The sequence below is a fragment of the Urtica dioica genome, chromosome 9 (genome assembly GCF_054948205.1).
Source record: "Urtica dioica subsp. dioica isolate 48M chromosome 9, U.dioica_male_clone48M_v1_H2, whole genome shotgun sequence".
NCBI classification, from domain to species: domain Eukaryota; kingdom Viridiplantae; phylum Streptophyta; class Magnoliopsida; order Rosales; family Urticaceae; genus Urtica; species Urtica dioica.
This window is the reverse complement of record NC_142764.1, coordinates 5,667,460-5,739,548: the sequence shown is the minus strand read 5'-3', so window position 1 is coordinate 5,739,548 and position 72,089 is coordinate 5,667,460. Positions and strand designations below refer to the sequence as shown.

General features: G+C 42.3%; 2 protein-coding genes across 2 annotated transcripts; one reads left to right on the top strand and one right to left on the bottom strand.

The window, feature by feature from the left end:
• Positions 1-48,679: 48,679 nt before the first annotated feature.
• LOC149384682 (Peroxidase superfamily protein) lies at positions 48,680-51,012 on the top strand. Its single transcript, XM_089626512.1, has 3 exons — positions 48,680-49,050; positions 49,124-49,309; positions 50,151-51,012. The coding sequence occupies exons 1-3, from the start codon at positions 48,793-48,795 to the stop codon at positions 50,730-50,732; spliced, it is 1,026 nt and encodes a 341-aa protein (XP_089482638.1). The 5' UTR covers positions 48,680-48,792; the 3' UTR covers positions 50,733-51,012.
• A 19,372-nt stretch (positions 51,013-70,384) lies between these two features.
• Positions 70,385-71,875, bottom strand: LOC149384681 (uncharacterized). Its single transcript, XM_089626124.1, has one exon. It carries the CDS (start codon positions 71,873-71,875, stop codon positions 70,385-70,387), a length of 1,491 nt encoding a protein of 496 aa, XP_089482250.1.
• Between the last annotated feature and the right edge of the window lie 214 nt (positions 71,876-72,089).

Here is a 72,089-nt window from a genome sequence, read left to right as displayed (position 1 = left end):
GCATGTTGGATGTGCAAGAGGGCAGAAAAGAGGAAACAAGGATTTGTTATTTTATATTTTTTAATTTATTGCTCGTGTCTTTAAATTAAAAAGTATGTTGATTTTCTACACTTTTGGGATGATATTAAAATACATTAGAATCAGTTCTAAATTTTTTTTTTTAATTTTTTCATAATCAAAATCATGTTTTGATAAGTTTGAGAAATTTCAGGTAGTTTTCTGACAAGTAATATAGTCTTGCTTGCTATGCTTATTTACTCACTCGTTTTATCTTAGTTGTTATTATCTTTCATGCTATACTATTACCATGTTAATAAGACGTTCTGTTACACTTAAATCTTTTCCACTTAAGTTTCGACCGAGTTTCTGTCCAGATTTCCTTGAGCTTAAGAATACCTACTGTAAAAGGGACGTATCTATATGTTCGGAACTTGAATTTGAATGGTTCTTGAACTAAATTAAAGGTCTGTGAGTCTACTTTCCGAAACAATTGGGATTAGCTCAGTTGGACATCGGAGTCGTCGTTTACGACATTTTTACTCTGAGGTATTCGTTGTCCGGGATTCCACGATTTCTTGAAAATTTAATTTTGAATTCCGAATTCCGACTCCCACTCCATGAGTTATAGGACTCAAATGGGAAAACTTTCTTGAGCAAATTTTTTTTCTAAATGTTATAAACATAATGTGTAAGATTGAAAAGTTTTGATTTTGAATATTTAATTGAAATTAAGTTTTTACAAAAAGTAGTTTGAATTTTGAAAAACTGTTTACACTTTCAAACTTGAAAATGTTTTGTCATCCAAATCAATTATGTTTTCAAAATGTTTTCAAAACTATATCTATATCACTTATGATCAAAATCTATTTGCTCTTGAAAATTTAAGTGGGAGGTCTCCTCGCAGAGTAGTCGAAAAACTGCAAGAAGATGTGTAATCTCAAACTTCAAGTATTCAAATGAGTTAGAAGTTCACACTTCCCTCATACACTTTCCCGAGTAGAAAATATAGGGAAATGTCCGAGTATGTACCTTGTGCCTTTATGCACAGACACTGCTCTTCCTAGAAACATGACGATCTAAGATTCAATTTTTAGAATTCCACTCTATCTCTCTATATGCTAGGAAATGTGTTTCTGAAACTTATAAGAGACGATGTGCCAACTCTAAAAACTAAGTTTGAGGGTTATACTTGTTGTTTACGACTCACGATCACCAACCCTAATGAAAAGTACAATTTTCGCCTGACTAAGAGTCACCCTCGTGGCCCTTTCTTAAATGAGAGTACTCAACGGTGCTTTGCTCTGATCATTGCTATAAGAGCTACGTCCAAGACTGAAACAATGAGACAAGGCCTCCCCTCAGTGGATTGTTTTTTCAAATTCGATCTCTTGGACTAAGTGGTTGGTTACACACTTAGACTCAATCCGTAGTAATCCTCATTCGAGGCCCTGCGAAAGGATGTGAGTGAACAAACTTTTTTACAAGGTGGCTAGTCAAGCTCGATGTATTGACATCTTGGCTATGCATTAATGATGAGTCATTTACTTATGAAAGGAGATTCTTTGCGGCCTTCCCTCGAAGGAGTAGAGTGTCATTTCATTCATAACACTTTTGGATTTTTCCTATCTTGTGTTCATCCTAAAAACTTAAACAAACTTAAATCCTAAACCAAAAGACTAATCATAAACTTGTTTCAACTTAATTTCAGCAAGATGTCTCTCAACCCTATCTCAACCATCATTTCCTCAAATAAACTCAAAGGTGAGAGCTACGTAGACTGGAAACGTAACCTCGACATTGTCCTTTTCGGTGATTGATGCACCTTAAATAACCAATTAAAATGCGGAAAAGAATAATTACGCTAACAAGAGCTAATTATTAACATGGTTATTAAACAAGATCTAGATTACATAATTAATTAATCATAAGAAACTTCATCAAGAACGATATTATTTCCATTAATTGTGTTCACACTAGTGGATTAAATCTCAGCCATTGGATCTCAACAAGTGAATCCTATTTTTTCTCTCATCCGTCGGATCAGTATCTAGGATTTTATTTAATACAACAATATAAAATATTTTGCTGTTGAGAAAATCTAGGAAAAAATATTCTCCTAGATTTTCTCCTAAATATCCTCCTAATATTTAGCCTAAATATTAGGAGAGAATATAGGAAAATATATCTCATATTTATTCTCCTATATTTTAGGAACATAAAAACAAAAAAAATACTGTTTACCACACCAGTGAGAAAAACGTCCAACATCGTAGGGGGTAGGCGAATTTTTGCTTTTTCAAGGCCCAATAGATTTAAGCCCATTAAACACTGATTTACTTGTCCAACAATAAATAATAAGTTTATTTACTTGATCTAGCAATAAATAAACAGCTTTACAGTAAATATTTATTTAATTCCCAAAATATCATTTTTGGAATTTAATGCTGTCAATCACTATTACAGAAAGTGAGATTATAATAATACATACTATTTTATTAACGTTCTTATCCGCCTTTATCGAAGACGAATTGGGGACAATGGACCTAGTCGTAGAAGCTTAAAAAATCCTATCAAAAAGATGAAAAAAGTCATTTCTCTTTTTCAATCGATTCGTCTAATCTTAGTTAATACTCCACCGTGTAAGCTAAGATTGAACTCTACTTTAATACTAGAATTATATTTACTCATCGTAACGAGTTTCCACTTATTTAGTCAGTACGTGATCATGACCCTCCAGGTTCTGCCTGTATCGAGATAGGTCAATTTGTTCCGTTATACCTTTCTCGTTACATATAGCCCTAAGCATCGTTGCTTCCCCAGCGAAATATTCAACCGAACGTAAGCCAACTTCGGAAGTGTGCACAATCAATCGGTTCTGAAATCAACCCTTAGGTGAGAGAACATCAACTTTCTTTCAGGAAGGCTGGATTCCGTATCTATAAACCACTTTCTTTTACAATCATGTCCCGAGTTCCCAAAGCATCCATTTATTCAACTTTCATTGGTCTTTAACGTGATGATTCAAAGAACCCGGTAACACGACCTAGAAGTCCATGATCACTTCAGGATTAGGATCAAGCGTCACTGTGACCATCATTTGTGACCCTGGCTAGTGTGTCGTAACGGTCCTTAAATGACACATCTACAGGCAAGGTCTGTCCGGGTCGTACACTTACCACAAGTGCAGAATGTTCCCACTAAGTGATCAACCTTCACTTCTATTCCACATGTATGACTTTAGATAAGGCTTTCCAGGCACATATCAGTCATCAACCAAGTTTTAGTTCACCGCCCGATCTCGGATGCCCAGCATGCGATTCAGTTTGATACAGAGACTATGGATGATAGTTGAAATTGATTTTGAATGTTATCAGACCTCAACCCACTAATCATATGATGCTAATAAAGTAGCTTCTTATCTTATTTAGTAATCATCATCTTCTAGTGGGCAATATTCCTAACAATCTCCCACTTTGACCAGAGAAGATAAGTTACCATGAGCCAATTTATTCGTAGCCATCGTAAAGATGGTTTCATAGGTTTTGACCCAGGATTGAGATTCCCATGGATTCTTAATTTTATCATACTCCACAAGTTATGTCTATTCGACTTATATCCCAAATATATATCCACAGTCCATGCTAACATGCAAGTATTCTTGACACCTTTTAAGGTCAAGTCATTTTGTTCTTAGTAAATCAATTTACTTTAGAACATTCTAACACTTTGCATGTTTCAGACTATACACCAGACTTCATATCTAAAGATACGATGTTACCCTATTCGTTGGTGTACATCTAATGGTGCCTTCAACAATTTGCACCGTTGCATGATCTCATCACCACTAACCATAGAGTGATTAAATATGTTTCAATAAAAATTTCATTGACTTCTTCCATTACTTAGTTATTTATTGTGCATCCTTGTTGGTCAAGTCATATTCAATATACATGACTTTAAGGATTTACAATTAAATAATTAAGTATCTCGCTATTTCCATAATATTACAGTGTTTTAAAACACTCGTTAGTATTCTCGGAAATTTGACGTTGTCAAAAGGGCTAATTTATAGTCCACTTATTGACAATGTCCTTAGCCTCAACTTTGAGCTCATACCTTATCACAATAAGTATGTTTGAGACATTTATGGAACGAGCTTGTCATTTCTAAACGTCAAGTTTCAGAAATTGTTTTAGCTCAGCCAATCGTGTCATCATTAAGTCTATTACACAACGGTAATAACTTTCTCAATGACACGTGTATAATAATAACACATGTCGATCATTCCAAGAATATCGATTATAACAAAAATCCAAGAGTCATCATGATTATTTGTTCGTTTTTAAAGATCTACCTTTTAATAAAAGGTTAAGTAATATCTAACTACTTAGATCCAAAGTCAACAGAACATGTTCCTCAAAGGATAGCTCATCTTATTTTAAATAAGATCCCAAATGAACTGGTCCTTGGTATTAGAGAGAAGAGCAACATCGTTGCCAATGCCTGTTCTCAAGGGCTCAATCCCAAGTACCAATCCACTTGTTTGAACACATTCATTGTTCAATTTATAGATCTATCAAATCCGTCAAGCTAATAGCTTGACAGGTTGATCTAATAAATAAGGGTTTACTGACTTAAAACAAGTTAGCTTGATCTTCATTATAAAAAGATCAATACTTTCATTTAATGAAAGATTTTGTTGATGATTAAAGACAAGGGTCCATTAATGGATGCTTTCTACTTAATGGAAAGTAATGGATACTTCCATTTATTGTATGATTTAATAGCTTATTAGATTCATTTAAGAATCTCATCATAAATGATGCATAAAATCCTGTGAATGATTAAGCTATTTTAAATTCGTTTAATAGCAGAAAGATTATAATTAAAGATGCTCTCACTTATTAATTGATTATTTATGGCAGGTCAATAATTAATTACACTTCCATTCATATTATTGTCATGATAGCAATATTAATCCATATAAAAGGATTCCATCATTAATGATGGTAACAGTCCTGTGATGGACATTGCTTTCATTATATTGTTCAATAATGGTGAGATTCTTATAAAGATGCTCCCATTAAATTCAATGAACAGTCGTGGCTAGAATCCTTTAAAGGATGCTCCCACTCAATAATATGATTCTAGTGAATAGGATCCAATAAAGGATGCTCCCACTTAATCAATTCTAGTGACTAGGCTCCATTCAAGGAAGCTCCTACTTAGTTATTGAACTAGAGTGTCTAGGTTCTTATAAAGATCCTCCCATTCAATCAATGTATCATCAACACTAACTTTAAAGTTGTGTTATCTTATTATCTCTTAATCACACAAATCATTTGTCGATATGAGATAATTATTTAGACACTACCAGAGTTCTAAATAGTTCTTATTATTTCATAAAACATATTTATAATAGAAATTTTAATAAAGCAATAAAAGCTAATTAAAATTCTAACAGAGATTATTAACTCGGATAATATAATATTGTGCACCTATACAGTTAATGAACGGAAACACAGTCCTTCATATTCTATATTTAATTAAGGCTTAAGCATTTATGCATATTCAAATATCATAAAGGCAATTTAAGGCAATTAATATATGAGTAGAGAAATATTTTAGATCTTGGATGCCCAGCATGCGATTCAGTTTGATACGGAGACTATGGATGATAATTGTTATTGATTCTGAATGTTATCATACCTCAACCCATGAATCATATGATGCTAATAAAGTAATTTCTTATCTTATTTAGTATTCATCATCTTCTAATGGGCAATATTCCTAACAGTCCTTACCGTTGACAAGCACAAATGGATACTCTCCACCCCGTGTCCTCGTCAAACGAATGATGATTCGACTCAAGAGGACAAGGACGTCTTGGCGGCCTGGCTCCCCTCCGATGAGATTGCGAGGTGCTATATCTTAGAATTTATGAATTATGTGCTGCAATAGCAACATCGTGACATTGAGACAGCCGCTGACATGCTCCACAATCTCCATGAGATGTTTAAAGGGTAAGGGCGTCAGGCTAGACAACAAGCAGTCCGACAGTTTATGAATCGTCGTATGAAAGTTGGGACTCTTGTCAGAGATCATATGATGCTGATCATTAGTTATCTAAATGAAATGGAAATCCTAGGATCGGAGATTGATGGGGAGACTAAAATAGATATGATCTTGGAAACTCTCCCCGAATCTTTCGATACCTTCAAGATAAACTACTCCATAAATAAGCTAAAGTACACTGTTACCGAGCTAATGAGGGAGCTTCACACTGCTGAAGGTCTCACTAAGAAAAAGAGGAACCAATGAGAGGTACATGCTACTGAGCACATAGCCTCCACCTCTGGATCTAAGAAGAGACCTCGCAAGGCTGAGAAAAAGAACCAAGGCAAGGTTTCGAAGAAGAAGAACCCCCGGGCAATCAAGGTGGACAAGTCTAACGATAAATACCACCACTGCAATGAACCCGGACACTGGCACAGGAACTGTCCTGACTACCTCAATGCAAAAGCCTACAGGAAGGTGATTTCTCCTTCAGATGGGGTGATTGGAGCTCGGTGTCAGCAAAGGTCGTGGGATCAGTGACGCTATCTTTTGAAGATCGAATTTTAAATTTGAATAATGTTTATTTTGTTCCTTCCTTCGGGAAAAACTTAATATCTATTGCTCATCTTTGTGAGCAAGATTTTTGTTTAAATTTTATTAAGAATAGAATTCGAATTTCTCTTTCAAATTATTCTTTCGTAACTGATGCATGTATGAAGAATGTTCTCTTTTACATTTATCCCACGTAACCTTCGAAAATACATAAGGATCTAGTTAGAGAGCCAAAGAGGATCAAACTTTCTGATTCCTCCGATCTAATAAAATCAACATATCTCTGGCACTTAAGACTTGGTTATATTAGTCTCTACATGATTAAGAGACTTGTGAGGGACGGTCCACTCCAAGCCTCTGCAATAGGTTCGTTGCCTACTTGTGAATCTTGTATAGAAGGAAAAATGACTAAAAGACCTTTCTGTGCTAAGGGTCGAAGAGCCACTTTGTTTTTGGAACTCGTACATTCTATTATATGTGGTCCGCTCAATACATAGGCACGGGTAGGATACAAATACTTCGTTACCTTCACCAATGATTACTCGAGATACGTTTTTTCTATCAGCTCAAACACAAATCCGAGACCATTGATGTATTTAAGGTCTTCCGGGCTTTAGTTGTAAAGCAAACTAGCAAACAGATCAAAACCCTTCGATCCGATCGAGGTGGTGAGTATATGTCTAGAGAGTTCGATGACTTTCTTAAAGAAGAAGGTATCGCTTCTCAGCTTACAGCACCTAGCACATCTCAGCAAAACGGAGTGTTAGAGAGAAGGAACCGAAGTCAAATGGAGATGGTAAGATCGATGATGAGTTACTCATCACTCCTTCTTTCTTTTTGTTACGTATCTGAAGGAAACTAAAGGTTTCACATTCTATAGTCCCGAGGAAAACAAAACATTCGTTAGCACGAACGCTCATTTCCTTGAGGAGGATTTTATGAAAGATGTAAAACCTATAAGCAAAATTGTGCTTGAAGAAAAGTTGGGTGAGGATGCTTCTACCTCATCTGTAAGAACTGTTCTTACCCCAACTGAAACACAACCTAACTCATCAGAATCTCTTCAAGTAGTACTTTGACGTAGTCGGAGGGCTTCTCAAAAGCCTGAGAGGTACATGTCTTACGGGGATACTCTCGTAGCCGTCTCTGACATGGATGACCCTGTTTCCTATAGCCATGCAATGGCTGGTTCTGAATCAAACCTTTGGCTTGACGCCATGAAAGTTGAAATACACTCGATGTACGTCAACAAAGTCAGGAAACTTGTAAACCTTCCCGAATTGATTAAAGCCGTAGGGTGTAAGTGGATATACAAGAAGAAAAGGGGTCCGGATGGGAACGTCGAGACGTTCAAAGCACGACTAGTGGCTAAGGGTTATACCCAAAAGGAAGGTATTGACTATGAGGACACCTTCTCACTAGTCGCAATGCTTAAATCTATCTGCATACTTCTATCCATTACTGCAGCTCTCGACTATGACATCTGGCAAATGGATGTTAAGACTGCCTTCCTGAACGGCAATTTTGACGAGCGCATTTATATGACTCAACCCGACGGTTTCGTGGAAGAAGTTCAAGAGACCAAGGTTTGTGAGTTGCTGTTGGAATCGATCTAGGGTTTAAGAAAATAATTAACGCTTCGGTAAGCGGCGGAATTTTAAAAATTTTCTTTTACAAGTAAAAACGGTTTTTTACTAACCTAGACAAAAGAGCAAGTACACGTAATTAAAAACTATTATGAGCTAAGAAGTTTACTAACCTTTCTTGAAGCTTGATCCTTGAGAAACTCTTAGAAAGTTGCAACGCTCGTCTCCCCTCGCAGCACGTCTCTCTTTCTTTCCTCGACACCTCGAGCAACCACGAAAGTTTCAGTTGTCGGTCGTTTTCGAAAAACCCGAGACGCCAAGAAGGCACGTCGCTCAAAGGGCCGATGGTCAGGCCGGAGGTCCTGAAGAGCGGCAAGTCTTCAAGCCCTCGCCCAAACTCTTGACTCCTTGAGTCGAGCCTAGCCCCTCGAGTTGAGACTTGAGTCGGCTCCCCGAGTTGAGCATCGCTCCTCGAGTTGAGACTTCATTCAGTCTCCTCGAGTCGAGCTTCGCTCCTCGAGTTGAGCCTTAAGTCAGTCTCCTCGAGTCGAGCTTCGCTCCTCGAGTCGAGCCGTGAGTCAGTCTCCTCGAGTCGAGCCTTGAGTCAGTCTCCTCGAGTCGAGCTTTGCTCCTCGAGTCGAGTCACTCTCGTCAAGTAGAAACCTTCATATTTCGCGTGGGAAGAATGGTATTCGAAGACCCCTAAAGGCCCGCAAGAGTCCGGCAAGACGAGCCATTCCCCGCGCGCACAGCACGCTGCGCCGGCCAGCCGCGCAGCAAGCAGCGCGCCGCGCCAGAAAGGGGCAGGCGCGCGCCGCGCCAGGCAGGCGCGCGCCGCGCCAAGACGCGCCCGTGCCACGCGCTCCATGCGCCGCGCATCTTGCGCCGCGCGCCGCGCCAGATGACCCGCGCGCCGCGCCACCTGCGCCGCGCGCCGCGCGCCATCGCGTTGTGCGCCGCGCGCTCCGTGCGCCTCCAATTGATGCCGCGCGCGTTCCTAGTCCCACATGGACGAAAAAGAAGCCTTCTAAGGCCCCCAAACACCTATAAATACCCACTCTCATTGAGGGGAAAGCCATCCCATAATATCCCATTGAATCCTATTCAATTCAAGAAATTCTCTTCATCTCCTATCGACACGCTCGATTTCTTACTCTTCTCTGCTTCTCTGGATGCCATATTTGGCCTGAAGCAGACTCTCTTCTCTCTCCCCCGTTCTCAAAGGTTCCGAAGCACTCACGGGGACTTCCCGGACGTCGCTCCCTTTGACCGAACGTTCTCCGGTGCTCAAGCACGCCCCTAGGGTTCTCGACTAGAGTTCCCCTCGCGTGTCTAACACGCTAGACGCGTATGCGATCTCCGAAGTTCTGAGACGCTGCCGAGGACTCCTCGCGCCCCGTCTCCTTCGTCGAGCACGCCTCTCCACCAAGGCTCCGCGCCTCATACTGCGTCCTACACGCTTGAACTACGTTCTGACCTGATCCCACGCACGGGTACGTAGGCAGCCGACAACAAAGGCACGGTCACTCCTCCTCATCACCCCCTACCTCTCCCGAGAGGCGGGTTGATCGGAGAAAACAATAGCTCGAGACTATCGAGTTCACACTCTTGGCCCGGGTGCGATCACTTGGTCCGGCCTTGGATCGAACCGCCCGAGGTTTTAAATAGTTGTTCATTTTCGTGCGACAACATTTTGGCGCTAGAAGGAGGGGACTTCCCGACCTATTCAGCCCGAAATCCCTTCTGTTCATCTTCTTCTTTTCTTCTACAAACTCAACTTTCTCGAACTTGAGAAACGATGAGTAGCCAACCACCCGTACGTTCTGAGGGCATGAACAACCCCGAAAACGTCACTGGGACCAAGAAATACTTCTTGCGCTCCCGAGCGCATGGTGACGAAGAGTCGCTCCACGAAGAGAGCTCGACCCGTTCACCATCTCCATCTCCTGATAGCAAGGACAACCGCATCCTGGAGTTAGAGGAGAGTATCCGCCAACTAAAGGCGAGGAACGCAAGGTACCACAGCCAACTGGCTGCGAAGCAACCTATGCGTGACACGATAATCCCCAACGGGGATCCTGAGAACCTCAACGAGGAAAGCCGCGACCGCGACCCTGATTACGAGGGTACTAGCGATTTAGAGGATATCGAGACTTCTCTCACGAAGGACGGGGAACACCCCGCCGTGTTTGAAGCCGGTCCTTCGAATCCCCTACCCCGGACAGGCGACGCGCCGGCTGCTTCTCAAGAAGGAAATTCCCGATGTTCGGCCCTCGACCGACTAGGTCAAAGGGAGAATGTTACGGAGAGTCAGGGCACGCGGAGAGCGCGCCGTCGCAGACGAAGCCTGCGCCTCCGTACGACCAGCCCAGATCTTAGGGATCACCTCACCGCCCAACGCATTGAGCGTGGCGATGACTTAAGAGAGCGACTAAGCGCTCGGCCAAACATCCCCGTAGCAGGCCCAACTAACGGGAACCGCCGCACGGGTCAAGGGTCAAATGAAAGACGACAGGTGACTCCTCCCGAACAGGGAGTTACTTCGACTACCGGTCTCGATGTGATCACAATGATCCACAATCTTCGAAATGAAGTACGAGATCTCCGAGAACACGGAATAGGCGGAAGTGCCTATGGGGTCGTCGAGGAGAATTCATCGCCTTTCACGGCTCAGATATTGGCCGAGGTGTGTACGGGAAATTTCAAACTCCCGAACCTCTCTCCCTATGATGGGAAAGCAGATCCCGCTTACCATATCCAGCACTATGAAACCTGGATGACAATGCAGGGTGTCGCTCCCGGCGCCATGTGCCAAGCTTTTAGTCTTACCCTCGCCGGACCCGGCTTCGAGTGGTTCAAGAACTTAAGGCCGGGAAGCATCCGCTCGTTCAAAGACCTGAAGGACATGTTTCTAGCACAGTTCGCTATGTCTATGGTCCAAAAGAAGACCAAGATGTACCTGTGGTCAATCAGGCAAGAGGATGGCGAGTCTCTTAGACGATACCTCGCCCGATTCACTGAAGAATCGAATAAGGTCGACCGCTTTGACGACAAAGACGCAATCACTGCCATCATTGAAGGCTTGCGCACAAGTGACTTCCTTAAGTCCATCATCGGCCGTGTCCCTTCTACCATGGCCGAGTTAATGACTCGAGCCAAGACCTCCATGGGAGTCGAAGATTACCTCGATGGCCGCAAGGGCAATAATCAAAGCCCTCACCGTCGAGACGAGCCTAGCAACGAGCAAGGCCACTCCCGTAAAAGGCAAAACAGAGGAGGTCAGACTTTTAATAGCCGACCTCCGATGCCCCAGAAGCCGCGACTTGCGGAAGACTTTAAGGGCTACTCGTCGTTCACACCATTGAACACGACGCCGGATCAAATCCTTGCTTTGGCGCGTGACAAGTTCACTCCCCCGGCTCCAATGAGCAAAGACCCCGCAACTCGCGACCGGTCTAGATATTGCGAGTTCCATCAGGAATACGGTCACCTAACCTCCGAGTGCCACAGTCTTAAAAGGCAGATCGAGGCATTGATCCAACGGGGTGAGCTGAAAGAGTTCGTGTTACGCATGATTAGCGCTGCAGGCCCTACCACAAACAGACCACAGTCTGGCAAGGGAGGAGGAACAGCCGCTTCTGCCGACCAAACCACGGCTACCGCCAATGCCAATCCACAACTCCACATTGTAACCACCATACTAGGTGGCCCACAAGATGAAGATTTAGCCCGACAACGGAAAAGATTCCTAAGGGCCGTGGCTCAAGAAGACGCTGCTATGCACGTCAACCTCACCTACGAGGAACCTCCGTCTGTACCTCACGAGACGATGTACTTCACCAACGAAGAGGCCAAGCGAGTTGTGCATCCGCACAATGACGCGATTGTGCTCAAAGTCCAAGTGGCTAATAACTTGGCGAAAAGGGTTCTCATCGACAATGGCAGTGCTGCCGACATAATATTCAAGTCCACCTTAGAGCGCACGAAGCTCGGGGGGCTACGCCCAACTCCGACCCAAACACCTTTATTCGGGTTCACTGGGGAGAGAGTCATGACCGAAGTCATCATCGATCTACCGGTCACCTTCGGAACTCCCGGAGGCATTGAAGTCATTGACATGGTCCCATTCCTAGTGGTCGACCAAGAGTCCCCCTACAACGTAATCATTGGGCGACCCACGTTGAACCGGCTAAGGGCAATCACTTCAACATACCACCTACTGGTGAAGTTCCCTACCAAGGATGGAATCGGCATCATGGCTGGAGATCAATCCCAAGCCAGAATATGCTACGTCCAGGGAATCGATGGAAAAACTGCTAGAAAGACGGTTAACACAATCTCCCAGCTCAGAGATAGCGTCGAGTCGACCAAGGTCCTCCGCGAAGTCCATGAAGACACCCGCATGACACCCAAGTGCAAGGTAACGACGTCTTCATCCCAAACAGGGAGAGACCCTTCAAATTCTGCCAAGTCATACATGACGGGACACACTACACGGACGAGACAGCGATCCGTCGCCTGTGGAATGCGGAAAACTTGAGAGACTACTACCACTAGCCAGCACTACCCCCATTTTATTTCTTTGCTTTCCAACATTCAATAAGGCCTACGAGCCAATGTTTTAGGATTTCAAATTTTTGCAATATTAATAAAGTTCGATGTTTTTCTTTCAAAATCCACTTTATCAAAGATTTTCAATCATCAAAGATTACACTTGTAAACCCAAAACTCGGGGGGGGCTAGTGACATAGGCAATGGTAAGTACGCTCAAAATCCTCAAGAAAGTACGCTCCACAAAAAGAAAGCACGCTCCATCAAAACAAAACACCCGAACATAAAACGGGAACAAGCGTGCATGTAAGACGCCTCAGTGGCGCGCCGTAAGACATCCCCGAGATGCAGGCTTAAGACGCCTCTGCGGCGCGCCATAAGCCATCCCCGAGATGCAGGCTAAAGACGCCTCTGCGGCGCGCCGTAAGCCATCCCAGAGATGCAGGCTAAAGACGCCTCCGCGGCGCGCCATAAGCCATCCCCGAGATGCAGGCTAAAGACGCCTCCGCGGCGCGCCGTAAGCCATCCCAGAGATGCAGGCTAAAGACGCCTCCGCAGCGCGCCGTAAGCCATCCCCGAGATGCAAGCTAAGACGCCTCTGCGGCGCGCCATAAGCCATCCCAGAGATGCCGGCTAAGACGCCTCCGCAGCGCGCCACAAGCCATCGCAGAGATGCAGGCTAAGACACCTCCGCGGCGCGCCATAAGCCATCCCAGAGATGCCGGCTAAGACGCCTACATGGCGCACGTAAGACGCGTAAAGGCGCAACCCGTAAGACGCCTACATGGCGCAACCTAAGACGCCTACATGGCGCACTCAAGACGCCTACATGGCACACGTAAGACGCGTAAAGGCGCAACCCGTAAGACGCCTACATGGCGCGACCTAAGACGCCTACATGGCGCACTTAAGACGCCTACATGGCGCACTTAAGACGCCTACATGGCGCACGTAAGACGCGTAAAGGCGCAACCCGTAAGACGCCTACATGGCGCAACCTAAGACGCCTACATGGCGCACTTAAGACGCCTACATGGCGCACGTAAGACGCGTAAAGGCGCAACCCGTAAGACGCCTACATGGCGCAACCTAAGACGCCTACATGGCGCACTTAAGATGTCTACATGGCGCACGTAAGATGCCTACATGGCGCAACCCATAAGACGCCTACATGGCGCGACCTAAGACGCCTACATGGCGCACTTAAGACGCCTACGTGGCGCACGTAAGACGCCTACATGGCGCAACCTAGGACGCCTACATGGCGCACTTAAGACGCCTACATGGCGCACGTAAGATGCCTACCTGGCGCACTTAAGACGCCCACATGGCGCAACCAAGTCGTCCCTCGCAACGCAGCTAAGTAGCCTACATGCCGCATCTAGGCCATCCCTTACGACGTGCCTATGATGCCTAAAACAACGCACAGAGCCGCCCCTAACAACGCGCTCTGAGTCGCCACAAGGTGTTGCATATGATGACTAATCGCAATGCACTTGAAGCCGCCACAAGGCGCACCTAAACCTCCTCGAGTCGAGCTTCGCTTCTCGAGTCGAGTCATCCTCCTCGAGTCGAGCCTTGCTCTTTGAGTCGAGTCGTACTCCTCAAGTCGAGCTTCGCTCCTCGAGTCAAATCACTGTCCTCGAATCGAGCCTTGCTCCTCGAGATGAGTCATTCTCCTCGAGTCGAGCTTCACCCCTTGAGTCGAGTCATTCTCCTCAAGTCGAGCTTCGCTCCTCGAATCGAGTCATTCTCCTCGAGTCGAGCGTCGCTGCTCGAGTCAAATCATTCTCCTCGAGTCGAGCCCCGCTCCTCGAGTCGAGTCGTTCTCCTCGAGTCGAGCTCCGCTCCTCGAGTCGAGTCATCGTCCTCAAGTCGAGCTTCGCTCCTCGATTCAAATCACTGTCCTCGAGTCGAGCCTTACTCCCCGAGTCAAATCATTCTCCTCGAGTCGAGCCCCGCTCCTCGAGTCGAGTCATTCTCCTCGAGTCGAGCTTCGCTCCTTGAGTCGAGTCATTCTCCTCGAAGTCGAGCTTCGCTCCTTGAGTCGAGTCATTCTCCTTAAAGTCGAGCCTCGCTCCTTGTGTCGAGTCATTCTCCCCGAAGTCGAGCCGTGCTCCTCGAGTCAAGACATCCTCCTCAAATCAAGCCATGCTCCTCGAGTCGGGTCACTCTCCTCGAGTCATCCCCCTCGAGTCGAGCATCACTCATCAAGTCATTCTCCCCGAGTTGAGTCTTGCTCCTTGAATCGAGTCATACTCCTCGAGTCGAGCATCGCTCCTCGAGTAGAGTCATATTCCTTAAAGTCCAGCCAATCTCCTGCCTAGCCCCTCGAGTTGAGACTTGAGTCGGCTCCCCGAGTCGAGCCTAGCCCCTCGAGTTGAGACTTGAGTCGGCTCCCCGAGTTGAGCTTCGCTCCTCGAGTTGAGACTTGATTCAGTCTCCTCGAGTCGAGCCTTGAGTCAGTCTCCTCGAGTCGAGCTTCGCTCCTCGAGTCGAGCCTTGAGTCATTCTCCTCGAGTCGAGTCCCGCTCCTCGAACAGACAGCTGGAGCAACCTGAAGAACAGGTTAGCCAAAGCAGAGACCCGCACTCACGTCTGGGGAATAAGGACCGATCTTCCGAACGCAGACGGAGAAGCGTCGCCAGGGCTGGGATGGCGGATGCCCCGTGAGACCGACTTATACTTGGTGCGCGGTCAAACTTTGAGTGTTGACCCCCGAGCAGTCGAAGCCCTCCGATGCGGCAGAGCCTTCCGCCAGGTACCACTCCGCCTTCTCGAAGCATCGGCCCGCAGCATCAACCTCCGTCTCTGAGACCTCGGAACGAGCACGCCTTTGCGAAACGCAAAAGTGCAGTCGCCTTCCAAGCTGGCCGAGATGGACGCCATGATCTTCCCCCAAATAGGTCACGATTACACGATCGTCGCCCTGCTAGTCACCATCGAGTCCCACAGACTCCGCTTGAAAATATCCTTAAACAAAACGTGACTTCAACAAAAGACCAACTGACCGCGATACGCCGGTACGCCTCTACACAAATGCACGCCCTACTTGCGCGTGCATATCCCCTTTGCTCCGGGGCTAGAGCGACGGACGCAAGCGCGTTCGCCTCGCCCACGTTAAGCTACGCCTCATATCCGCTTGGATCCTCCTCCACGTGTCGATCACACACTCGTGTCAAGAAAGACGGAAAAGCGAGAAAAAGCACTTGCAATTGTGAGAGTATTCTTTATAATCACAAAGGCTTCGCAACAGTGAAGCTCTGGAAAGTCTATTTTCCTCAAACACCCGGCGGAAACAACTAAAAGTTCACCGCCCGGGGCCTCCCGAGCAATGCACTTGGGGGGCTAATGTTGTCGGTCGTTTTCGGAAAACCCGAGACGCCAAGAAGGCACGTCGCTCAAAGGGCCGATGGTCAGGCCGGAGGTCCTGAAGAGCGGCAAGTCTTCAAGCCCTCGCCCAAACTCTTGACTCCTTGAGTCGAGCCTAGCCCCTCGAGTTGAGACTTGAGTCAGCTCCCCGAGTTGAGCCTCGCTCCTCGAGTTGAGACTTCATTCAGTCTCCTCGAGTCGAGCTTCGCTCCTCGAGTTGAGCCTTAAGTCAGTCTCCTCGAGTCGAGCTTCGCTCCTCGAGTCGAGCTGTGAGTCAGTCTCCTCGAGTCGAGCTTCGCTCCTCGAGTCGAGCCTTGAGTCAGTCTCCTCGAGTCGAGCTTTGCTCCTCGAGTCGAGTCACTCTCGTCAAGTAGAAACCTTCATATTTCGCGTGGGAAGAATGGTATTCGAAGACCCCTAAAGGCCCGCAAGAGTCCGGCAAGACGAGCCATTCGCCGCGCGCACAGCACGCTGCGCCGACCAGCCGCGCAGCAAGCAGCGTGCCGCGCCAGAAAGGTAGCGCGCCGCGCCAAGACGGGCCCGCGCCGCGCGCTCTATGCGCCGCGCATCCTGCGCCGCGTCCAGTGACCCGCGCGCCGCGCCAGATGACCCTCGCGCCGCGCACCGCGCGCCGCGCGTTGTGCGCCGCACTTCGCTCGCCGTGCGCTCCGTGTGCCTCCAATTGATGCCGCGCGCGTTCCTAGTCCCACATGGACGAAAAAGAAGCCTTCTAAGGCCCCCAAACACCTATAAATACCCACTCTCATTGAGGGGAAAGCCATCCCATAATATCCCATTGAATCCTATTCAATTCTAGAAATTCTCTTCATCTCCTATCGACACGCTCGATTTCTTACTCTTCTCTGCTTCTCTGGATGCCATATTTGGCCTGAAGTAGACTCTCTTCTCTCTCCCCCGTTCTCAAAGGTTCCGAAGCACTCACGGGGACTTCCCGGACGTCGCTCCCTTTGACCGAACGTTCTCCGGTGCTCAAGCACGCCCCTAGGGTTCTCGACTAGAGTTCCCCTCGCGCGTCTAACACGCTAGACGCGTACGCGATCTCCGAAGTTCTGAGACGCTGCCGAGGACTCCTCGCGCCCCGTCTCCTTCGTCGAGCACGCCTCTCCACCAAGGCTCCGCGCCTCATACTGCGTCCTACACGCTTGAACTACGTTCTGACCTGATCCCACGCACGGGTACGTAGGCAGCCGACAACCAAGGCACGGTCACTCCTCCTCCTCACCCCCTACCTCTCCCGAGAGGCGGGTTGATCGGAGAAAACCCTAGCTCGAGACTATCGAGTTCACACTCTTGGCCCGGCTGCGATCACTTGGTCCGGCCTTGGATCGAACCGCCCGAGGTTTTAAATAGTTGTTCATTTTCGTGCGACAACAGTTTCTATCACTAAATCACTCGAAATAAAGGAATCAGTGAGTGGGCACTTTTAAACACTACGACTTAAGAACGAGTCTTGAAGTCGCAGAGCTAAACACTAGGTCGAATGAGGACCTAGGTGCCAAAACAAAAAATCGAAAATAAACTAGAGAGAGAGAGAGAGGAGTTCGGCCACAATGTCTAGAGAGAGAGTCTCTCAATCTCTAACTTGTGTGGAATGAGAAAACAATGAGAATGAGAGCCCTATTTATAGGAGAAGGGTTGGCCTTAAAAAAAGAAGTTTCCTCTTTTTTCCAAGCATTCATGAGCAATCCCTTATTGCCCAATTTCTCCTATATGCGCCCAAGTCTCTCAATTCCTTTAAGGGATTTGTTTCCTAATTTGTTTTCTCTTCTTTGGCCGAATTCCCTTAAGCATCATTATGCAAATTTGTTTCCTCTTTTTCTTTTGGCAAGTATCTTGATACATTTATGCACAAAATAATCTCTCCTATTTCTCTATAGGGTAGGCGCCCAAATGGTGTCTAGAAAGGCCTTCTAGAAGCTTTTCTATTTGTTCATGACAACATGAAAAAGGCCCATTAAGAATTTTCAATAAAATTCTTATGAAATGAAATTAATCCACAAGGCCCAATAAATCTAATTTTGGCCGAGTGATACTTGTTATCAAATGACCTTGTCAAAAAATTTATTGACATTCATTTCATCTTATGTCTCAAAAGACAAAAATACCCTTTTGACAATTTTCGCTCTTGTTTTGACTTAGCTTCCAGTTTAACTATTCCTACTCGATGTGATTCGTGACAGTGACCTCATGGACCCAAATGAACAAAGCTTGAGCTAAACACTTGGACTCAAAAGTTCACAAACCTTTTCCAAGTTTAGCTTAATGCCAACTGACTCCACTAAAGTGTTGACACTGAAAATCTCTCGGTTCAAATGAATTTATTTTCTACTCAAGAATTCAACCTAATTATGATGAGCGGATCCACTGAATATTATCTATGTTTACCCTTCATGAATGTCATCAGCTAGTCGGGATTTACTAAATTACCATTTTACCCTTCTAGCTGTTATTTCCTCAACTCCTTTGTCACTTGTGAATAAGTTAGAAACAATGTATTGACGAGGAGCTAACAAGTCACATTGTTTCATCCAAAAGAGTCAGGACTCAATTTGGACACTGGCCAGTTCATTTATTCACACTCCAAGGAACAAAGCATGAGGTGACATACATTGCATTTCAGCAATCTTGTACATGAATTCCATATCTATGAGAACTTCACAAAGTTACTCATGACATTCTCACAACTTAGTACTTCACCAATAGGCCCTGTTCGGAATCACATAGTGAGTCCGAACTCTGACTTTCTCAAATGAGAATACTAAGCTGTGAAATGGCATGTCTCATTTCAGGATTATGGTAAGCATGATGCAATTCATACGTAGTGACTTCGAGACATAAGAGGTTAAATGGTTTGTTCTTATCTTGTCTCTAGAAGTGCACTGGTCAATTCAGTACCTTCGGAAGATACCTAGAAGAACTATAGAGTCTCCAACTCTCAATGCCTCATAACCAGACATCATAGATTCTTCTAACAATCATACTGAGGTCAATAGTCCTTTGACCCTTAGATTGCGAATATATCGTTTTAAGCAAACTACAAAGAGTTTGTTCATGCAAATCTACATTTGTCTCTTCGTAAGTTGTTAAGTTTGTTTATGGACTAAAAGACTAAGGTTTTATCATAAAGCTTCAAACAAAGAAAGAATGAATGAACGTTTCAACTTTATTATTAAATGAATAGGCAATTACAAGAAAGAGTCTTCATGAGACTTTATTACATCAAATGTACAAAATAAAGACTACAACTCTTCTTGTGGGCACCATTGACAACAGTTGCTTAAGTCCATTTATGTATTAAAGCAAGCATCTAGGTCATGGAATATTAGATTCGATGAAACTGTAAAAAGCTTCGGTTTTGAGCAGTCGATAGATGAGCCTTGTGTTTACAAGTTAATGCACGAGGGCAAAGTTGTGTTTCTAGTATTGTATGTCGATGATATATTGCTCATAGGTAATGACGTGGGTAAGTTATCTGAGGTTAAAATATGGCTAGCAAAGCAATTCGATATGAAGGGTCTAAGAGAAGCCGCGTACATTCTGAGGATCCAAATTTTTTGAGATCGGAAGAACCGGACTCTGTCGCTCTCTCAAGTATCTTATATCGATAAGGTGATGGATCACTTCTCGATGCAAGATTCCAAGAAGGGACAAACACCATTTAGCCATGAAATCTCACTCTCTAAGGACCAGTCTCCCAATATTGCACAAGAGATTGAGGACACGAGAAAATTCCTTACGCCTCAGCCATAGGAAGTCTCATGTATGCAATGCTTTGTACTAGACCATATATCTGCTTTACAGTTGGCGTAGTAAGCCGGTTTCAATCCAACCCTGGACCTGACCACTGGATTGCTGTTAAGCATGTTCTTAAGTATCTTCGGAGAACTAGGAACTTGATGCTTACATATTCAGGTACTGACCTGACTATGACGGGATATACCGACTCCAATTTTCAAGTAATCTTGCATTGCTGACTCCACAATGGAAGCATAATATGTGGCTGCTTGTGAAGCATCCAAGGAGGCTGTATGCCTTAGAAAATTCCTTAAGCATTTGGAAGTCGTTCCAAAAGTCAACGAGCCCATGACACTTTATTGTGATAGTAGTAGGGTTGTCGCTAAGTCACAGGAACCTCAAAGCCATAAGAGCTCTAAGCATATTTAGAGGAAATACCATTTGATTCGAGAGATCATGCAGCGCGGAGACGTGGTGGTGAAGAAGATCTCGGCGGTGGACAACCTATCAGATCCATTCACCAAAGCTTTAGCCAACAAGGTCTTCAACCAGCATCGGGATGGATTAGGCATGAAGGACTACTCACATCTTCTTTAAGTCAAGTGGGAGTTTGTTGGCATTGGTGCCCACAAGACGAGTAGTAGTTGTTACTTATACAGTTGATGTAATAAAGTCTCATGAAGACTCTTGCTTCTAACTGCTGAATACTTAATAAAGAGTTGAAACTTTCATTCATGCTTCCTTGTTTGTTTGAAGCTTTAGGATAAACCTTAGTCTTTAGTCCTTAAACAAACCTAACAACAAATGAAGAGTCAAATATAGATTTGCATGAACAAACTCTTCATGGTTTGCTTAAAACAGTATATTCACAATCTAAGGATCAAAGGACTATTGATCTCAGTTTGATTGTTAGGAGAATCTATGATGTCTGGTTTTGGGACATTGAGAGTTAGAGACTCTATAGTTCTTCCTAGGTATCTGAAGGTTATGAATTGACCAGTGCACTTCTAGAGACATCGCAAGAACAAACCATTTAACCTCTTCTGTCTCAAAGTCACTATGTATGAATTGCATCATGCTTACCTCAATCCTGAAATGAGGCATGTCATTTCATAGTTTACGTACTATCATTTGAGAAAGTCAGAGTTCTAGATTCACTATATGATATAGACAAGACCTATTGGTGAAGTACGAAGTTATGAAGATGTCATGAGTAACTTTGTGAAGATCTCATAGATATGGAATTCATGAACAAGATTGTTGAAATACAATGTATATCACCTCATGCTTTGTTCCTTGGAATGTGAATAAATGAACTGGCCAGTGTCCAAATTGAGTCAAGACTCTTTTGGACGAATCAATTTGACTTGTTAGCTCTTCGTCAATACATTGTTTCTAACTTATTCACAAGCGACAAAGGAGTTGAGGAAATAACAACTAGAAGGGTAAAATTGTAATTTTGTAAATCCCATCTAGTTGATGATATTCATGAAGGGTAAAGATAGATAATATTCAATGGATCCACTCATTACAATTAAGTAGAATTATTGAGTAGAAAATATATTCATTTGAACCGAGAGATTCCAGTGTCAACTCTTTAGTGGAGTCAGTTGACATTAAGCTAGAACTTGGAAAAGGTTTGTGAATTTTTTAGTCCAAGTATGCTAGCTCTAGCTATGTTCATTTAGATCCATGAGGTCACTACCACAAGTCATTAGAGTAGGATTAGTTAAATATGTAAGTTAAGTCAAAACAAGTTCAAATGTTGAACTAGACAAGTTTTACGAAAATTGTCTAAAGGGTAATTTTGTCCTTTTGGACATAGGATGGTATGAATGTCAATAAATAAGTTTTTTGACACTGTCATATGATGACAAAGAAATATGTCACACGGCCATATTAAGAATTTGGGCCTTGAGGATTGAATTTCATTTCATGGAATTTTATGTGAAAATTCTAAATGGGTTTTTCTTATTTTGTCATAAACAAATAAAGAAACATCTAGAAGCATGTTCTACAAGCTTCTGTTGGAATAGATCTAGGATTAAGAACTCATGACATACAAGTTATTCTGAGGTGATATACATTGCATTTCAACAATCTTGTTCATGAATTACATATCTATGAGATCTTCACAAAGTTACTCATGACATCTTCATAACTTCGTACTTCACCAATAGGTCTTGTCTATATCACATAGTGAATCTAGAACTCTGACTTTCGCAAATGATAGTACGTAAGCTGTGAAATGACATGCCTCATTTCAGGATTGAGGTAAGCATGATGCAATTCATACATAGTGACTTTGAGACAGAAGAGGTTAAATGGTTTGTTCTTACGATGTCTCTAGAAGTGCACTGGTCAATTCATTACCTTCAGAAGATACCTAGGAAGAACTATAGAGTCTCTAACTCTCAATGTCCCATAACCAGACATCATAGATTCTCCTAACAATCATACTGAGATCAATAGCCCTTTGATCCTTAGATTGTGAATATACTGTTTTAAGCAAACCATGAAGAGTTTGTTCATGCAAATCTATATTTGACTCTTCATTTGTTGTTAGGTTTGTTTAAGGACTAAAGACTAAGGTTTATCATCAAGCTTCAAACAAACAAGGAAGAATGAATGAAAGTTTCAACTCTTTATTAATTATTCAGCACTTACAAGCAAGAGTCTTCGTGAGACTTCATTACATCAAATGTACATAAGTAATGACTACTACTCTTCTTACGGGCACCAATGCCAGCAGCCTCATTTTCGTCCAACATAGCAAGAGAAAGAGATTTATTTTGTGTATTGATGTATGAAGATACTTGCCAAAAGAAAAAGAGGAAACAAATTTGCTTCTAGAAGCAATGAGATTTTCGGCCAAGAGAAAGCAAGCATAAGAGGAAACAAATCCATGTGGCAATGAGGCATGTTGGATGTGCAAGAGGGGAGAAAAGAGGAAATAAGGATTTGCTCATGAATATGTGATATTCAATGGAAAAGAGGAAACTACCTTTTCAAGGCAAACCTCCTCCTATATATACCCCACCTCATTCACAATTCACAACACACAATTTTGAGATTGAGAGCTTCTATCTCTAGTTGTTGCCCCCCCCCCCCCCCCCCCCCCCCCCCCCCCCCCCCCCCCCTCTCTCTATAATCTCTTCTTGTTCTTTTGTTTTGGCACCTAGGTCCTCATTAGACCTAGTGTTTTGTTTTAGCTATTTGGCTAAAAGACTTGTTCTTGAGTCATAGTGGTTAAAAGTGTCCACACACTAAATCAACCTAAACTCTAAAGACTCTAGTGGTAGAAACTTTCGTGGTTGCTCACAAGTTCAAGAAGACTAGTATGAGAGGCGAGCTGAGTAAGAGACAAGCGTTTCAACCTTCCTAAGGCTTCTCAACGTTCAAGCTCCATTCAAAGTTGGTACCGAGTGAAAACTCAAAGTAGTTTTAAAATTTTAAATTATATGCTCATGCACTTTGTCTAGGTAGTAAAATCGTTTTACGTGTTTTAAAGAATTTTTTATATTCCGCCGCTTGTTAGAAGCGATAAATTATTCTTAATCCTAGATCTATTCTAACAATCATTCCCATAGCCAAAACCCCTAAACATAAGATGGTGGATGATGATTTCATCTCTACCTCAGGATCGGCGGTGACTGCTTTGCAGTCCCGCCGGGTCCAATGAATTGGTTCTTGTGGAATGCTCGGGGATTGGGGAATCCCGAGTCATTCATCAAACTGCGAAGCCTTCTTCTGGGTCTCTCTCCAGGTCTGGTCTTCCTCTGCGAGACCCAACTCCATGGTAGGTGCGCGCTCGACTTCGACACTCGTCTGGGCTTCCCTCATTCCCTCGTGGTTGATAGGCTTAAGCAGGGGTCTTCATCTTCTCTGGCACGCGGACAGGAAAATGAACATCCATAGCTTTTCCTTTGAGCATATTTATTCTGTCGTCTCAGGCCCCCTTGATCGTTTTTTCCGACTCATGGGATTCTATGGCCACCCCTGCCGAGATCAACTACCTTACTCTTGGAGCCTTCTCCGGCATCTCCATGCCCTTTCTTCGCTCTCGTGGTGCTGCTTTGGCGACTTCAACGAAAGCATCAACTATCGCGAGGAAGTTGGCAGCTCCACGAGACCTTGATCGAGCATGGTTGACTTTAGCCTTTGTGTCGTTAACAGCAAACTCCGTGACATGTCTTTTCTGGTGAGTGTTTGACCTAAGACAATGGTCAAAGTGGCTCTACTAACATTTGTGAACATCTCAAACGCGTGGTCGCCAACAAAGCCTCGTTAAACCTCTTCCCTCTCTCTAAGGTAACTCATCTTGGCTTCCATGATTTTCATCATCGGGTCATTCAGGTCCTTCTTCACCCCAAGACGATTCATTGAGCCTCCATCTCTAACGCCTTTAGATTTGAGCCTTGGTGGACTAAGGAAGAGGGTTGCCCCGAGATCATTGATCCCTATTAGAACTCATGGTCTCACATGGGCACTGGAGAGTCCTTCGCAGCCTGCCTTCTGAAGTGCAGGGAAGCCCTCTACCAATAGAGTCACGCCAAATTTGGCCACATCCCGATAAACACCCGTAACACCGAGAAGCTGCTCTCTAACCTCCAAAATGGTGACTTCTTTGAAGCTAATGTCTCATTGATCGGAGAGATATAAAATCTCTCTCACACCTCATCTTCCTTGAGGAACATCATTGGAAGCAGCGTGCGAAGGTCGTCTGGCTCTGTGATTGTGACGCAAACACAAAATTCTTCCACACTAAGGCTCGAAACCGGGGGAAAAAGAATCTCATCAAGGCCTCAAGGATGAGAATGGTGTTTGGCATGAAGATCAAGCTAACATTTCTCGCATCGCTGAAAGCTACTTCTCCACTATTTTCAGCTCCTCTAACCCCTCTCCGGAACAGCTCCAGCTTTTTTAGGCTTCCCCGGTTGCTTGCCTTGACCCAGCAACAACCTTGCCCTCGATGCCTCTTTCTCCATCGACGTTATCAAGCAAGGTGTCTTTGACATAGGGTTTGATAAATCTCCGAGCGTCGACGGTTTCCACCCGGCCTTTTATGAACACATGTGCAACATCGTTGGTCCTCACAAATCGACGGTGTGCCTCTCTGTCCTCAATAGTAGTGCTTCGGTGAGTGCTTTCAACCGCACTACCATCACCCTTATCCCCAAGGTCAAAGCTCCCCAGAACATGAGCGAATATCGCCCAATCAGCCTTTATAGTGTGACTTATAAGGCCATTACTAAAGCCCTCGCCAAGCACCTCAAGCACTTACTCGAACCCATCATTTCTCTTAATCCAAGCGCTTTCGTCTTGGGCCGCCTTATCATTGACAACATCATTGTGGATTTTGAGACTCTACACTCGATTTCCCAGCAAAAGAAAGGAAATAGAGATTGGACAAGCCACAAGCTAAATATGAGCAAGGCGTTTGACTGAGTCGAATGGTTGTTCATCAGCACCATGCTCTGTCGGCCTGGCTTTAGTGACCGGTGGCGCAACATTATTTCTTACTGTATCTCCACTCCCACCTACGCCTTCAACATCAATGGAGATACCACCAGACACATTTTCCTGAGTCGAGGAATTCGGCAAGGCTTCCCCCTATCGGCTTACCTCTTCCTCAAATGTGCGGAGGGACTCTCATCTTTAATCCGGAGTGCGGTCAGTGCCAATAAGCTTCTTGGTTTTGCCAGTGGTCCCCGAGGCCAGCGTATCTACCATCTATTCTTCGCGGACAAATCCTTACTCTTTTGTCGCGTTCGTGAAGGAGACCTCATGGCTTTAAAGGAAATTATCGATTGTTATGCAGCTGCCACTAGTCTGATTATTAATTTCCAAAAGTCTAGCATCCAGTTCAGCCTCAACTTTTAACCCTCTGCCAGGACAGCCCTTATTAATATCATACGAATTGCTGCCTCTCACGACACTTACCTCAGCCTCTCACAATTTGTGGGACATAGAAAGAAGCTAGTCTTTCAGTCGGTATATGATAAAGTTCGTTCCCGCCTCTCCTCCTAGCAAGGCCGAATGTTTTCGCAAGCCGGTCGTGAGTCGTTGATAAAGGTGGTCGCCCTCACATTTCCCACCTACTCAATAAGCGTTTTCCATTTTCCTCATTCTCTCTGCCATGAAATGGAAGCTCTGATGGCTCCCTTTTGATGGAAGGGGATTCGGAGAACCGGAAAATTCACTAGACGGCCTAGAAAAAAATTTACCTCTCTATACAGGAGGGTGGTCTTGCCTTCCGAGATCTTGTCCTTTTCAAGCTTGGCACTTGATCTCCCACCCGTCCTCGCTCGTGGACCAAGTACTTAATGTCAAATATTTTAGTTCCGACTCCTTGTTGGCTCGAATTAAATCAGGGGCTTCCTACCTTTGGTGTTCAATTCTATGGTGTCATAAAGCGCTACGTAATGGTCTCTGCTGGCAGGTCAAAGACGGCTCCCAAATTTACACCTTCGCTGACAAATGGCTCCCCCGGTATCCTAGTCTATCGGTCATAACCACCCTACCGCCAAGTCAGCCTCCTCTCCGAGTCTCGGAGCTAATCCACGATGCCTCGCGCACTTGGAATAAGGAGAAGATACGAGAGATCTTTTTGACCCCAGATGCTAATTTGATTCTCTTTATCCCACTGGGTTTACATTTAAATCCGTACTCCCTGCTATGGCATTATGACCCCTGCGGGAATTACACAGTTAAGACGGGGTATTGTCTGCTCTCCAACTCAACTCCCGAGCATCCTGCTCCTCCCCACCCTCCTCTTTTTGGAAGAGTCTTTGGTGCCTTCCGGTCATGTCAAAGATTAAAATCTTCATGTGGAGACTCGTCAATGGTGGCCTCCTGACCAATGAGTGTCTTGCTCGTAGGCATGTCACATGTCCGAGATCATGTACCAGGTGTTCCTCTTATGAAAATCCGAATCATATATTCTTCCTATTTCCCACTATTTGAAAAATGTGGCGTGTCTCCACTATTGGCAATCGCATCAAGTTAACTCGGTCATCACACCTTGGGGACTTTATAAAATCCCTATGGCCCAGACTCTCACGTGATGAACGAGCCCACGTACCACCATATGCTTTCTCCTTTGGAAAGCCAGAAATGATCTTGTCCACGGCAATGTTCCTCTAGCCATTGCATGCATCTCGGAAATCACTAGCTCCTGGTTCCACGAGCTCCACATGGCGACAACTCGGCCCCAAGCTGACCAACCTAGCGCCAAGCCTCGTTGGACCCTTGTCCACACTGGGAAATTGATGAATGTAGTCGCACTGTCCCGGCAGACAGAACTGGAACAAGGTTTGGCGAGATCATTAGAGACTCAAAGGGCGCCTTAATTGGGGCTTTTTACAGTCGCATTCTAGTCGTTCATGACCCATTGGATGCGGAGTGCATAGCGTTCTGAGAGGGTCTTCTGTTTGTTAAGACCCAAGGCATCTCTGTTGACATCGTCGAGAGTGACAGCCTCTTTTTCATTAAGGCTATCTCTTCTCACTACCTTCCCCTCCACATTGACCCGCTCATCACAGACATTCGTCAGCTCCTCGCTGATGCTAGTGATTGCTGGAGTCTCTTCACTGCGAGAACTGCAAATGAAGTGGCTCACACACTAGATAAGTTTTCTTTTACTTTTTCCAACGCTGTTTGTTGGTTTCTTCAGTGTCCGCTTTGTATTGCTCATGCAATAATTTAATGAAATGGCTATGTATTGCAATATGTGATATTCTCATCACTAGACGAAGAAAAAGAAATAGGGCAAGTCTAATATAATAAATAAATAGGATATTGCTCTTCCACAATAGATTGGTCACAGTAAATGTGATCGCTGAGATTGAATTAATTATGCATGTGCAATGCAGTGAAAGACGAGTAAAAAGTGAAAAAAATAGAATTTCTGTAAATCTTTTGCACATGCACTGCATTTAAGCAAATTGTAGGCTATTGGGGTCTTCTGCAGTGGGGCTCCTCTACCCACCAGCCATTTTTTTATTAAATGTTTTTCCCCATCATATCTATGTAAATTCCCAAATAGCACTTATTGGTATCAAAACTTGAATTAGTGGAATAGAAGTTGTAGTTCACGTGTTTTTATAAAAAGTCAACTTAAAATAGTATTCATATTCATAAGAGACGGTATTATTCAAACATTGATATTTGTGTGCAGTATAATTGTTACATCTACGATTTCTTAACCCGTGAACATTAGTTTTAAGAATCCATTCCATTCTATTACTCTTAAATCGTCACCAAACAAAATACTCAAAAGTTATGATGTAGCAGAACGGCTAAATTTGTGATCATAAGAAAATGATTTGTGATCGAAATTTCTTAATATAATTTTATTATTAATATTAATAAAAAAAATTGTTAATATTTCTTAATTGGACTTGTATTCAAATTTATTGGTAATATTATCAACTTTTTAATTAGAAATTTTTTTATATTTTAATTTAGACCATTTACTTTTCAGAATAATAATAATAATGATACTCCTGTCGTAACCTATCGTAACTCATCATAGGTCATCATATATCGTTAACCATCTTATTTCATCGTAATCTATCTTAATTTTGTTTGAATTCCATCATAAATCTGGTTGAATTTCATCATTCTATCGTATTTTATCATAAAATATAAGAAATTCCATATTTTGTTCACGTAAGATATAACATCTTAAGTCTTAATAGACAAATATTCTAATTAAATTGATTTAAAATGATTAAATAAGCGAACTCACCCATTATGTAACGAAAATAAATGAAATCCACCGACGTAGAGGGGATTTTAGAGAGAGAGAGAATATAAGAATGAGGAAAAATTATAGAGAAAGAGAGTTAATTGTCTTGAAAGAGTATTTTTTTTTTCTTTTTTAGTCAAAAGTCCATACTTGAATATTTTACAAATAAAAAGTCAAATTCTGATATTTCCTTACTTATGAACTCTACGTTAAGAAATTTTCCTTGTAGAAGTTTATTGTACATGGCCTTGGATCTCCCTGCTCATGTGGACTTCTCGAAGCAACTAATGGAACCCGATGTTTATGTCTCCACACACAACACTGTCTCTGGCATTTTCGACTCTAAGGATTTGGCTGTGGATCCCTCTGATATCGAAGTAGTGCCCAGGTGATGAGGTCTGCCGAGCGCAATGATTAGCATTCTATGTAACATCCAAGGGTAAGGCTACCCACAGACAAAGAGGACCCTTCGGTCGTACTCTCTGAAGAATAAGCCTGACTTAATCTTTTTATTGGAAACTAAGCTAAATAGTAGTTCGGCCGGGAGGGTTCGGATCTTGTTGGGTTTTGACAGTTGTTTTGTGGTGGATTATGTTAGTCGGATCGGAGGTCTCATGTTACTTTGAAAATAGACGATGCGGTCTGCGTTGGGCTTGTTTTTTAAGTTTCACATAAAGGCTTGGTGACCGATGAAGGTGGGAGAATGTGGAAATTAATGGGTCTTTACGGTAACCCGGTGGCGGCTAATAGGGAACTTTTTCAAAGGGTTATGGCCTTGTACAAAGGGCCATGGCTTATGGGGGGCGATCTCAACAATGGTTTTCTTGATAAAGAAGAGAGATTTTGAAGACAAATAAGTGAGATGGCTTGGATGAAATGTGGCGACAAGAATGCGAGTCTCTTTCACCGGAAGGCGTCAGCTAGAAAGAAGAAAAATGAGATTTGCAGACTCTTTGATAAGTCGAATACTTGGGTCGAGGGTGATAGGGACCTTAAGGAGGTGGTCTCCTCCTACTTTAAGGAGATCTTTACCTCTTCGTGTCCGAGCCAGACTTACATTAACGAGACCTTTGAGGGAGTGGATCCGAAGATCACCCCTGTTGAGAATAAATCACACACGCAAGTGCACGTGTCGCCCAAGTCGTATAGTGTACGTGAAGTACGAGTATCGTTCTCACGAGGACTAGTAAATTTAACAATTAGTATAGCTTGATGCAAATTGATTTCAAGGTGAATGGGGGATGGTTTTGAAAACAACTAACGAAAATTAATCAAAGAGAAAAGCAAGGCCACGGTTTTACCACGAACCGACCACATTGACTATCCCTAAATTGTCTATTGTTGCCTCGTTCCTATGCTACCAATCTTACTTTTTCTAACATATTCACTAGCTTCTCTCGTGAGTTCTATCAAACATATGCAATTGACGGATTGTTATCATATCGACCTCTAATCCTATTAAAATAATCACACGCATAAAGAACAAGAATTCAAACGATTTTACTCTCGCTTAGAGTTTTCTATTAACCTAGGTCGATCATGATGATTATAACAAAAGCATGATAAATTCACTATCTCTCTCGAGTAGTAGTAGTAGTACACATATCCTATATAATAATTCAAAAGTAGCTAATCAATGAACTAACAACAAGCATGACTAATAATCAGCAAACATAATTGGAACGTACAATAGACAAAATATTAATGCATTAGTATCGGCTCGGGCTACATCGTACCCCTATAAAATTCAAGCCGCTAAAAGAATTCATAATCAAAGACAAGCATAAAATAATAATTGATATCAAAAGAATAAACAGTAAAACCAATAACGAATTCATATTAAATTAAATAAGGTTTAACAATAATCAAGAGAAATATAATAAATCAAAAAAGAGAATAAAGAAGAAGGATTGAAGTCGGAGAAGAAGAACTCATCCAATTGTCAATTCTGTTGAGAATCCACTTTTTTTTCTCCAAAAGCTCTCTATAAAATTAACCAAACACTAATTAAAAACTAAAAATAAAGGAAAAGATGTGTTTAAGGTTACAAGAGTAAAACCCAGGGTGACTTTTGGAGCTATCTGAGCGTTTAAATGAATCCATTGGTCCATATTTTTGGAGCTATCCGTCGTCATCACGCTGCGCAAAACTCCACCGCACCGCGATGCGTAACGTCAATTGTCGCGGTCTGTGGCAGGTTTCATCGTGGCGCGCTCAATTTCACCGCGCCGCACTGAGCCTTGACTTTTTTTTATTCCCAACTTTGACTTTTCCAAAATGTGCCGTTTTGCTCCATTTTAACTCCCAATGCCTCCAAAATAGCTCCAATGTCGTCTCGACACTCGATTAAGCACCGAAAATCTGAAATTCACTCTGAAAACACCAAATAACCTCAAATACACATGAGAACTCGATATAATCACGCTCGGAAATGATAGTTTTTTCCTCAAGCAACACACAAAACTAGACAATAAAAATAAACACAAGAAAAAAGTTACACTAAAAATGAGTGATAATCAAAAAATTTAGTAACGGTATCAAGTGTATGTTACATGCCTCAACTTATCAAAACTTTTCCAAAGATGAGCCAATTCACATATGAAACCGAAAAAGTTAGATTGACTAAATAGCCATTTGCAACACGTTCAGGATCAAGATCCCCCGTGTGTGAATTATGTTCCGAGAGAGAGAGAGAGAGCGGTCAACTCAATAAGTTCTTTCGCATCTCCTAATGACAAATGCTCAAATAATAATTAGATGAATGAGAATCAAACACAATAATACTTTTCGTCGCTCGCTCCACTAATGCAAGACACTTACCAAAGAAATCAATAGGGATTTATCGGCTTGTAACGTTAGACTAGAGTCAAAGGTTGGATAAGGAAGAACCAGTGTTTAAAGTATCGATACCGATATCCATACCGAGGTTCTAATTTTACGGATATATCGAGTATCGAAGGATATATCGACGGATATTCTATAACAATTTTAATACCGACTACCGATTTTATCGGTGATATATCGATGGTATATCGATTATCGACGGATATATCGACAAAAATCTTATAAAAATATATATTATGTATATATAATTTAATGATACATATAACAATTATATTTTAAATCTATATATAACATATCTATATATTTATATCTATAAATATACGTAATGAATGAATATATAACATTTATTTAGCTAACAATAAAGTTCACCTTATTATGAAATTAAAAAATTTAAAGAAATCACTCTATATAAACCTATGTAGTTCTATGAATTTTAATAAGCAATAATGGGTCTTCATCCTCCCAGGAACTCAAGTTTAAATTTTGGGCGTGTTTAGAGCTATGAAAATAGGTATTTCACGAATAACTTTTCTGCTTTGGCTGTTGTAGTAATTTTTCTATAAAAACGGTATTTTGGGAATAAAATGAAATTTTAGCTGTTATATTGGTTTTTTTACCGAACTTCCCATTTTTCCTTGATATCGTGGATATATCGGGATATATCGTCTGTATTTTGAACCTTGGGAAGAACTATGGCTTAAACGTAAACCTAGCGACTCAATCGTCACCAAAAAATTTCAACCCTCGTAAGATTTCTTTCACTCAACCCTTTCCAACGTTCATTGCATATAATTTTGCCTTTCGAGAACGTTTCCTTTACCTAAGTCTTTCTTTTCCCAATGTTCCCCGTAAACTTCAACTATGCAGTGATCTAGTCTCAAAAACTAATGTCATAGAACACTATGCCAAATACTAAAACTAACTAGACAAAGAAAAATAAAATGCATAAATTACATACTTTTTATATGTTTTCTTTTCTTCTTTTTGATACAACACAAATAACATAAAAACAAATAGTCACCTTCGTGGTGTCTAATGAACCATGTAGAGATTAGTAAAAAAAACATGTCACAATAATTCACTCAAAAGTCGCAACTTAACGGGGTTCTTTGTGAGATTAAAAAAAATAATTTGCTCGACTTTTTGACTAAGTATCGAGAAAGAAAAACCGTTCGGATTTTTCTGAAACGGAGTTCAAGGATAATATTACGAGGTGGCTTTTTGGCTCTAATCATCCAAATGAAGGCCTATATCATTTTCCCTAAGTTTGTGTCAGGTCATTTCGCCTCAAAGAGGGCTAGATCGGTTCTTAGTGTTCGTGAGCTAAAAGTCATTTAAAGAAGCGATAGAACCTCTAAGGACTACTCAAACTCTGAGACGTGTTTGTGTGCATAGATGGAAAAAAAATATCACAGGATCGAGTCACACAAACCATAGTCAATCTCAATAAAACACACATAAATTTTTTCAAAATTGACTCAAATCTAGAATTCTCTAGGAACTTATGGTATCATTGGCACATAATGAGCATAAATACCACTCCTAATATGTGAGCACGAAACAAAATTAAGAAAATAAAGATTAAATAAAAAAAAACCTAAGCTACAGAAATCCCCCACAAAGTAGTTCATCCCCCCAAACTTAATTTCTACATTGTCCTCAATGTAGAGCCATAAAAATACGGGAGAGAGAAAACATAGCTCGCGGGAGTGGTCAAACGCTCCTACTCGTCGCCGCCACGCTAAGGCAGCAGTGGATTTTCTTTCGTTTCCACGCTCTTTCTTCCTCCATGTTTTTTAACGGTTTCGGCCATTGTCCTTGTGCCGTTTTAAATGTAGATTTTAGCTTTACACCCTTTCTCACGCTTTTCGTCGATTTTTTCAGAGGAGCACATGGTGGTGGTGGGGGAGGTGGAGGCTTGACTTCATCAGTCTCATGGACGTAGACTTCTTCTTTTTCCTTTTCGCGCTTTTGGGCTTTGTAGATCCCGAACGTCTCTTCCTCGTTCTTCATGTGCATCTTCAACTCCTTTTTTTCACGTCAATGCATGCACGACATGTGGCCAAGAAGGCTCTTCCCAAGAGTAGGGAAATGTCGTGGTCCTCGTCCATCTCAAAGATGTAGAACTCGGTCGAAAAAGTGAATTTTCTGACTTTGACGAGGATGTATTGCATGAAGTCGCGCAAGTGCCTGATCCGGTCTGTCAGTTCGATAGTGGTATGCACGGGCTTTAGTTCACCCACCGCGAGTTTGTTGAAGATGGTCGAGGGCTGAGGTTAATGCTCGCACCTTGATTGCACAAGGCATTGTCGATGAAAGTGTCTCCTATGGTGGATGACAAGGTGACTTGGCATGCGTCCTTCAACTTTAGCGGGAGTTCTTGTTGTAGAACCGTGCAATACTCCGTGGAGAGTGCCACGGTGAGCCTTTACGGGAATGGAAGGGGCGGCTTATAGGTGCAGACCGGAAAGGGCGGCTTATGAGCTTCAGTGATAGAAGCAACCTCTTCTTTTTTCGGGCTCTCAACGACTGCAGCGCGTTGACGTGAAACAATGTTGCATTGATCCCTTGGGTTCACTTCAGAGGAGCTCAGAAGTGTGCCTTGGAATCGTGTGTGGATGGCAGTGGCAAGTTGTCCCACTTACACCTCGAGACTCCGGATTTGCGCCGATTGGGTTTGAAGTATTATTCGTGTCTCCATCATGAACGCGTTGGTGGTGGTGGCCATCTACGCCACTATGTCCTCGAGGTGGGACTTTGGCTCTTGAGCTTGATGTGATGGTTGATATTCTTGCATAGCCACTAGCATAGGCATGTTCCTCGCGCCCGCATTGTATTGTTGGTGTGTTGGAACGTCGAACGATTTTGATTGCCCACGTAATTCACATGTTCACCATTCGCTCTGTACATGCATGGCTTGATCGTCGGGGCATGGACGGCATGGGCCGATGCCTTTTAGCCGTGGATGGTCTAGGTGAGGTCGGCGACCTGCACAGCAAGTGCCTTCATCAACTTCATCTCCAGTGTAGCTGGATCTTTCTTCATGATCCTCTACTCCGAAGGGCATTAATCGTTGTTGTAGGCAAGCTCTCGAGGATGGTGTGGGTCCCCTCCTCAGTCTTTTGAAAGAACGACCCACCAGACGCGTTATGGAAGAGGGTGTGCAATTATGGAGTGATACCGCCGTAGAAGATTTGCACCATCATCCGTCTTTGGATGCCGTGGTTCGGACACTTGCGCTCGATCTCTTTGAAGCAAGCCCATGCCTTGTAGATAAATTTGGAGATAAGTTTTGTGCACAAGTCCGCCCATGAGGTGATGGAGCCTAGTGGAAGATAGTAGAGCCAAGCTTTGGCGCGGTCTCGTAGAGAGAATGGGAAGAGACGGAGACGAATTTCTTCGTCGGAGACATTTTGAAGCTTAAACATGTTGCTTATCTCCATGACGTTGGCAAGATGGTTTTGGGGATCTTCAGTAGGCAGCCCCACAAATCGAGCTTGTTGAATCATGTTGATTACGCCCATCTTGATCTTGAAATTTTGGTTCCCCCGAATGACCGGGAGTACGATGGCCGATTGCGTCGTGTCGGCCGATGGGAACCCATACTCAAATCGAGTTTGTGAAACAACATTCGCGATGTTGTTGTTGTTGTTGTTGTTGTTGTTGTTGCTATTGTTGCCTACTTTATCTCTCATCGATTGTTCCTTTGTTTCTTTTCGGTTCTTCTTGTAGAATTTTTCTATCTCGAGATTGATTGGAACAAGTGCTGATGGACCATCTTTTCGCATTCGCCTTCAAAAGAGAGAGTGACATGAAAGTTGGAAAAGAAAAGAAATCAAATTGCAAAGATAAAATATTTCTATTGCTAAACTAAACTAGTCCCCGGAAACGACGCCAAAAATTTATTGCAAATAAATCACACACTCAAGCGCACATATCACCTAAGTAATAATACGTGAAGTACGAGTATTGATCCAATGAGGACGAGTAATTTTAACGATTAGTCTAGCCTAACGCGAATTGACTTCAAGGTGAATGTGAGATGGTTTTTAAAACAATTAGCAAAAATTAATTAAAATGATAAAAACACTAAATAACACGATTTTAATCAAAGAGAAAAGCAGGGCCACGATTTTACCACGAACCGACTACATTGACTATCCCTATATTGTCTATTGTTGCCTCATTCCTACGCTACCAATCTTACTTTTTCTAACATATTCACTAGCCTCTCTCGAGTGTTCTAGAAAACTTATGCAACTGACGAATTGTTATCCTACCGGACTCTAATCCTATTAAAAAAAATCACACACATAAAGAACAAGAATTCATACGATTGCACTCTCGCCTAGAGTTTTCACTAATCTTGGTCGATCATGATGATTATAACAAAAGCTTGATAAATTCACACTCTCTCGAGTAGTAGTAGTAAACAAATCTTATATGATAATTCAAATGTAGTTAATCAATGAACTAACAACAAGCATGACTTATAATCAAGCAAACATAATTTGAACGAGAAATAGACAAAATATAAGAGAATCATCAACGCGTTAGTATCGGCTCGGGATACATCGTCACCCTATAAAACTCAAGCCCCTAGAGAATTTATAATCAAAGATAAGCATAAAATAATAATTGAAATCAAAAGATTAAACAATAAAACCAAGAACAAATTCATATGAAATTAAACAAGGTTCAACAATAATCTAGAGCAATAAAAGAAATAAAAGAAGAGAAGAAAGAAGAACGATTGAAGTCGGAGAAGAAGAACTCATGGGTTGTCATTTCCGTTGAGAATCCACTTTTTTTTCTGCAAAAGCTTACTAGAAAACTAGCCAAACACTAATGAAAACAAAACATAATGGAAAAAATTTGCTTTTAGATTAAAAGAGTATTATATATAGGCTTCGGGGTGATTTTGGAGCTATATGGGCCTTTAAATGAGATCTATTTGCTCAGATTCGCTTAAAAATCGAGAAATAAACACTTCAATATCCGTCATCAGCGTGCCGCGCCAAACTCTACTGTGCCGCGATGCATGTCGTCGTTTTCCGCAGTCTGCGGCAGGTTTTCACCGCAGCACGCTCAATTTCACCTCGCCGCGGTGAGCCTTGACTTTTTTTTTATTCCAGCATTCGATTAAGCACCCAAAACCTGAAATTTACTCTGTAAACACTAAATAACGTCAAATACACTTGAGAACTTGCTAAATTCACGCTCGAGGATGATAGATATGTACCTATAAAACACACTCATCAACCCCCGATATGAATGGTGACTTGATCCGGCCGTTCAGCGAGAACGAGGTGAAGAAGGCTGTTTTCTTAATGGGGGCCATCAAAGCCCCGAGAAGGTATGACTTTCTGGCCCTTTTTCTACCAAAGGCATTAAGATGTGGTAGGGGAGCTTGTCACCAAGGTTTTCTTGGGTTCTCAAGAGAACGTGTAATAGGGTAAAAATCCGTCCCTCGATAAAAGACAAAACGCGATAGAATATGAGGAATAAAAACATTCCTCGCAGCCACGGGACCAGTCTTCGGCCAATTTTTGGCGAGACCCAGAGAGGCCCCGCCACGAAAGGGTAGGACCTAGCCACTTTAGGCAGGTCCCGCGAGCCCCAAGCGAGACTCAGCCTGAAGGGTAGGTCCCGCGAGCTACGAGCGAGTCCCAGCCGACAGAGGCAGGTCATGCGAGCAAGCGAGACTCGACCCAAAAGAAAGGTCTCGTGAGCTTTGAGCGAAACCCAGCCGACAGAGATAAGTCTTGCGGACCTCACCAAAGCCCCGCCTAAGGGTCGGCCTTTCATGCCCCGCAGAACATAAGACCCCACCTCATGGCCATATGCGTCGCCGGCCAATGGCGAGTCCTACCCACATATGGGCGAACCCTCTCGCGATCTCGCACACCAAAGGCGAGACCTCTCCAAGGCCCCTCGGAAATGGTGCCAAGCATCAGCCCATCTTTCTATAAATATGAGCTCCCACTCTTTATTTTGTAAGTCACTCACAGTCTGAGAACACTCATACTTTCTCTATACTTATGATGCAATGAAGATTTATAGTGAGCCGTAATCGGACTACGATTGTTGATTCAACATACGAATACTCAATCAAAGAATCTTTCTCCACCTATTAATTTGCTTGCGAATACTAGATTTTGGGAATCAATTTTGAGTCCTCACAAGAACACTCGAATTTTGGGCTAAAACTCTCAAGTTTCAATTTTTTTTATTCATCAACATCTTCTCAATTAAAAACATGTTCTCAAAATTTATAGTGTATCAAGAGACCTTTCACAACCCAAACACAATAATTGAAGAAAAAATGAAACCCCGACACACTCATTAACACAAATAATAAAGGTCATTAACACAAATAATAAAGGTCATTAACACACATAATTAAAACAACGAAACTAAAAAAATAATCAAAACTGATAGAAAACATAAAACGTCATTTTGAGGTCCAAAACTTCATAATTTTGCTTAAATCACCCGATCCCATTGTTATCACTGGGTCCTTGTCATTAGCTATTTCCAATAAAAAAAAAAAAAACACTAGTTTTGAGTCCATTTTCGATATGGCAATCCCAAGCTTCCAAAAACTATAATACTGTTTGTCATGTATCATTCTCCCCGCGTTTTATAGAATTCATTCTCGAATTCGATGTATCTTCATGTGGTGTGGAAGGAGGATAATTTCTTGATGAACTCTAAAGATTGAAACTCCGCTTCAAACAAAAAGGACACATTAACGAAGTCTTCATTAGCTCAATCAGTTTGGTTAATCGTTGAAGCGAGAGCTATCTTCACGTCTTCTTCTTTTTCTCCTTCTTCTACGTCGCTCTCATCGAATATTAGATTACTCAATGGCTCCGAAATGATTTCCTCTTCTGCATGACTTTCATTGTATATTGCTTCACCGAATGCCTCAAAAGAATATTCCTCTTCTTCACCATCAATTTAAAACACGTATGACATGGGGTCATCATCAACAAAACCAGCAAAAATCTGCAACGGGGTGGGCTGAAAAAGAGGTAGCAAACATAAAATAAAGAGGATAAATTTATAGATATGTTGATTTGTTCGCAAATACCAGATTATAGCTTATAAGACCTATTGATTCAAGGAATACTAGGAATTAGGCAATTAAAACTTGTCGACTCAAACGAATGGAGAATTTAGGGAGAAAACAGAGAACACTCTCAAAAGGTTTTTTTTTTCATTCCATCATAATCTTCTCAATCCAAAACAGGTTCTCAAGATTTATAATGTATCAAGAGACCTTTCACAATCCAAACACAAGAATTAAAGAGAAAATAAAGGCCATTATCACACATTAACACAAAGAATAAAGGCCATTTACACAGAATTCAAACAACAAAACTGAAAAAAAAAATAATAAAAACTAACAAAAAACATAAAACGTCATTTTGAGGTCTAAAACGTTCGAATTTGGCTTCCAAAAATCCAATGCTTACACTGGTCCTTTTTACTATGTGTTTCTAAGAAGAAAAAAAACACTAGTTTTGAGTCCATTTTTGTTATGGCAGTCCCAAGCTTCCAAAAACTATAATACAATTTGCCATTCATCAACTACTTTATACACTTCGAGTTTTCTCCATAACGTGAAAATTACACCAATACTAATGTTGAGCGTTGGAGAACGCAAAGAAGGGAAACCTTCTGCACCTATCTAGTTCACTATTTATTTTCTAACTACATTTGAGCATGAACGAATCCTGACTATCCCAAGAGATTGGTGATCTCAAGAGTTTGACGACACCAGCCTACGTGCAACCTCAGGGTCCGACCATGTGTGGAACCGCAAATGGCTCACTAGTGTTGACCCGAAATCAAGCGTTAACCAAACCGATGACGGAGATTAATGTCGCGGTCATTACTTTAATCCCAAATTTAGACAAAGCGAAAAAGGCTAGTAATTTCTGACCTGTTAGCATTTGTAATGTGATCTATAAAGTGGTGTTTTGTTGTCTTATGACTCGTGCGATCATAAAGGGTTTGTTATTGCCTCAAATATCTCGGCTCGAAACCTTAGCTTATGTCCCTCTCGCCCGAAACTACGGTTATTCTCCAGGGAGTGCATTTTTCTTCGAACCTTAGGATAGATCGGGTGGTGGTGCAATCGCATTGTCTCGAAGTTGTTCGTGCGGTCAAGAGTGGAGATATGCCGACGAAGATACTTTGTAAGATATTGAACGATATTATTGTTATTCTCTTAAATTTTTTTCAATTTTGATAGCCTTTCTTTCCCGTTCTTGTAATGTCGTGGCCCACAATTTGGCTCGTTATGCTCTTAGTGTAGGCTCTAATGTGCGTTGGAATAGGCTTATCCATCCTTGTACCATGCAAGAGGTTATAAGAGACCAAAAATCTTTTTTTTTTAACTACGGACTCCTCTATCACTTAAGTGAAGGTATGTTATTGAAACTTTTTATTGTGCCGCCCACGTTTACCAAAAACGTTATTGTTTATAACCGTGAAAACTAAGTGTTGTGTGGAATTCTCATCACCATGCACATGCGTTGTTATATCTAAAAAAATTATATTATTCAAAATTTGTTGACAGATAAAATTAGTATAACAATTGTCTAACAAAGAGCACTTAGTTCCGAGAATGTAGTCCCGAGAACTCCTAGTGTCTAAGCAAGATTATTTCTAAATACACACGAATTTAATACAAGAGAGCAAGAAGTAATAGTGATGAGTGATAGGTGAAACTTTTGGCGTGTGCTTGTATGTGAGAAAATGTCAATGCCTCCTTTTAGTCATCTTTTCTTGTATTTATAGACCTTGGGGTCGAGTACGTGGGGTGATCAGTCCCACGTGTCTGGAGATGGTCAAGTAATCAATCCCAGAATGTTTGTAGTAGGTGGTTATTTCGCCGTCTGCTCGGCATAACCGTCGAGGTGAGCATTTTACTTAAGTTTAAATTTGTTTAAATGTGTTTATATTTGGTTTTTCTAGTCTTGGACCTATCATCTTCTCTTCTTTTCGAAGTTTTGCTTGATAGAGTTCAATCTTAACTCATGAACGGGTTATTCCTTATCGTTAGTGAGCTCTTGGGCCTATTTGACTCGGGCTCGATACTAGATTCCTTACGTTCTCGGTGCCTCCGAGCTCATGCTCAAACTATGCAAATTATATGAGTAACAACAATCTTCCGGCTTCTTAATATTTTAGTAAAAATGGTAAGGAACTATATGGTATGATCTACAATTCAATTATACCTCAAACTTCTACTACTTTCATTATAGGTATGTTCCAAGAAAATTTTGCTCTTACCCTTGTTGGGTCAAGTTATTAATGCGATGTCGTTTTGGTTCATTTGTTATAGAATTGACGTGAAATTTTACCTCCGTCTTTTGATTCAGAAGCTTCTTGGCCACGCTTCATCTTGTCCGTTGATTTTTGGTATGAATAGCCTTTTCCAAATTTTGAATTTATTTTTTTCTCTCTTCGGATTTTCTGCACTTCTTTTGTCTTTTCGACTTCTCAGACGTGCGTTTGGTGATTCCCATTAATTTCACAGCTTTTTCAACCGGAATTTTGTTTGGATAAGTTTCTCGGTGTCTGTAATTAATTATGGGTTCAATGCATGTTCGTTTCCGCTTAATGTTTTAGGGATTTATGCAATTTTTTCTGCATTGCATTTTTTGCGATGCTCGGACCTTTAGGTTTCCCAGGTTCAGATGTAGGGTTTTTAGTTTTCGTTATGAACTTGTTAGGAAATGAGGGGTCTTTCGCGTCCGGACTTGAAATTTGATCCTCGAGTGGTTCGGATGATGGAACCGGATCCCGAGGATATTGTTCTTCCATCTGGGAATGATGTTCCTATTATCTGTGATATGGACTAGTATCACATGCCGCGGAGACGACTGCCTCGATACTTTTTTTCTTTTCACTCAAAGTTTTTTTGCTCTTTCCTTTCCTCCAACTTTCGCCTTACAAATACTTTTTTCTTCTAGGTTCTGGCTAACCTAGTGAGCTTGATTAGTACAATTGGTTCGGAGCTCACTTTGCTGAAGAGCGGAACGAAGCTCGGGCCGAGGTGGGAAAGATACGCTCGAATCTGGAGGCCAAATACCAACATGATCTCCAGTCTGCTTGTACTTCTGCTGTTGAGGAATACAAATCCTCCGAGGAGTACAGCAACATGCGGACGATCTTTACTCGGCGGCGATAACTGACGCGGTCAGACTTCTTGGTATTCAGAAGAATCCTAACCTGGATACGTCAGACCTCAACGGGGAGTCTATGAGATACGAGGAAGTTCTGGAGAAGGAGTCCGAGGTGGCAGAGCAGTAACGGAGGTGAAAAGAGATTACAAACACTTTTTTTCCTTTTTTATTTTTAATTTAACCTGAAAGAGTTTTGAACAATAAATTCGTGGTCGGAGCTTTTTTGTAATATTTTTAAATATATATTTTTTGGTTTAACCCGCTTGGATTTCGTACAATTGGTCTGTGGGTGGGCCTTTATATTATTATGTTTGTACGAGCCTTGCTCAGAACCATTTTAATTTGCTAAAAGTTTTCTCTTAGCTGAACTTGTTACTTCCCTTTTATGAAGAATGATTTAATTAAAAACCATAAGTACCGATAACTCTAATATGATTTTTTTTAACACTGGAAAAACTCTTAAACATTGGATTTTTCTAAAACTAATTAGGAGTTCCGAGATACATATCTATCTCCACCCTCCATTGTTTTTAAATAATTTATATATATTTGTAGTAGACAATAAGGTTCCGACCAATACATAAGCATAGATATGGCCATGCCACTTTGGGAATTTTAAAGACTATGTTGCGACCATGCCACTTTGGAAAATTTAAAAACTAAGTTGCGACCAAGCCACTTTGTGAATTAACAAGACTTAAGCTTTTAAACATAAAATCTTCGAAGATGCTCGGCGTCCCGTGGATTCTCTTCCGTTTTCTTGTTCAGAGTTTGTAGTCGGTATGCCATGTTTTTGAAGTCTTCTTTGACCAGGTATGGCCCTTCCCAGTTTGCACTGAGCGCTTTCGTGTGGGGAAAGACTTTGCGGAGGACTTTGTCGTCGACATTAAATATTTTTTATCGGATCTTTTGGTTAAAGTGCCGAGATAACTCTTTGTTGGTAAGCTAGATTTCTTAAATGTGTTTTTTTCTCTTTTTTCTTCAAAAAAAATCGAGATCAGATCTTAGATTTTGGGTATTTACCGATGTTGAATAATTTTCCCACCGCCTTGTCGGTATCATTACATCCATTGGGATAACAGCGTAGGAATCGTGGACGAGAGAGAAAGGTGTCTCGCTAGTTGCAGAGTAGCTGAAGGTTCGGTACGACCATATCACTTCTGAGAGCATTTCTACCCACTCGCCTATGTGGCTGTCCTAATTTGTCTTCGGACCATGTTTGATGGTTTTGTTGATAGCTTCCATGCTTCCACTAATCCGTTGGATTGTGGTCGGACTGGTGTAGAAAATATTTTGTAAATACCATACTTCTCACAAAAAAATCGGAAGGAATCACAATCGAATTGAGTTCCGTGGTCGAATACTATTTTGGTCGGGATTCTGAACCTTGTTATGATATTTTTTCAAACGAATTTTTCAATATTATAAACAGTTATTTTATTCAAAGGTTTGACTTCTTCCCATTTAGAGAAATAATCAATTGCTACAATGGCATACATGCATCTTCTTTTCCCCATTGGTAAGGCTCCGATGAGATCTATCCCCCACTCAACTAATGGTATCGGGCAGCACAGGGTAATGAGATTTGATGGCGGTAGCCTTGGGATGTTGGAGAATTTTTATCACTTTTCGCATTTGCGGACCATGTCTTGAGCGTCTTTCTTCAAGATCGGTCAATAAAGTCCTTGGCGGAGGGCTTTTCGAGCCAACGCTTCTCCTCCGATCTGGCTTCAATAAATTCCCTTGTGGATTTCTCGTAGCAAGTATTCTGACTCATGCTCGTCCATACATTTAAGAAGTAGACTTCTGAAACCTCTTTTGTAGAGGAAGCCCATTTCCATTACATATCGTGCAGCTCGAAATTTAAGGTTTCAAGCTTCTCCTTTGTTCTAGGAAGGTTCCATTTTTCAGATATTGGATGAATGAGTTTTCCATGATGCATTTTCATCTATCTGGTTAACTTGGCAGCCTTTCTGTATAGTTGAGCGATGCACCAGAATAATAGAAATTGAGTCTGAGGTAGAACCTTGAGTGGCGAGCTCTGCTAATGTGCAAACTTCTTCATTCATAGCCCTCGGGATTTGGGTGATCTTGCAAGACACGAACTCCTTGTTGAGGCTCTGACATTTATCAGCTTACAATGACATCTTTTTGCCTTTTTCCTGGAACTCGTTTGTCATTTGATTAATGATTAGTTGTGAGTCCGAGTAGACTTTTAGTTTCTTGATTTCTAAATCTTTAGCAATTTCAAGACTGTGTGTCATGGCCTCATAATCTGCTTCTTTATTCGACGCATGGAAAGAAAATTTTATAGTAAATTTGACCTTATAATTGTCAGGTCCCGAAAAGGTGATTCTGGCCCCCGCTTCTCTCGATGGCTTGACCCTATGATTAGCTACTCCGTCCATATGCATTTCCCACATTTGGTATTCTATGGGTCGATACATGAACTCAACGATGTAGTCCGCGATGGCTTGACCTTTTATGGCGGGTCAGGACTTGAACAGAATGCCGTATTGGGTCAGCTTGATTGACCACTTCATTAGTCTTCCTAAGAACGTCCGGCTTTTGTAACACTTGTCAGAGTGGGAAGTCGGTGACCACAGTGATCGGATGCACTAGGAAGTAATGTTTCAGCTTCCAAGATGTTGTCACTAGCGTGAAAGCTGATTTTCCCATCTCTAGATATCTTCCCTCGGCGTCGTTGAGATGCCTTGACGTGTAGTATAATACCTGACATTGGCCATAATTTACAAGAACATTATGTAGTTTTAGTAAGAGGGGGAAGGGTTAAGGATTTACCCGGTGTGAGATATCACATTGTTCGAGGAACCCTAGATGCTGTCGGAGTAAAGGATCGTCAACAAGGGCGCCGAGCTTACAGCATGCTCCGAGACTGACATGTATATCTCCAGTGGGTCCCCGTCATGGATTTTTCACAGAGTTGGGGTCCAGTTGAGATGCTCTTTCAGTGCTTCAAAATCCTTGTTGCATGTTTCGTCCACTCGAAGTCTTTCGATCCCCTTAAGGCATTGAAAAAATGGATACTCCGATCTATTGGGCAAGATATGAATCGACTAATAGTTGTAATGCATCTCATGAGCTTTTGCACTTCTTTGATGCTCTGAAGTGGTTTCAATCTAGCACGACCGAAATTTTCTCGAGATTGGCCTTTATTCCTCTTTCGTGGACGACGAATCCTAAAACTTTTCCTGCAGAGACACCAAAAGTGCATATTAAAAGGTTAAGTTTCATGCGAAATTGACGGAGTATTTCAAAAGATCTTTTTAAGTCCTCTGTATGTTCACTTATTTTTTTAATCTTAGCTAGAAGGTCATCATGACTCCGAGTAAGTCCGCAAACATTCCATTAACTAATCTTTGATATGTTGCTCCTGCATATTTTAATCAGAAAGGCATAACTGCATAACTGGTATAGTCCTCGATCTGTTATAAATGTTGTGTGATATTGGTCAAGACCATACATAGGTATTTGATTATACCCCGAGTATGCATCCATAAAGCTTAAGAGCTCATGACCTGCCGTAGCGTCGACTAACTAGTCTATTCTCGACATGGGAAAGCTATCTTTAGGACAAGCCTTATTCAAATCCGTGAAATCCACACAGGTTTGCCATTTTCCATTTGGTTTATTGACTGGGATGGGATTAGCCACCCCACTCAGATATTTAGTTTCTCAAATTGATCTATTCGAGATTAACTTGTCTACTTCTTCTTTTAATACAGTATATCTTTCAATATTTAATGTTTTTTGTCTAATATTTTTTTCTTTGGGATCCATGTTTAGCCTATGACATGCTAGTTCGGGATCTATCCCTATCATATCGGTCTGAGACCATGCAAAGATATCTAAATTATTAGATAGAAGAGAGATGATATCATTTTTGGTGCCTGACTCAAACTATTTCCCAACTCTGAGTTATTCTCTAGGTGCTCGAGATTGATGACTTATTTCGCTTCATCTCCTGGCCCGACAGCTCCTCGACTTGGAGGACGTGGATCGAAGTCGGCACCGACCATCATCACCTTGTGGCATTGTTTGTTTTGACTATCCTTGAGATAATCCACATAACTACTTCTTGCAAGAGCTTGGGCTCCCTGGACTTCTCCAACTTCCCTTTTAGTTGGAAACTTCATCTTCAGATATTGTATTGAAGTGATGGCACCGAGCTCCTGCAAGGTCGACATCCCTATTATCGCATTAAAAGCTGATTTTCTTGGGAATACCACCTACTTGGTGTTAACGGTTTTTGATCTCGAATGTTCTCCCATTGTGATTGGAACTAAGATAACCCATTCTGGTTTGATTGAATCCCTTGTGAAACCGTAGAGGTTCTCTGGAGATGGAGACATGGATTCTTTCTTAAGTCCCATTCTGCCAAATGTTTCTCCGTAGAGAATTTGGAATGTGCTTCCATTATCCGATGGACATTTTGGTTTCCGATGAGTGCCGAGATTACCAAAGGATCATTGTGTGGGAACATCACCCATCGCGCATCTTCTAATGTGATGGTGATTGGTTCCTAGCTTAGCTGGATGTCCTTGCTCGGTCTCTGTTCTACGGCAAAGAAAACTTGGCGGTGTCCGTCCTGAGCCTCTCTGATGTAGCTTTTCTAGACGTTCCTTGTGTTTCCTCTGACGTGTGGTCCGCCCACGATCAGGGACATGTCCCCATATGCCTCGCTCTTTTGTTCAGCGTGTTCTTCAAGATCATCTCGAAACTTCTGTAGTGATCCTCTTTGGATAAATGCTTTTATAGCTTCTTTTAGGTTGAAGCACTTTGAGGTTTTATGGCCCACGTCGTGATGGAAAACACAGTACTTGGTTTTATCTCTTTTTAAGATATCCTTCTTGATCCTATTCGGTTTTGGGAAATCCTCCTTATCCTGAGACAAGCTAAAGATTTCCTCTAAAGGATCATTTAGTTGATGGCACTTGTCGAACTTATTGGAGAAAAGCTTGGCGATACCTGCTCCCGAACGACTCTTCTTCGAAGGGCGAGTATCCTCGGACTGTTGTCCCCTTGGCTCTTCTCATTACGTTTTCAGAGCTTCGACCTTCCTCACTGCCAATCTGGCTTCCTCGGCATTAATATACTTATGTGCTCTTTTCAAGAAGTCATTATAATTACGAGGACTAGTTTTCTGGAGGGACCACCAGAATTCGGATTCTATTTGGATCCCTAAGGTGATTTCGAAGAGTTTAGAGTCTTCCTTGAGGTCTTCTACTTGAAGCGCTTGCCCCGATTAGCGATTGATGTAGTCTTTCAGTGACTCATCGTGGGTTTGCTTAATTGCTTGCATCCTTTCTTTTGGGGTTTTCCCAGAACTGGACCCGACGAATTGTTCCATGAACTTTCGAGTCAACTGTTTCCAAGATCTAACCGAGTTTAGCCTGAGCTTTCAGTACCACCTTTTGGACGAACTTGAAGGGTGATAGAGAAAGCTCTGCACATTACCTAGGGTCCGGCTCCTTGTAGCAGCATCCATGACGCAAAAGTGTCGAGGTGATCTCCAGGGTCCATTTTTCCATCGTAGGTCAGGATGCTTGGCATCCTAAAATGATCGGGCATGAGATGTTCTAACACCCGAGCCATGAATAGAGAAGTCGTATCCTCGATTTTTGGAGTTGGATCCTTCTGGCCTAGTGTTACTTCCTCGATTCGACGCTCCAATCTTTTGAATTTGGTCTCATTGGTGCTTGCGTTATCTCCAGTTATTGAATTTACTTCGAGACCTTTCATGGTCTGAGACTTACTCATTTCGGTTGAAGGTTGATACCGATCAGAAATCTTTTTCTGACTGACCAAGTAAGCATCAGAATCCGAGTCATCTTCTTTCCTCTCGTACTGATCTTTAGCATGCTTCCGAGATTTCTTAATTCACGGTTCATGTCCAGCAGTTCTTTGCCTGATCGGTGTGAGGGATCCTCATCAGGGATTACCACCGCGCTTCGCAGTGTTACCTTTTTTGCTCAGAGTTTCTCCTCTAGTTCCTTGTTGTTGACTTCCAGAGCCAAGAGACGTTCTTGCATCTCTTTAAACTGTTCGGCCAGGCTGGGACAAGGTAGATACTCAGCGAGCTCCTCAGGGGTGAGTGGTTAGGTGTGGATGTGGTGCTCGATCTGAGGATCGATAACAGGGTGTTGTCGACGTCTCCAGTTGGAGTTGATGAACTAGCCATCGTCTTCAAAGCTATGCCCTCCTTCTAGCGCAAATTGTTGATAGACAAAATGAGTACAATAATTGTCTCACAAAGAGTACTTGGCTCCTAGCATACAGTCCCGATAACTCCTAGTGTCAAGACAAGATTATCTCTAAATATAGACAAATCTAATAACTAAAAAAAAAGAGCTAGTAATCGAGGGTGTTGAGTGATAAGTGAAACTTCTGGCGTGTGCTTATTGTGTGTGCGAAAATGTCAATGCCTCTTTTCAATCATATCTTATTGTATTTACAGGCTTTGGGGTCGAGTACGTGGGGTGACCAGTCCCGCATCTCTGGCAGTTATCAAGTAACCGCTCCCAGAATGTGCGTAGTGGGCGGTTATTTCCTTGTATGCTCGGCATAACCATTAAGGTGAGCGTTTTACTTAAGTTTCAATTTGTTTACACGTGTTTATATTTGATTTGACTTGTCGTTCCTTATCTTTAGTGAGTTCTCGAGCCTATTTGATTCGGGTTCGGTACTGAATTCCTTCCGTTCTCGATGTGTCCGAGCTTTTGCTCGGGCTATGCAAATTATAAGATTAATAAAATAATTGCACCAAATATGATGAGGCCTCAATTGTTTATGCATGCAGACCCGTCTTTCATAGAAATAGCAAATACCTCATATTATTATACACTAAAAAAACATCTCATTCAAATGGAATAATTTGAGTTTTTTTTTTATTTGTTGCCTAAAAGATAATAATAATAATAATAATAATACTATCTCTCTCTCTCTCTCTCTCTCTCTCTCTCTCTCTCTCTCTCAAGTGACCCTTCTGTTTTTTTCATTTCTTTCTTCTCACAAGGTTCACGGGTGTTGATTCTCTCTCTTCCTCTCTCTCACTATACATATAATTAACAGCCACATAAGTGAGGCAAATAGTCCAAACATGGGCATCCACTCTTCTCTTCATCCTTTCTTTCTAATTATAATTATGATTGTAACTCTAGTGATATCCACGAGCGAGTCGGCGTGGGCGAACACCGGGGCTGGCAAGTCGAAGTCGGAGCTGAGCGTGGGTCACTACGCCAAGTCATGTCCGAAAGTGGAGCAAATGGTGGGCTCAGTAACGTCGCAGCTCTTCAGGGACTCGCCCGTGTCAGCCCCGGCCACCATCCGCCTATTCTTCCACGACTGCTTCGTCGAGGTAACTAATATATAGTGATGCGCCACGTGGCACGCGCGTAGTAATAATAAAGAGTAATGAATGTGTGGTGTAGGGGTGCGATGGGTCGGTGCTGATAGAGGCGAGGAGGGCGGAGAGGGAGGCGGAGGGGAACACGCGGATGAGAGAGGAAGGGTTCGAGAGCGTCAAGAGAGCAAAGGCTTTAGTGGAAGCCAAATGCCCTGGCGTTGTCTCTTGTGCTGACATTCTCGCCATCTCAGCGAGAGACTATGTCCACTTGGTAACTTACTTACAACCTCGCTTCTCTATCCAAATTACGATCACCACACACTTTACTTGCTAACTTACTATTTTTTTTTCCCAATTTTCTATATAATTTTTCCGGTTCTTCACATTATTTTTTGTTTTAAAAAATGCATCTTTTGACGAAAACCAACAAGAAGGCGAATTTCGGGGATTTAATCTTTACTTAAAAAACATAGATGCGACTATGAAAGACAAAATTCTTTTGTGTTGTGGGAGTGGGACCAAATTTATAAAATGCAAGATTCTAAATTAGTGGTTAGTTAGTTACTGTTTTTTTGAGGTCTTGTTGCCATCATAGATAGAGCGAGACTCGTAAATGTACACACATTTAGTTCGCCTAAAAGATATCCTTTTTTTAATTTTTTGGTATACGAAAATATAACTGGTTGAGATTCTGATCTCTGCTATATTTCTTGATGACCGTATCATTCAACTCTGACTGGAAGAAGACACTGGCAACTTATTATTAAATTAATTTCTCAGTTTTCTTTTATTTATGATACGAAGAAGATACTTCCAAAATGGTAGGATTGAGAGAAAAATGAGTGTCTCTAGCCCTCTCAGTTGTCTAGTCATATCATGTAATTAATTGATAAATCAATCGAGCTAAACACCATCTTCAAATAACGCAATTTGTGTTTTTACTTTTTTTCTCTTTTTTTTTTTAAGCATAGTTTGTCCTAGCTAAGAGGTTAAAATTAACGGGAAAATTGGGTATTTTAACTGTTCCGTACGTTAACCCTTTTTTTAAATAATAAAAAATAAAGTTGAATTCTCTTTATTAACATTTTATTTTTGGGGTATGTATGAAACAGGCAGGGGGTCCATATTACCAAGTGAAGAAGGGAAGGTGGGACGGAAAATTATCGATGGCGTCAAGAGTTGGATCGAATATTCCTCGATCGAATTCGACGGTCGATCAGCTTCTTAAACTATTCGCCTCGAAAGGCCTTTCCCTCGAGGATCTCGTGGTTCTCTCCGGGGCCCACACGTTGGGCTTCGCCCATTGCGAGCACTTCCTCGGGAGGCTATACAACTATCGGGCCTCGGGGAAGCCCGACCCGGCCATCGACCCGAGGCTTCTAAAGGCCCTAAAGATGTATTGTCCTCGCTTTGGCGGGAACGAGGATGTGGTCGCGCCGTTTGATGTCACGACGCCTTTCGCTTTCGACCACGCTTACTACGGTAACTTGGAGGGGAAATTGGGCCTCTTGGCCTCGGACCAGGCCTTGTTTTTGGACCCGCGGACGAGGCCCGTTGTGCAAAGCTTGGCCAAAGACAAGCAGAGATTCTTCCGGGCTTTTGCGGCCGCGATGGATAAGATGGGCTCAATTGGTGTCAAAACGGGAAGGAGGCATGGAGAGAAAAGGAAATATTGTAGCATGCATAATACATGATTAAATTTAGAGTCTTTTTTATTTATTTATTTTTTTAATATTTAATTTCGTGTGTGACCATTAGGTCACCTTTGGAGGTGCTTTCTTTTCCCAGCTTTGTTTTGTTGTCTTTAGATCAGGAATTTGTTTGAAAATGGAGCTTTCTATGTTGTGTGATTAGGTTTAGAAATTGTTTTTTTTTTCATCCTCTCATTATCATGTTTTTTTTTTTCAGTTTGATTCATTCTTTAGACCTCAGCACCATACACGCGGCACGCCCGTCAAACAAACTAAAATAGATAACATTGTCTCTGTTCCTTCACGAATTCTCTGTCCCAATCAAGGTTTTAGAAATTGCGGATTCAATTTTCTGAACAGGCTTATTATTTTATTTCACTGTCAAAATCATCAAACGACCTCAAAAAATAAAATTCAGGAAAAAATATTAAATTTGATCTATTTGGAAAATAGTCAATTTAAACGTTTAACATTGTTAAGTAGCCAACGTTTGGTAAATTTTAGGAAAATAACCACTTTCAAACGTAAATCGTAGATAAATAGCCTTTTTTATATACCAAACATTAGCTATTTACCTAAGATTTAAGTTTGTAAGTGGCTATTTACCTAAGATTTAGCAAACGTTGGCTATTTAGCAATGTCAAACGTTGGCTATTTAGCAATGTCAAACGTTTAAATTGACTATTTTTCTAATTTTATGTATTAAATTTATATCTTAGTGTCGCAAGTGATTATATATTTCAAGCTCCTACATTGTGATGTTTAAATTTGTACTAAGACCTATTATATAGTGGTTGTGACATCTTTTAAAAATCAATGGTATTACTATAAAATGAGTGATTGACGGTATAAATACTAAATCTTTTCGGATTCATATACTTATGTTGATATGTGAAGCCCAAATGCTCTGTCCCGGCCCAGTTGTTCAGAAGGCGTGTTGGGCTGCAGGTGGAGAAACGACAAGGCTTGAAGTGTCGTCTATGACTGGCGCTCGTCAAGTCATTTCCTGTGCCGCAGATCTGAACCGTTAATGATCAATGTAATTGGATGGTCAGGATTGGAGCTGAAGTTTCGCATACTTATAATACTCTTCAGCGTTCTGAGAAAGGCCAATCTCTTTAGTCTTCTTCTTGAGCGTTATTAGGGTTTCTCTGAGTGAAAACAGTGAGAGCGTGAAGTTGTAATCGGTGAGGGTGAAACACGGTTGAGTGTTCTTGTGTGTTCTTGATTACTGTAATCTTCTGGGGTCTCTCTTCTTTTCTGTATTCATTGTGTACTGAGAAACTTGGTCTGAGAGTAAGATTTGCCGATACTAGTGAGCGAGTTCCACCACCGGAGCTCAACGTGCAGTAGGTGTGTTTTACACCGAAGCACGGGAAAAATCCCTTGTGTCCTTTTCTTCTCTTGCACTTTATTTCCACTCGTCTCTGTGTGTTTGGCCGTTCTAGATCTATTGATTGTTGCACAAATTCCTAACAGTGGTATCAGAGCCTTTCTGGTCAATAGTTATCTCCGATCCTTTTTCTCTCTTGTTCCCTCTCTTCCCAAATTTTCTCTCTCCTCCACCTGATCTAGGGTTTCTGGTTCTTTTACCCTGGGTTTGTGTTCTTTGAGTTCTTTGGGTGTTTCGGTCTTGTGAGGATGGTTCTTGTTCTGAGAAGTGGTTGTTGGAGAAGGTCGGGAAACACACGTGTGATCTGTTCGTTGCACCGCCTTGGTTCACGAAAAATGGGTTCGTTCAAGATGGAGTTTTCCGTGTTCGACGGAAAAGGCGACTTCAACAGTTGGTCAAAGAGAATTCGCGCTCTGCTGTCGCACAATAAAGTTTTGGTGGCTCTGGAAGCAGATGAAAAGAAGTGGTCCGAAGAAGCCCTCAAGAGGAAGCCAGAGATAGTGGACGAAGCGTACAACCTCCTGATTCCGAACCTTTCAGACGCCGTGCTTCGCAAGGTTGATGGGCTAGAATCGGCCATTGAGGTATGGGACAAACTCAAATCCATTTATTCTGATCAATCTGCCCCAAACCTTGCTTTCTTGAAAGGGGCTATTTTCAATTATAAAATGGATGCTACTAAGTCTATTGATGAAAATCTTGACGAGTTCTTGAAAATGAATCAGTTGTTGAAAGGGTCTAAACAAGCCCTTGATGATACAAGTCTTGCTGTTATCTTGTTGAATTCTTTGCCTGATTCTTATATTGTTGTGAAAGATTCTCTGCAATATACTGGCACTGTTCCTTCTCTTGAGTTGGTTATATCTGGTTTGAAAACTAGGGAGATTGATCTGAAAAATCAAAAGAGAAGTTCTGGTTCCAACCTGTTTGTGAAAGAAAAGAGTGATTGTTCTTCTTCTAATAACCCTGCTAAAAACAAAAAGAAGAACAAATCTGCTAATAATAACTCCTCTAATAAATCTGAAGGTAGGAAGTGTTTTTACTGCAAGAAAGTAGGTCATGTGAAAAAGGATTGTTATAAGTGGCTTGCTAAACAGAAAAACACCACCCCTGAAACTAATGTTGTTGTTAATCATGCTGTTGAGTCTGTTGGTTGTGATGTGTTGAATGTTAGTGATCAGATTAGGTCTAGGGAGTGGATTATTGACTCTGGTTGTACTTTTCACATGTGTCCTTACAAAGAATAGTTTGTTGGTTTGAAACCTGTTGATTCTGGTCTTGTGTATATGGGTAACAACCATCCTTGTAAGATTGAAGGTATTGGGTCCATTATTTTCAAACTTGAGAATGACAGGAAAGTTGTCCTAACTGATGTTCGTTTAATTCCTTGTTTGAAACGAAATTTGATCTCTATTGGTTGGCTTGATGATCTTGGTTGCTCTACCAGTCTGGAAAATGGTGTAGCCACTATCAGGAAAGATGGCAAACCAATCTTGACCGGTGTGAAACAGAATGGTCTTTATGTCCTTAGTGGTGCTCAATGCTCCTGTGTTACCTCTGCTGCTCTTGTTAGTACTAACCATGCAGGTCCCGACAAATGGCACCTGAGGCTCGGCCACATGAGTCAGAAAGGTCTAGACATCCTAGGTAAGCAAGGTAAGTTTGGTAAGGACCAGTTTCATAACATTAGTTTTTGTGAGACATGTATCATGGGTAAGCAACATAGGCAAAAGTTCTCAAAAGGAAATCATTGTTCTACACAGATTTTAGAATACATGCATGCTGATTTGTGGGGCCCTGATAAAACTATCACACATGGTGGTTTTAGGTACTTCATGTCTATTGTTGATGATCATAGTAGAATGGTTTGGACTTGTTTGTTGAAATCAAAGGATGAAGCTTTTGAACAGTTTAAAAAATGGCAAGTCTTAGTTGAAAACCAAACTGATAAGCATGTTAAAACTCTTAGAACTGATAATGGCCTAGAATTCTGCAATTATTTCTTTGACAAGTATTGCAGTGAGAAGGGGATTACTAGACATCACACGGTTCGTCTCACACCGCAGCAGAACGGTGTAGCTGAGCGCATGAACCGAACCATCCTTGAAAAGGTAAGATGTCTTCTTTTCACTTCTGGTTTGTCTAAGTCTTTTTGGGGTGAAACTCTTGCAACTGCCACCTACCTTATCAACCTTAGCCCCTCCAGTTCTATAGAGTTTAAATGTCCCCTAGAAGTGTGGTCGGGTAGGAGTCCCAGTATAAGTCACCTTAGGGTGTTTGGTTGTGCTGCATATGCACACACCAGAGAAGGAAAACTGGATCCTCGGTCCATTAAGTGTGTTTTCTTAGGTTACCCTTTAGGCACCAAAGGCTATAGGTTATGGGAGCTCGGCTCAAGAGGGGTAAAAATCATTGTCAGCCGGGACGTTGTGTTTAATGAGAGTGTCTTTCCTTGTAAAACCTTAGGAGACCCTGAGAACCATACCACCAGTGAGCATAACCAGCCGGTGAGAGCTAACCTTGAGGTGGAGATTGAACCTGGCCCCATAGAGCCCCAACCCGATCCAAACCCTCAATATGAACATGCTGATCCTATAGGTATTCAAGATGGTGAAGAAGAACATGTTCATATTGATCACCTAGAACCAACTGACCAGGAAGCCCTAGAAAACTACCAGCTAGCCCGTGATAGGAATAGAAGGGAAATCAGACCTCCCACTAGGTTCTCCTATGCCGACCTTGTCTTCACGGCTTTGGTGGCAGCTCATGAGATCCAAGTGGTGGAACTGAGCTGCTATCAAGAAGCCATCAGGTCCAAAGACAAAGGTAAGTGGCTTGATGCCATGAAGGAGGAGATGCAATCCCTTAGGGTTAATAACACCTGGAAACTTGTCCTCAAACCTAAGGATAGAAAAGTTGTTGAGTGTAGATGGTTGTATAAGATCAAGGAGGGTATGACCCCCAGTGAACCCCCTAGGTACAAAGCTAGGTTGGTTGCAAAAGGCTTCACTCAAAGAGAGGGAATAGATTTCAATGAAATTTTCTCTCCTGTGGTTAAATATAAGACTATTCGAATCATGTTGTCTATTGCTGCTCACTTTGATCTTGAGATTGACCAGATGGATGTTAAGACGGCTTTCCTTCATGGTGACCTCGATGAAACCATATATATGGTTCAGCATGAGGGGTTTGTTGAGAGTAAATCTGCTGATTGTGTCTGTTTATTACAGAAATCTTTATATGGCCTCAAACAGTCACCACGGCAGTGGTACAAAAGATTTGATAATTTTGTGATCAGTATCGGATTCTATAGAAGTCAGTTTGATTCTTGTTTTTATGTATGTCATGATAATATCCCTGTATATTTGCTTTTGTATGTTGATGATATGCTTTTAATTAGCAAGTCCAGGTCTAAGATAAATGAGCTGAAAAATAAGCTTAGTTCTGAGTTTGATATGAAAGACCTTGGGGCTGTTAGAAAAATACTAGGGATGTTTGTTGATCGTGATAGAAGTAAATCTACTTTAAAAATTCATCAAACTTCTTACTTAACCAAGCTGATAGAAAAATTTGGGCATTTGAATCAGAAACCTGTCAAGGTTCCCTTGGCTGGTCATTTCTTGTTAGGAAAACATCAGTGCCCAAATTCTTTGTTAGAATCTGCAAAAATGGAAAAATGTACCGTACTCTAATGTTATTGGTTATGTGATGTACTCGATGATTAGTACTCGTCCTGATTTGTCTTTTGCTATATCTGTATTGAGTCGTTTTATGTCAAATCCTGGTCATGAACATTGGAAGGCCCTTCAATGGGTCCTTAGTTACATTAATGGTTCTTTGAATACTGGTTTGATCTATAAACGCAGATATGACACACTTGATCTTGTAGGGTATGTGGATTCAGATTTTGCAAGAGACAGGGACTCTCGAAAGTCAACTACAGCATACAATTTTACACTAGGTGGGAATTATGTGAGTTGGAAGTCACAATTACAACCTCTGGTAGCCCTGTCTACAACTGAGGCAGAATATGTGGCCCTCGCCGACGCTGTTAAGGAAGCCATCTGGCTGCAAGGTCTGCTCCGGGAAACTCAACTGTTGGACAACAAAGTGACAGTGTTCTGTGATAGTCAAAGCGCCATACATCTCAGTAAGAATCCAGTGTACCACGAGCGGACCAAGCACGTGGACGTCAGATTCCATTTTGTACGAGATCGTATAGCTGAAGGTGAAGTAGACTTGAAGAAGGTGCCAACAGAGGATAACCCGGCGGACATGGGAACAAAGATAGTCACGAACACAAAATTCAAGCACTGCTTGAATTTGTTGTTTGTAGGCTGATCTCAGGTGAGTGAGCTATGAAGGTGGTGTTGAGCGAATGTAACTAGTATTGAGTAGACAAGCATTCAGACTTCAAGGTGGAGAATTGTTGATATGTGAAGCCCAAATGCTCTGTCCCGGCCCAGTTGTTCAGAAGGCGTGTTGGGCTGCAGGTGGAGAAACGACAAGGCTTGAAGTGTCGTCTATGACCAGCGCTCGTCAAGTCGTTTCCTGTGCCGCAGATCTGAACCGTTAATGATCAATGTAATTGGATGGTCAGGATTGGAGCTGAAGTTTCGCATACTTATAATACTCTTCAGCGTTCTGAGAAAGGCCAATCTCTTTAGTCTTCTTCTTGAGCGTTATTAGGGTTTCTCTGAGTGAAAACAGTGAGAGCGTGAAGTTGTAATCGGTGAGGGTGAAACACGGTTGAGTGTTCTTGTGTGTTCTTGATTACTGTAATCTTCTGGGGTCTCTCTTCTTTTCTGTATTCATTGTGTACTGAGAAACTTGGTCTGAGAGTAAGATTTGCCGATACTAGTGAGCGAGTTCCACCACCGGAGCTCAACGTGCAGTAGGTGTGTTTTACACCGAAGCACGGGAAAAATCCCTTGTGTCCTTTTCTTCTCTTGCACTTTATTTCCACTCGTCTCTGTGTGTTTGGCCGTTCTAGATCTATTGATTGTTGCACAAATTCCTAACAACTTATATATTCAATTTTTTTTTTTTTTTGTGTTTTGCCGCATAAATACCTAATATTATATTGTAGTCTGAAATGGCCTCATTAACTAAACGGGGTAATGAAGATAAATTAATTGAAAACGGTTTCGATAAAACCTCTCCGAGCAAACTCAAAATAATAGTGCCTTTAAATTTATTCATGATAGTATTTAAAAGAATGAATGATATATACATATAGAGAGAGAGAGAGAAGAGAATGAAGGCGATCAAGGTGATCGGAGAATTCTTTATTAATTGATACAGTGTTAACCAACTATATTTATACCTTACAATCTGATACAAGATTCCTAATTTAACTCTAACAACATTTACTCTAATATTACAAGAGCACCACTGAGCTTAACTAATGCTAACTAACACATAAGCTTAGTTAGCGTGACTAGCACATAGTCTATAGCAAGGTTTAAAAATTTTGGGGTATTTCAAGAATATGTCGTCGAAATTGCCCTATTTTGAGAATTCCGACATAATTCTATCACGTTGGTTGTTTCGCGTCATTATTCGTTGATCTGTTGTCATTTAGATGCCAAAGTGACGCTTTCGTTGCTCATGGTCGTGGTGTTCAGTGCCACGGCGGGGTAATTTCACCCGAAACCTTGATATTTCGACATATCTTTTGCAAAATCAACATTATTTTGGTGATTTCGCGACGGTTTCGTCGTTTTTCCTGTCGTTCGTCGTCGTTATTGTGTCGGTCGGATCTTCAAAGATCTCAACGTTTTTTTCTTGTGAAATCGTGAAACAGAGAGAAAGAAGAAAGGAAAAGAAGAAGAGAAAGAAAATGGAGGTTGAGGGAGAGAGAGAAAGTGTGCGTCAATATGTTTTCTATAAAAAGCATTGTATAATAATATCACCAATTAAAGACCATTATATCACATCACATTGCTTTTAATGATATTGATAACCGAGAATAATGTGAGTTTAGTACTTATTAATTGGATAAATGTGTTCTGCTTTTTTTATTTCTTTTTCTTTTTTCTTTTTATGGTAAGATTTTTTATTTATATCAAATTATGATGGTTATATTACATGTGTGTTTGAAATCGAAACTTAGTTATTTTATGTGTATAGTATTTATTTTTATATATTTAGAACTATGCAACATTATTTCCGTTGATATTTTCACGTCTTATCGCAATTTCTATCGGCAACCGAAATTTCCGTCAAAATTTGTCTTCAAGTTTTCACATTATTTCCGTCGCAATTTTCGTCGGCTACCGTAATTTCTGATTTTTTAGTCCATCGGCACAAAATCGATCGTCGGCATTTCAAACCTTGGTCTATGGAGATGTCGTGATGTCCACGCTTCTATGTGTGATGGCCTGCATTCCAGTATCTTGGCTAATAATTTATAGTTATTCAAAGTTACAAATAGAATTCTAATCTCAAAGGTGTACATTTGAGAAATCGTAAGAGAAATAATCCATGAGATCGATGTTGACGAATGACTCTTGAGGTCATCTATCATAAAGCAGCCAATCTTTGCTAACTGTTAATGCCATCAGCCGTTTGTTGGTTTAAACGACATCTCCTATCATTGATCGATAAAGCGGCCCGAATTGTAAATTAAAAGTATATATTATGAATGAAAACTAAAAATGTATATGAGATTGAGAGTAGTTGAAGAATGGATTTGTGAGAGTTTGAGTGTAGTTGGGAGAAGATTGGATTGAGTTGTGAGGAAATAGTATGAAATAAGTGTTAAGGCTTGGAATCGGGTCAACAGTGTAGAGCCGTCAGCGGTTCAGCCTAGGGCCGTTACATGAAGCTGCACGTAGGCTGGGTGTCACCAAACGCCTGAGATCGCCTACCTCTAAGAGATGGTAAGTGGTCTATTATGTTCATCACCTGTGAGAGGAAACATATGTGAACTAGAGGGACCCGAAAGGTTTCCCTTCGGCGGGCACTCTGACGCTCAACATTAGTATTGGTGTAATGTAAGCGTGTATGGAGCGAACATCATCTAACCTCGGAAGCGTATTAGAGAGGATTTAGTGAATTAGAGTGAGAATCCCATAGAGTATGAGCATGCTCAGGATTTAGTGAGGACTCCTATTTATAGGAGTTGGAGCAGTGTGAACACACGGACTGGGCCGTTATGAAAAAGTTCATGGATCCGTGTTAGGAGGGTGTCGCTATGAGACCATAACGAGGCTGTGGCGAGGCCTGCAGGACAATTCGGCTAGGGCTCTTTGTTGGAATTCGGCTAGGGCTCTTTGTGGCTCGTTGCAATTTGTCTTTTTCGAGGGTCGATTTTGACCCTATAACAATAAGGATAGTATTTATAGGATAAATAAGTTGAGGGATTAAATAAAAATTATTTTTGTTTATTAATTTTCATAATGTTACGGTTGTTTATAAAGGTTATAAAGTTAATATGAGTCGCACAGTTGGATATCCAAAGGTTGTGACTTTTATATTAAGAAAACATAAAGATAAAATAAATTTGTAAAACAGTAACGATAAGATTGAAGTGTAACCTTTTGGTCATTACCAAAAACTTCTGGTTCATGATCTTAACCGTAAGTTCCATACAACATAGCCACCAGAACAGTAGTTCCAGAACCGGCTACGAACATGAAGTAAAAATACAGCATGTGAATCGAACGTTCCGACTTATTCTTGATCTGATTCTACTGATTAATCTACACTAAAAAGTAAAATTTTGACCAACATATTTTTAGGGCGCATATTTTACTTGAATTTTGGACTCAATTTCTATTAATTAATTTTGAGATACAAGTTCGTGATACTTTCGCATGATATCAAATCCCATAAAGAAAAACTGGTATCTGGTCCAATTGTTGGGATTCGGCTCAAGATGAGTGTACGAAAAGAGGCGTCATTTTGATGAGTCAGGTTCAAGATCAGTGTACCCCTTCATGAACTATGAATTTAGATACACTCGCATACACATCCTCAACACAAAATAAAATTTTACAGATACGATAAAAAGAATATATTTTCTATTAGTTCAATTTAGTCTCTCATGCGCAACACATATTAAAATGTATAGACATTTAGCAATAACATACAAGGTATTTAACATGAGAAAAATTGCTGCACATAACAGAGTAGCTTCACATATGCAAGAAAAAAATAAAATATACGAATCGCTTATAGAGCTAAATAAAACAAAATGCTGCAAAAATCAATATAACATGGAAAAATACATCTCATATCAGATTTCAGAACAATAATAACTTAATAAGAACAATAAATATTGTTGGTATCCGTCTCAAGATCACTGCACAAAGAGTGTACAAGGCAAACACACACAACACAATATATGTATTTCTCCATGGAAAAGAAAGGAAAAAAGCGGAGACAAAATGGGACAATTTTCTAGTTTTGGACATTTATTAAACACTTACAAGGCATGCTATTTATAGTCACGAGCTTCTGGTTTTGAAACTGAAAATAAACTTAACCCTGTGATAGTCGCAATCTTCTGAAGAAGAAAAAATAAGGGACAAAAAGCATACACTTATCCATTGGATTCTCTCGTAATCATATTTTAGAATAATAATAAAAAAATCACATTTGTAATAAAATAAAAATGCACTAAAACAGGGGAAAATTATAACTTGATTTGGTTTACGTTCTTCAATTGAAAATCGTTTCTCCAATTTGGGCATTGATGGGCGTCGGGGGTCGGAGGTGTACGGTGGACTATGATTTGATTTCAAAATCTTTGAGTGAGAAACAAAGATGTGATTTAGCCGCATAAAGTCATAGTCGTACAATGGAGTGAATGGACTGAAAAGTTGAAAACATTAAGTTAAGAAAATCAAGGTATTCAACTACAGTTTGGGTCGGTGCGACCCTCTAGTCAGGGTCAAGAACCAAACACGATCGACGAACACCCACGGTTTGGTTTGGGGAGAACAAAAATGGTTGGGTTTTGTGAGTCGGCTTCGTTGGGTCAGCGGGGTGGTTTGGTTGGCCGGTTTCTTCGGTTGGTCGGTCTCGGGTTATAGGCCTAATCTTACTGCAATGGTTTCATTCATGTGGATGTTCAACAAGGTACGTAAGAGATTGACCTTCCATGCTGATTAATAGCTTCATTAAAAATGCTCTTCGTATTTTAAGGCAATCGAACTAGAATAACGTCTCCTATCCTACCAACTTGAATCGGTAGAGAACTTCTCCACGAGGAGAATGTCTCATCCCTCTCATTGCTTCTTCTTATTTCTCATCATAATGGTTCTTCCTCTGATCTCTTATTCCTTTCTCAATGGTTTCCCTCGAGATTCTTCATTACTCTCCTTGTTTCCCTTTACTCCTCTTTCCTTTTCATTCTCCCTCTTTTTTTGTCTTTTTTTTTATATTTTCCCGAGTTTTTTTTTTTTTTTTTACCAAACCATCAAGCAATTTTTTTTATTCTCATGCTTCTTCTTATGTTTGTCTGTGCGTATATATGTATATGTATATGTGTTTGTTTGTGTGTGTACATATGTTCAGAGAGAGAGAAAGAGAGAGAGAGAGATTAATTTTTTTTAATATTGAAAAAAATAGAATAAAAATTAATTATCAATTATTAAATTTGTCAAAATTATAAGATGTTGACACGTTTTTTTTATCCAATTTTAATGACACCGATAATAATGGAGGGATTGAATATCGATATTAGGTATATCACTCATAGTTTTCAAACATTAAGCTATAAGTGCTACAAGCCATAAACTTGAGGTATTCAAATCGTTGTTTTCCAAAATTCAGACATAGTTAGTTTTTAAAAAGTAAAAATTAGTTTTCGTAGCCGATTTTGTAATTTATTACACAAAAAAAATCATGTGTAAAACTTTTATTACAAAAATAGCTTTTTTAAATTTTAAATCGTCATTTTTCTTGATTTTTACAGTTTTTTTTTTTAAACTTGTTTATTGTTATGCACTCTATTTAACTTTATTTAATGAGATTAAATAAACATATATTTTTAAAATGATTTGAAATAACAACTATTTTGAAATGCTACACTTATTTTTGTATTTAGGGATTATTCATATTCTATGACTTGTACCATGATTTTGGACCAAAATCTACTAAACCCAAATAAATCCTAAACTATGACTTAATGAAATGAGTAATTACATATTTATCCTTCATATTTAGTTTATTTTTATTAGTTAATTAATAAAACAAAAACAATTATTTAGTTTATATTATGAAAACAAACATCATTACAAAAACCCGGAGAGCAGCCCTGGGAATCTCCGACGCTGAAGCTCTTGGGAACGACGGTTGTAGATGTCGATTTCTGGATCGATCAACAATCACTAATATTGAAATAATAATATATTATATATATTTAATCGGGGTTCCAGAAGACGTCGTATAAGAAACTATTTAAGTGGAAGGAAATAATAATAGAAAAATGCTAAAGAGCTTTATTGATCACGAAAATAAATTACAGCAGGACGAAGTGACGAAGTCTTGTGAGCGAATTCAGCACTGTAAATAAAAAATACAATTGTGGAATAATAACCTCTGAGCTTGTGTGTCCGCAAATACACGCCTGGTTCCCTATTTATAGACGATGCAAGACTCTTTTTGTTGAAGACACGTGTTACTTGATCCATTTCATATTGTCGGGGTTGAATTGGTCCTGGACCCGGTCCTCACGGCGCGATCTCTCTTTGACTGACCGATTCTTCTAGTCGGGATGATGTGGTCGGACTGGAAGGTGTGATTAGGTCGAGGCCGATCTGGAACATATTGATCTTGGGCCGACTTGTCGAAGTCGGGCTGGGCCCAAGACTGATATGCGGTCCGACCTGCAAAGCTTATAATGGGCTTGGTCTGAATTGAAGCCCAATATGATATATTATTTTCGAAAGTAGATTTTTAACCCCCACAGTTAGCCCCCGAATATTTTGAAAATATTCGAATTTTTCGAAATATTGGAGCGAAGTTATTTTAGGGTTACGGAAAATTAGCGATTTCGGCGAATATTGCACACGCGTGGCACGTTGCCGTTTGTCCACGTATGACGCAGTCGAAAGGTCGGGAAGCGGTTATATTATTTTATTCGAATTTACTCCTCTTTTCTCGGAATTTGGTTTAATATAAAAGCTTATAAATAAGTGAAATTCGAAAAGACTTCTTATTTACTTATAACTTTCAACGAACTCGGCATAGAAAGGTAACTTTTTTTTTTCTCTTCACATAAAGGATTAATTTTCTCTCTAAAGTTTCAAACTCTTTTTAAGACTTAGGCTTTTAGCATCTCAGTTCGACTGTCGAACTCTACAGTTCCCTTTATTTTCTTTGACTTCGCTTAGATTTGTTAGACGAACTCAAGGTTTTTCTTCCAATTCGCCTTGCAATCCTCAAATTTTTCAAAGTTCTCCAAGCATTTTCTCAAAAACAAAAATGTCCTCTTCGGAAATTCCTCCGTCGGGATCCAACCCTTCGAATGTTGAAGATATATGCCTGCCATCGTCTGTTAAGAGTTCCGATCTCGCCCTTTTTCGACAAAAATATCAGATTCCGTCCGAGATAGGGCTTATTCTTCCTCCCCCTTTTGCGACAGCGAAGACCATCCTTGACGATCGATGTTGCATATACAAAGTTTGGTTGGATCAGTGTGGACTCCGGTTCCCGATCCCCACTCTTCTTTTCTATTATGTCGAAGCCCTGGGACTGACGCTTCCTCAGATGTGTCCGAACTTCGTCCGGATGGTTCTGGGTTTGATGGTCGTGGTCCACGAGCAAGGCGTTGATCTCGACGTGATGGACCTAGTCCGTTTATGTGTCGTGAAGGCGAACTCTAAGCATGACCCGAAATGCTTCTATCTTTCGAAGGCGGCGGGCAAAGGGGTGATCTCGGCCCTCCCTTCGAAGGAAAAGTATTGGGGTCGTCGATATTTTTACTTTACCGTCATTGAGCACTCTCTCGGGGATCGAGCTCCTCGATTCAAGTCGAGATTGGCGAGCTCTCCGAGTAGGCCAATTAATTTTGCTACTGTTTTTATTCGCTTACAGGGATCGAAGTGATTTACTTGTTTATGATATTTTACTACAATTGTTTTTCAGAAAAAATCAGGGCACCATCGAGTCCTCAGTTCGTTGAAAAGCTCGAGCTACTGCAAGAGGGACGCGGTGAGTGGCCTTCTTTTACCGCATAGAGATTCACTTCGGCTGGACTTTGGCCGACCTCTTCTGCAACCTTTGAAGGTTCGTTTTCTTCGTCATCTTTATGATTATATGTATATTTTATTATTTATTTATCTTTTTCCTTTCTTCTTTTTTTTTTGTTTTCTGAAAAAGTTGTCGGAGACAACATGAACTCCAACGTTTCTGCTCGCGACGCCCGGCGTCAAAAGAAATCTGTTACCAGGGTCTCTTCCTCGTCCACCACGCCGCCGGTTCTTTCCCAGGACCCCGAAGTCGAGATCATCGGGACTCGAAATCCCAGTGATATCTCGGTGGTCGATGTCGAGGACGGCGTGGTTCCGGAGAACGCTGAGGCCACTCAGGACGATGAAGCCCCCGATTCTTCTCCGATCGCACCGGACGGAGAGGCGGAGAAGTTGGGAGAACCCTCCAGCGGTTCCAGAAAAAGGAAGGATCCGGCTCGTCGAAATGATAGCCGAGAGGAACAGGGTGAGGGTGAACTTTCTGGAGACGAGGGGAAGAAGAACTATGATGGAGGTGGGGTGTCCACACCGGCATCCACGGTCGGAGTGGCCAAATCAGTGCCTTCGTCAACTGCGGACAAGGGAAAGTCCTCGTCTACTGCGGCTCGGGCGGCCCAGGAAAGGAGGAAGCCAGTTTTGACTGAGGGGAGTCTGGTGGAGAGTCATTCGAGCGGGGCGGCCGCAGTGAAATCTGTGAATGAGGTGGGTTCTTCTTCGAAGCCGAAGAAGAAGTACAACATCCATTTCAGGTACCACCGTGACACCCTACTCTGCGACGATTTATACTCGTCCGTCGGGCTCCTCAGGCAGCTTAATGTCGACGTCTTACCGCTGCCCAAGGTTCCTATGCTCATCGAGGCGGACTGGTATCGTCTCATGGCCCAACAGATCACTTCGGTAAGTCTTAGAATTTTAGTGGGCGGACTGAGAAACTTGGGGATTTTATTCGGGTTTTGACTTTGTGTTTGTGTTTGCTGCTCTCCCATCAGCTCAACAGGGGCGTGTTCCGATATGAGGAACACATCAAGCGAGCTCGGGCGGCGGCGGCCAGCTCCGAAGAGGCGAAGAAGAAAACTGATTCCCTCTGTGCCGAGCTCAAAGGGATGGGTGAGAAGGTAACCGAGCTTCAGGAAGACGTCCTGGCCAAGGACGCTCTTTTGGCGAGGTCGAAGACGGTGCAGGCTGCCTCGGAGGCAAGGATCAAGGAGCTTGAGGCCCAGGTCGAGAAGGGTAAGAAGGCTATCGACAAGTGGGGCATCCACTCGAGCGCACTGGCCAAGGAACTCGCAGGGGCCAAGGCTCGGATCAATAATAATGACAGGGACCTTGCCAGTGCCAGGGAGGAGATCGCCAAGCTCAAGAGATCGGCCAAGGCCGAGAGAGATAGGGCGGTTCTGGCGGCGAGGAAGGCGTCGTCGATGAAGTACCGGGAGCAGATACTTAAGTATCGCGCTCAACGGGAAAAAATCGATGAGGCGATCGTGATCATGAAGAAGCTGGAGCAGTCTCGGGGCAATAAGGAGTTGATCACCGAAGTCATCAACAGTTCAGCCCCCGACTGGTCGAGCGAACTGGCGGATACCGAGGAAGACATTGCTGACTACGAGAAAGAGCTCGCCGCTGTCGCCATTCCGGACGTAGAGGATATCCCCTTTACTCCGTACAATGATAGTTCGCCAACCGGAGCCCCAGCCGAATCCGAGGTTCCTGCCTTCGATGAGCATGGCTTGATGTTTGGTTCGACCGAGGAGGTTCTCGCCACCATCCCGGAGTCTCGCGAGGATCAACCCTTCACTCCGACCCCGGAGCGTGATGGAGGCGAGGTTCCAGGCTCTGGGCGAACTGGGCAAGATGCTCCTGGCCAGACCTGAGTCCGTTCCCGCCTTCATTTAGTTCAAGAATTTTCTGATTTTGTTTTTATTTCGTTGTTGCATATTTTTATTTGGGCCTGCTTGTTTTGGCCGAGACTTTTTTTCCAGTATTTTGAACAATTTGTGGAGGGCTTCGGTACCTCTGCACTCATTTCGCCGCGTTTTATTCCTGTTATTTACTTTGAATAATTATAGAGGGCTTCGGTACCTCTATCCTTATTGCGCCTTGCTTTATTTTTATTATCTATTTTTACATTATTTAGTCCAGAGCTTATGCATGTCCCATTGTTCGTAAAGTAGCCAAGTCATTCAGGTCGTCCAACTGTGTGTTTCAGGATACTCTGAATTGACAGTTGACCGTGGTCCGAACTGACTTAAGATTCCCCTAAATTCGGTCAAGTCTTTTAGATTGTCGGTGTCTAAAATGTTTCCCTTTACGAATCTAGGGCGAGGTTCGATGATCTTATAGTATGTTTCTACTTCACCAAGTCTATTAGATTGTTCAAATCTAAAATGTTTCCCTTAGTCAGAGCGTTGTGGTATTTGCTAAGTCCTTTAGGTCGATTGACACCCAAAAACGTTTCACTTAGGCTTGAGTAATCACCCTTCCGCAGTCAAGTCTCTTAGACGGACGAGGTCTATAGATGTTTCCCTTGGGACGAAATGGACGAGGTTGGCTTTATCGAAGGGGCGACCTCACGACAGGGTGTTACGTGATAAATTGAGGGGATTTTTCGGGCCTTACCGGAGTCGAGATGGCGTTCACTGCGAACTCGATCCGGAGCCCGAGGTTGTGAGTGAAGTTTATGCTTTCGCTGTAAGGAGACTGTGCCTTTTTCAGGGGCTGCCTACGTACCCTTATACATGGATCAAGTCAGTCGTAGTTCGATTCTTATCGCATTTAGCAATAGTATTTCTTTAGGTTCGAGACGTTCCATGATCTCAAAATCGGGATGCCGTCCAGCGTTTCGAGTTCATAGACTCCGGGACGCACAACCTTGGTGACCCTGTATGGGCCCTCCCAGTTAGCTCCTAATTTCCCGGCGTTAGCCTCGGCTGTGTTTTGGAAGGTCTTCCGGAGCACCAGATCCCCTTCATCAAATCTTCTTTCGTTAACTCTTTTATTATAGAATCTAGCGATGGATTGCCTGTAGTGGGATAGCCGTATCAGGGCTAAGTCCCGCTTTTCTTCTACGAGGTCCAAAGCATCGCACAGTGATTCGTTATTTTTGACTTCATCCCCAGGCGCATGCACTACCCTAAGGGTCTGTACTTGGTGCTCGATCGGGATGACTGATTCGATTCCGTGGACCAGGGAGAATGAAGTTTCCCCTGTTGGCCTCCGCGGACTAGTTCGGTAAGCCCAGAGCACACCTGGTAGTTCTTCCGCCCACCGTCCTTTTTTTGCATCGAGCCTTTTCCTTATGGAATCTACTATGGTTTTATTTGTAGCTTCCGCATGTCCATTTCCTTAAGGATATCGTGGCGTTGACGTCCTCAATTCGATGTTATTGTGGAAGCAAAACTTTCTGAACTTTTTTTATATGAACTGTGACCCGTTGTCCGTTATGATCTCGTGGGGAGTTCTGTGTCGACATATTATGTTTTTCCAGATGAATGCTGTGACGTCAACGTCTTTTATCAAGACGAAGGCGCCAGCTTCTACCCATTTCGAAAAATAATCTGTTAAGATTAACAGAAATCTTAACCCGCCCGGGGCGACCGGCATTGGTCCCACGATGTCCATGGACCATTTCATGAATGGGTATGGCGCCGTGATCGATGACAATTCTTCCGCGGGCCTTTTTATGTTGGGGGCATGGTGCTGACATTGATTGCAGCGGCGCGAGTGCGCCTCACAGTCTGCCAGCATGGTCGGCCAAAAGTAGCATTGCCTTTTTATTTTGATGGCGAGTGCTCGTCCGCCTGCGTGATTTCCGCATTCTCCTTCATGCACGTCTTCAAGGATTCGTTTAGACTCTTCTATCCCGATGCACTTGAGGTAGGGTCCTGCGAAGCTTCTTTTAAACAGGCTTCCATCTATGATGCAAAATCTCGCGCTTCTCAGCACGAGCTTGCGTTTTGCCATCTTATCGGAGGGGACCGTACCAGTCGTGATGTAATGTAGTATTTCATCTCTCCAATCCCCCCTTCTATTGTTATGACTGCAGCGATGGTCGTGGCAATAGAAGGTTGTTTGATTGTTTCGACTGGTATAATCCTTTTGAGACCCGGATCCGAAGTAGATGCCAGGGCGGCCAATGCGTCGGCCGAAGTATTCTCGCCTCGAGGGATCCTTGTCAGGGAGAATTCTTCGAAGTTTTTTGTTAGTTCTTTTACGACTTTCAGGTAAGCATCCATTCGTTCATCCCTAGTCTCGTATTCCCCGGAGTATTGGTTTGCTACGAGTTGGGAGTCGCAGAAAGCAGCCACCTTCTTTGATCCAACTGCAGTGGCCAACATAAGTCCGGCGACTAGTGCTTCGTACTCAGCCTCGTTGTTTGATGCAACGAAGTCGAGCCTAAATGATTGTTCTATAGTCTCACCGTGAGGGGAGGTCAGGTGTATTCCTACTCATGCTCCCTGCTTCGATGATGCTCCGTCCACTTTAAGTGTCCAGGTACCTTCAACTTCGGTCACGGTGGGACTTTCCCTCGGGAGTTCGATGATGAAATCCGCTAAAACTTGCGATTTAGCGGATGTCTTCACTCGGTACTCGATATCGTACTCACTCAGTTCCACGGCCCACTTGGTTAATCTTCCTGATTGATTAGGGCTATGTAGGAAACTTCTGAGTGGATGTGAGGTCATTACTATTATGGTGTAAGATTGGAAGTATGGCCGAAGTTTTCGTGCGGCGAAAACGACGGCCAAGGCCGGTTTCTCCATAATAGGGTATCGAGTTTCAGCATCGACCAACGACTTGTTTGTATAAAAGATTGGTCGTTGGTCCCCTTGCTCTTCTCTGACGAGTACTCCACTAACCGCAGCTTGAGATACTGCGACGTATAGATAGAGTGGCTCTCCCGCAACGGGTTTTGCCAAGATCGGGGGTGTCGATAGATATTCTTTCAAATTTTTGAACGCCTCCTCGCATTTGTCGTTCCATTCGAGCTTCTTGTTTCCTTTAAGGAGCTGATAGAAAGGAAGACATTTATCTGTTGACCGAGAGATGAAGCGGTTGAGGGCGGCGATGCGTCCCGTCAGCCTTTGAACTTCACACCTATTACGGGGCGAAGGCATCTCTCGCAAGGCGTGCAGTTGATCCGGGTTAGCCTCAATTCCTCGTTGGGTAACTAAATACCCTAGGAACTTGCCGGATGATACTCCGAACGAACATTTGGTGGGATTGAGTTTCATTTTATATTTATTCAGTACCTCGAAACATTCCTCCAAATGCCCTATGTGGTCGTTCTCCCTTAGGGATTTTACTAGCATATCGTCGATATATACTTCCATTGTCTTTCCTATCTTTTCTTTGAACATTTCATTGACTAACCTTTGATAGGTGGCGCCAGCGTTCTTTAGTCCAAAGGGCATGACCTTATAGCAATGCGTGCCTCGGTCGGTGATGAAAGCTATTTTTTCTTGGTCGTCCGGATGCATCAGGATTTGGTTATATCCTGAGAATGCGTCCATGAGCGAGAGTATTTTATGCCCCGTGGTCGCTTCGACCAGCTGATCGATGTGCGGCAACGGGAAGCTATCTTTGGGGCATGCTTTATTTAGATCGGAGAAATCGACGCATACCCTCCATTTTCCATTTTTTTTCTTTACGACGACAGTGTTTGCCAGCCAATCCGGGTATTTCACTTCGCGGATTGAATCTGCACTGAGCAGTCTTTCGACTTCGTCGTTGACTACCCGTGCCCTGTCAGGACCGAGCTTTCGCCTTTTTTGTTTTATCGGTTTAAAACTGGGATCGACGTTAAGTTGGTGAGACATGACGTCGATGCTTATTCCGGGCATATCTTCGGTTGACCAGGCGAAGGTGGATTTATTTCGTTTTAAGAAACAGATCAATTCTCGCCTGATGCTATCTTTAAGCTTAGTTCTGATTCCTACGCACTTGGAAGGATCGGAGCCATCGAGCTGTACTTGGACCGTTAACTCAGTGTTTGGCGCATCGAGGGAGTCGGGGTCTTCTAGTGCGGAAACGCTCTTGGCCGACTCCGCGCTCACTAATTGCTATTGCCCTTCTTTAGTTGCTTTAGCACAATGCTTGTGGCTAGTGAGGTAGCAACTGTGGGAGGTTGCCTGATTGCCTCGGATTTCTTTTATCCCCTCATGCGTAGGGAAGCGGATACATTGATGAAAGGTTGAAGGTACAGCTCTCATCCTATGTATCAACGGTCTCCCCAGGATAACATTGTAGGGGGAGAGACAGTCTAAAACTTGGAATTCCACTATTTTATTGATTCCATTTGTTTTTACAGGCAGCCTGATCGTACCTAGAGATGGAGTAGTTGTCCCATTGAAACCCGTCAACTGGGTTTGCTCTCTTTCGATATCGTCTTCGTTGATTCCCATCCTAACAAGGGTATCTTTGAAGATGAGATCTACGGAGCTACCTCCATCGATTAGGACCCTCGCGACCTCACAGTTAGACACATCAATTGTGATTACGAGTGCGTCGTCATGCGGATCGGTTGTCCCTATGGCTTCTTTTTTAGAGAACGAGATCTGAACGTCTTGTTCTGGTCTGATTCTGGTGGTCTGGTTGTTTAACTGTCTTTGATGTGCTTTAATTGAGTTGACTGTTCCGTTGCAAAACTTCGAGCCGCCCATTATGAAGTTAACTCTATGTTTTACGAAGGTTGGTGGGGAACTTGGTTCCCCTTCTTCAACAGGTCTCGATCTCTTAGGGGAGGGGTTGCCCCTTCCTTTGTTGTTGTTGTTGAAGACCTTCTGTTTGGGCGGGGGTTCCAGATCAACGTCTTTCAGTTCCCCTTTTCCGTACTTTTCTGCTAGGGCTTTGCGCATGGTTTCACAATTAACCGTGTCGTGGCCGTTAGCTTTATGGAAACTGCAATACGCATTGGGATCCCGCGTCCATTTTTTGGCCGGGGGACTTCCCTCCTTAGGGTCTTCATGGACGTTGAAGGCGTAGTTGGGAGTGGTGTGCGGCTTTCTGGCATGAGATGTAGCGTCGTGGGGGTTGACCCTACGAGGGTTGCCCCCAGCATTTACAGGTCTTACCCAAGTGTTGGAGGACGGTTTCTTCTCCGATGTGCGCTGCCTCTCATAGGAAGCGAATTCCTCTTCGGCCTTCGCATAATTTGCAGCTTTGTGAATCGCATCTTCCAACGTGAGGGGACGGTTAACAGTCATCTCTAGCTTCAGTTTCGAGTCGTGCCTTAACTCGTTCCTCAGGGAGGTTATGGCCGATTCGTGGCATACGTTAGAGATTTTTGAGAGCACGTCCTTGTAGCGGATCATGAAATCCTTCAAGGACTCGTTCTCTTTCTGCTGAATTCCCCATAAATCCGCTATGGTCAGATCGTCCTCCACGAACATCGAATAGTGTTTCAGGAATGCAGCCGATAGTTTGTCAAAACTATTGATAGAGTTCGGCTCGAGTTTGGAGAACCACTCTAATGCGGCCCCGGACAAACTTTCTGCGAATAGTTGGCAATAACCTGCCTCCAATTCTCTCTCTGTGAGCATAACCCTTCCCATTGCGACTCTGAAGGACAAGATAAAGGCTTTCGGACTTGAAGTGCCACTGTACCGCGGAAGGCGAACCTTTCCGGTATCCCCCAGTTGCACTTCGGTAATGTTTCTAGCAAAGGGAGTCCTCCTCGTTTCTTCAACGAGGCGATCTATCTATGGGGCCGAGCTGGTTGCAGAATGAAATTCTGAGCGAACAGCTCTCAGCTCGGCCGTTACTGAC

What these genes read in the sequence shown, in the direction of transcription:
- LOC149384682 (XM_089626512.1), top strand. Translation starts at nt 48,793, where the DNA reads ATGGGCATCCACTCTTCTCTTCATCCTTTCTTTCTAATTATAATTATG. An exon ending in TCCACGACTGCTTCGTCGAG is followed by an intron (nt 49,051 to 49,123) that starts GTAACTAATATA and finishes TGTGTGGTGTAG; the next exon opens with GGGTGCGATGGGTCGGTGCT. An exon ending in CGAGAGACTATGTCCACTTG is followed by an intron (nt 49,310 to 50,150) that starts GTAACTTACTTA and finishes TGTATGAAACAG; the next exon opens with GCAGGGGGTCCATATTACCA.
- LOC149384681 (XM_089626124.1), bottom strand. Translation starts at nt 71,875, where the DNA reads ATGGGAAGGGTTATGCTCACAGAGAGAGAATTGGAGGCAGGTTATTGC.